This window comes from Bubalus kerabau, unplaced genomic scaffold (assembly GCF_029407905.1).
Source record: "Bubalus kerabau isolate K-KA32 ecotype Philippines breed swamp buffalo unplaced genomic scaffold, PCC_UOA_SB_1v2 scaffold_25, whole genome shotgun sequence".
Lineage (NCBI taxonomy): Eukaryota > Metazoa > Chordata > Mammalia > Artiodactyla > Bovidae > Bubalus > Bubalus kerabau.
The window spans coordinates 5,121,228-5,193,316 of record NW_026577879.1 but is presented as its reverse complement, the minus strand read 5'-3'; positions in this window follow the sequence as shown (position 1 = coordinate 5,193,316).

The window sequence follows — 72,089 nt, the reverse complement described above, 5'->3', positions numbered from 1 at the left end:
AGCTTCGCTATCAGTATTTACTGAGCCATGCGATCATCGCCTCAGCCGCATGATCTGTGCCTACTCAGCCCCGCGATCAATGTCTACTCAGCCATGCGATATGTGCCTGAAAGCCGATTGAGAAGTACTGTCAGTCGCTTGATCAGCGATTATCAGCCGCTAGATCAGCATCTATTAACGACTTTATAGCACCTTTCAGCCGCTTGATCAGCGCCTGTCAGCTGCTTGATCAGCGATTATCAGCCGCTAGATCAAGACCTGTCACGACTTGATCAGCACCTGTCAGCCACTTGATCAGCGCCTGTCAGCCACTGTATCATTGCCTAATCAGCTGCGCGATCAGCGCCTACTCAGCCGCTTGATCAGAATCTGTCAGCCAGTTGATCAGCACCTGTCAGCCGCTTGATCAGCACCTGTCAGCAGCTTTATCAGCACCTATCAGCTGCTTGATTAGCACCTGTCAGCATGTTGATCAACACCTGTCAGCCGCTTCATTAGCACCTCTCAGCCAGTTGATCAGCACCTGTCAGCTGCTTGATCAGCACATATAACTGGCTTCATCAGTGCCCGTCAGCTGCTTGATCATTGCCTTCTCAGCTGGGCTATCAGCGCCTACTCAGCCGCGAATCAGCCCCTACACAGACGCGTGATCATAGTCTGCCAGCCGCTTGAGCAGAGACTGTCAGGCGCTTGATCAGCGCCTAATCACCCCCTCCATCAGCGCCTATTGAGCAGGGCGATCAGCACCTGTCAGGCGCTTGACAAGAACTTATACACCACTTGATCAACACCTTATTAGCTTCACTCTCAGTATTTCCTGAGCCATGCGATCATGGCCTCAGCTGCATGATCTGTGCCTACTCAGCCCCGTGATCAGTGCCTACTCAGCCGTGCGATATGTGCCTGACATCCGATTGAGAAGTACTGTCACTCGCTTGATCAGCGATAATCAGCCGCTAGATCAGCGATCATCAACCGCTAGATCAGCATCTGTCAACTTCTTTATCAGCACCTTTCAGACGCTTGATCAGCGCCTATCAGCTGCTTAATTAACACTTCTCAGCCAGTTGATCAGCACCTGAGAGCCACTTGATCAGCGCCTATCAGCTGCTTGATTAGCACCTGTCAGCCAGTTGATTAGCACCTGTCAGCCTCTTAATCAGCACCTGTCAGCAGCTTGATCAGCACCTGTCAGCAGCTTTATCAGCACCTATCAGCTGCTTGATTAGCACCTGTCAGCATGTTGATCAACACCTGTCAGCCGCTTCATTAGCAACTGTCAGCCAATTGATCAGCACCTGTCAGCTGCTTGATCAGCACCTGTAAGCCGCTTAAACAGTGCTGCCAGCCGCTTGATCAGTGCCTTCTCAGCTGCGCCATCAATGCCTACTTAGCCGAGAAACAGCCCCTACACTGCCGGGTGATCATAGTCTGTCGGCCGCTTGATCAGAGACTGTCAGACGCTTGATCAGCGCCTAATCACCCCCTCGATCAGCGCCTATTCAGCAGCGTGATCAGCACCTGTCAGCCGCTTGACAAGCTCCTATACACCACTTGATCAACACCTAATTAGCTTCGCTATCAGTATTTACTGAGCCATGCAATGCTCGCCTCAGCCGCATGATCTGTGCCTACTCAACCCCGCGATCACTGCCTACTCAGCCGTGCGATATGTGCCTGACAGCCGATTGAGAATTACTGTCAGCCGCTTGATCAGCGATTATCAGCCGCCAGATCAGCATCTGTCAAAGATTTAACAGCACCTGTCAGCCCCTTGATCAGCGATTATTAGCCGCTAGATCAACATCTGTCAACGACTTTATCAGCACCTGTCAGCCACTTCATCAGCGCCTGTCAGCCGCTTTACCATCGCCTAATCAGCTGCGCGATCAGCGCCTACTCAACGGCTTGATCAGTACCTGTCAGCCACTTTATCAGCACATGTCAGCCACTCTATCAGCACCTGTCAACTGCTTGATCAGCGACCACTTTGCTGCGTGATCAGTTCCTACTCAGCCACGTGATCCGTGACCCTCAGCCGGTTGATCAGCGCCTGTCAGCCGCTTGATCATTTCCTGCTCTGCTGGTCATTCAGCGCCTGGTCAACCACTTCATCAGTGCCTGTCAGCCACTTGACCAGTGCCCAATCAGCTGATTGAAAAGCGCCTACACAGCCGCGCAATAAGTGCCTCTCAGCCGCTTGACCAGCACCTGTCAGAAGTTTGATCAGGGCCTATCAGCCACTTGATCAGCACCTGCCATCTGCTTGATGAGTGCCTATCAGCCGCTTGATTAGCACCTGTCAGCCAGTTGATCAGCACCTGTCAGCCCCTTGATCAGCGCCTATCAGCCGCTTGATCAGCACCTGTCAGCCAGTTGATCAGCAATTGTTAGATGCTTGTTAAACACCTGTCAGCAGCTTGATCAGCACCTGTCAGCAGCTTTATCATCGCCTAATCAGCTGCGCGATCAGCGCCTACTCAACGGCTTGATCAGTACCTGTCAGCCACTTTATCAGCACCTGTCAGCCACTCTATCAGCACCTGTCAACTGCTTGATCAGCGACCACTTTGCTGCGTGATCAGTTCCTACTCAGCCACGTGATCCGTGACCCTCAGCCGGTTGATCAGCGCCTGTCAGCCGCTTGATCATTTCCTGCTCTGCTGGTCATTCAGCGCCTGGTCAACCACTTCATCAGTGCCTGTCAGCCACTTGACCAGTGCCCAATCAGCTGATTGAAAAGCGCCTACACAGCCGCGCAATAAGTGCCTCTCAGCCGCTTGACCAGCACCTGTCAGAAGTTTGATCAGGGCCTATCAGCCACTTGATCAGCACCTGCCATCTGCTTGATGAGTGCCTATCAGCCGCTTGATTAGCACCTGTCAGCCAGTTGATCAGCACCTGTCAGCCCCTTGATCAGCGCCTATCAGCCGCTTGATCAGCACCTGTCAGCCGCTTGATGAGTGCCTATCAGCCGCTTGATTAGCACCTGTCAGCCAGTTGACCAGCACCTGTCAGCCGCTTGATAAGCGCCTATCAGTGGCTTGATTAGCCCCTGTCAGCCAGTTGATCAGCAATTGTTAGATGCTTGTTAAACACCTGTCAGCAGCTTGATCAGCAACTGTCAGCAGCTTTATCAGCACCTGTCAGCCGCTTAATCAGCACCTGTCAGCATGTTGATCAAAACCTTTCAGCCGCTTCATTAGCAACTGTCAGCCAGTTGATCAGCGGCTGTCAGCCGCTTCATTAGCCACTGTCAGCCAGTTGATCAGCACCTGTCAGCTGCTTGATCAGCACCTGAAAGCCGCTTAAACAGCACCTGACAGCCTCTTGATCATTGCCTTCTCAGCTGCGGGATCAATGCCTACTCATCTGCGAATCAGCCCCTAAACAGCCGCGTGATCATAGTCTGTAAGCCGCTTGATCAGAGACTGTCAGACACTTGATCAGCGCCTAATCACCCCCTCGATCAGCGCATATTCAGCGGCGTGATCAGCACCTGTCAGCCGCTTGACAAGCTCCTATACACCACTTGATCAACACCTAATTAGCTTCGCTATCAGTATTTACTGAGCCATGCGATCATCGCCTCAGCCGCATGATCTGTGCCTACTCAGCCCCGCGATCAATGTCTACTCAGCCATGCGATATGTGCCTGAAAGCCGATTGAGAAGTACTGTCAGTCGCTTGATCAGCGATTATCAGCCGCTAGATCAGCATCTATTAACGACTTTATCAGCACCTTTCAGCCGCTTGATCAGCGCCTGTCAGCTGCTTGATCAGCGATTATCAGCCGCTAGATCAAGATCTGTCAACGACTTGATCAGCACCTGTCAGCCACTTGATCAGCGCCTGTCAGCCACTTTATCATTGCCTAATCAGCTGCGCGATCAGCGCCTACTCAGCCGCTTGATCAGAATCTGTCAGCCAGTTGATCAGCACCTGTCAGCCGCTTGATCAGCACCTGTCAGCAGCTTTATCAGCACCTATCAGCTGCTTGATTAGCACCTGTCAGACTGTTGATGAACACCTGTCAGCCGCTTCATTAGCACCTCTCAGCCAGTTGATCAGCACCTGTCAGCTGCTTGATCAGCACATGTAACCGGCTTCATCAGTGCCCGTCAGCTGCTTGATCATTGCCTTCTCAGCTGGGCTATCAGCGCCTACTCAGCCGCGAATCAGCCCCTACACAGACGCGTGATCATAGTCTGCCAGCCGCTTGAGCAGAGACTGTCAGGCGCTTGATCAGCGCCTAATCACCCCCTCCATCAGCGCCTATTGAGCAGGGCGATCAGCACCTGTCAGGTGCTTGACAAGAACTTATTCACCACTTGATCAACACCTTATTAGCTTCACTCTCAGTATTTCCTGAGCCATGCGATCATGGCCTCAGCTGCATGATCTGTGCCTACTCAGCCCCGCGATCAGTGCCTACTCAGCCGTGCGATATGTGCCTGACATCCGATTGAGAAGTACTGTCACTCGCTTGATCAGTGATAATCAGCCGCTAGATCAGCGATCATCAACCGCTAGATCAGCATCTGTCAACTACTTTATCAGCACCTTTCAGACGCTTGATCAGCGCCTATCAGCTGCTTAATTAACACTTCTCAGCCAGTTGATCAGCACCTGAGAGCCGCTTGATCAGCGCCTATCAGCTGCTTGATTAGCACCTGTCAGCCAGTTGATTAGCACCTGTCAGCCGCTTAATCAGCACCTGTCAGCAGCTTGATCAGCATCTGTCAGCAGCTTTATCAGCACCTATCAGCTGCTTGATTAGCACCTGTCAGCATGTTGATCAACACCTGTCAGCTGCTTCATTAGCAACTGTCAGCCAGTTGTTCAGCACCTGTAAGCCGCTTAAACAGTGCTGCCAGCCGCTTGATCAGTGCCTTCTCAGCTGCGCCATCAATGCCTACTTAGCCGAGAAACAGCCCCTACACTGCCGGGTGATCATAGTCTGTCGGCCGCTTGATCAGAGACTGTCAGACGCTTGATCAGTGCCTAATCACCCCCTCGATCAGCGCCTATTCAGCAGCGTGATCAGCACCTGTCAGCCGCTTGACAAGCTCCTATACACCACTTGATCAACACCTAATTAGCTTCGCTATCAGTATTTACTGAGCCATGCGATGCTCGCCTCAGCCGCATGATCTGTGCCTACTCAACCCCGCGATCACTGCCTACTCAGCCGTGCGATATGTGCCTGACAGCCGATTGAGAATTACTGTCAGCCGCTTGATCAGCGATTATCAGCCGCCAGATGAGCATCTGTCAAAGATTTAACAGCACCTGTCAGCCCCTTGATCAGCGATTATTAGCCGCTAGATCAACATCTGTCAACGACTTTATCAGCACCTGTCAGCCACTTCATCAGCGCCTGTCAGCCGCTTTACCATCGCCTAATCAGCTGCGCGATCAGCGCCTACTCAACGGCTTGATCAGTACCTGTCAGCCACTTTATCAGCACATGTCAGCCACTCTATCAGCACCTGTCAACTGCTTGATCAGCGACCACTTTGCTGCGTGATCAGTTCCTACTCAGCCACGTGATCCGTGACCCTCAGCCGGTTGATCAGCGCCTGTCAGCCGCTTGATCATTTCCTGCTCTGCTGGTCATTCAGCGCCTGGTCAACCACTTCATCAGTGCCTGTCAGCCACTTGACCAGTGCCCAATCAGCTGATTGAAAAGCGCCTACACAGCCGCGTGATAAGTGCCTCTCAGCCGCTTGACCAGCACCTGTCAGAAGTTTGATCAGGGCCTATCAGCCACTTGATCAGCACCTGCCAGCTGCTTGATGAGTGCCTATCAGCCGCTTGATTAGCACCTGTCAGCCAGTTGATCAGCACCTGTCAGCCCCTTGATCAGCGCCTATCAGACGCTTGATTAGCCCCTGTCAGCCAGTTGATCAGCAATTGTTAGATGCTTGTTAAACACCTGTCAGCAGCTTGATCAGCACCTGTCAGCAGCTTTATCAGCACCTGTCAGCCGCTTAATCAGCACCTGTCAGCATGTTGATCAAAACCTTTCAGCCGCTTCATTAGCAACTGTCAGCCAGTTGATCAGCGGCTGTCAGCCGCTTCATTAGCCCCTGTCAGCCAGTTGATCAGCACCTGTCAGCTGCTTGATCAGCACCTGTAAGCCGCTTAAACAGTGCTGCCAGCCGCTTGATCAGTGCCTTCTCAGCTGCGCCATCAATGCCTACTTAGCCGAGAAACAGCCCCTACACTGCCGGGTGATCATAGTCTGTCGGCCGCTTGATCAGAGACTGTCAGACGCTTGATCAGCGCCTAATCACCCCCTCGATCAGCGCCTATTCAGCAGCGTGATCAGCACCTGTCAGCCGCTTGACAAGCTCCTATACACCACTTGATCAACACCTAATTAGCTTCGCTATCAGTATTTACTGAGCCATGCGATGCTCGCCTCAGCCGCATGATCTGTGCCTACTCAACCCCGCGATCACTGCCTACTCAGCCGTGCGATATGTGCCTGACAGCCGATTGAGAATTACTGTCAGCCGCTTGATCAGCGATTATCAGCCGCCAGATGAGCATCTGTCAAAGATTTAACAGCACCTGTCAGCCCCTTGATCAGCGATTATTAGCCGCTAGATCAACATCTGTCAACGACTTTATCAGCACCTGTCAGCCACTTCATCAGCGCCTGTCAGCCGCTTTACCATCGCCTAATCAGCTGCGCGATCAGCGCCTACTCAACGGCTTGATCAGTACCTGTCAGCCACTCTATCAGCACCTGTCAAATGCTTGATCAGCGACCAATTTGCTGCGTGATCAGATCCTTCACAGCCACGTGATCAGTGACCTTCAGCCAGTTGATCAGCACCTGTAAGCCACTGGATCATCGCTTGTGAGTCGCTTGATCATCGCTTTGTCAGCTGCATGATCAGCGCATACTCAGCCGCTTGATTAGCACCTTTCAGCCAGTTGACCAGCACCTGTCAGCCGCTTGATCAGCGCCTAATCAGCTGCATGATCAGTGCTTATTCAGCTGCTTGATCAGTACCAGTCATCCAGTTGATCAGCACCTGTCAGCAGCTTTATCAGCGCCTATCAGCTGCTTGATTAGCACCTTTCAGCCAGTTGATCAGCAATTGTCATCCACTTGTTAACGCCTGTCAGCAGCTTTATCAGTGCTTGACCACTTTCCACTCAGGCGAATGAAAAGCACCGACTCAGCCACGTGAATAGCATCTTTCAGCCAGTTGATCTGTGCTTACTGATCCCCGCAGTCAGTGCCTACACAGCCGCCCGATGAGTGCTTGTCAGCCGCTGGATTAGCATCTGTCAGCCAGTTGATCAGCACCTGTCAGCCCCTTGATCAGCGCCTATCAGCTGCTTGATCAGCACCTGTCAGCTTATTGATGATCGCCTATCAGTCGCTTGATCAGCACCTGTCAGCTGCTTGATCAGTGCCTATCAGTGGCTTGATTAGCCCCTGTCAGCCAGTTGACCAGCACCTGTCAGCCGATTGTTAAGCACCTGTCAGCAGCTTGATCAGCGCCTGACCACTTTCCGCTCAGCCGATTGAAAAGCACTGACTCAGCCGCGCGAATAGCATCTTTCGTCCAGTTGATCTGTGCCTACTGAGCCCCGCAATCAGTGCCTACTCAGACGCCCGATCAGTGTCTGGCAGCCGCTTGAGAAGTACCTGACAGCCAGTTGATCAGCACCTGTCAGCCCCTTGATCATCACCTGTCAGCCGCTTGATCAGCGACTGTTACCCACATTCTCATCGGCTAATCAGCTGCATGATCAGCGCCTACTCAGCTGCTTGATCAGTACCAGTCAGCCAGTTGATCAGCACCTGTCAGCAGCTTGATAAATGCGTGTCAGCCTCTTGATCAGCACCTAATCAGCCACGCGATGGTCATTTACTCAGCCGCGTGATCATTGCCTCAGCCTCTTGATCTGTGCCTACTCAGCCCCACGACCAGTGCCTACTCAGCCGTGCGATATGTGCCTGACAGCCGATTGAGAGGTACTGTCAGCCGCTTGATCAGCGATTATCAGCCTCTAGATCAACATCTGTCAACGACTTTATCAGCACCTGTCAGCCGCTTTATCAGCACCTGTCAGCCAATATATCAGCAACTCTCAACAGCTTGATCAGTGCCCGCTTAGCTGCATAATCAGAGCCTACTCAGCCACAGGATCAGACACCCTCAGGCGGCTGATCAGCGCCTGTCAGCGGCTTGATCATTTCCTGCTCTGATGGTCATTCAGCGCCTGGACAACCACTAGATCAGTGCCTGTCAGCCCCTTGACCAGTGCCCACTCAGCTGATTGATAAACGCATACGCATCCACGCGATAAGCGCCTGTCAGCCACTTGAGAAGCATCTGTCAGCAACTTGATCAGGGCCTATCAGCCACTTGATAAGTACCTGTCAGCCAGTTGATCAGCATCTGTCAGCCACTTCATTTGCACCTGTCAGCCACTTTATCAGCAACTGTCAGGCGCTAGGGCAGCCCCTATAAGCAGCTTGATCATTAACTGTCAGCCACATTATCAGCACCTGTTGGCCGCTGTATCAGAACCTGTCCACCGCTTGACCAGCACCTGTCAGCAGCTTTATCAGCACCTATCAGCTGCTTGATTAGCACCTGTCAGCATGTTGATCAACACCTGTCAACCGCTTCATTAGCACCTCTCAGCCAGTTGATCAGCACCTGTCAGCTGCTTGATCAGCACATGTAACCGGCTTCATCAGTGCCCGTCAGCTGCTTGATCATTGCCTTCTCAGCTGGGCTATCAGCGCCTACTCAGCCGCGAATCAGCCCCTACACAGACGCGTGATCATAGTCTGCCAGCCGCTTGAGCAGAGACTGTCAGGCGCTTGATCAGCGCCTAATCACCCCCTCCATCAGCGCCTACTGAGCAGGGCGATCAGCACCTGTCAGGCGCTTGACAAGAACTTATACACCACTTGATCAACACCTTATTAGCTTCACACTCAGTATTTCCTGAGCCATGCGATCATGGCCTCAGCTGCATGATCTGTGCCTACTCAGCCCCGCGATCAGTGCCTACTCAGCCGTGCGATATGTGCCTGACATCCGATTGAGAAGTACTGTCACTCGCTTGATCAGTGATAATCAGCCGCTAGATCAGCGATCATCAACCGCTAGATCAGCATCTGTCAACTACTTTATCAGCACCTTTCAGACGCTTGATCAGCGCCTATCAGCTGCTTAATTAACACTTCTCAGCCAGTTGATCAGCACCTGAGAGCCGCTTGATCAGCGCCTATCAGCTGCTTGATTAGCACCTGTCAGCCAGTTGATTAGCACCTGTCAGCCGCTTAATCAGCACCTGTCAGCAGCTTGATCAGCATCTGTCAGCAGCTTTATCAGCACCTATCAGCTGCTTGATTAGCACCTGTCAGCCAGTTGACCAGCACCTGTCAGGCGCTTGGTCAGCGCCTATCAGTGGCTTGATTAGCCCCTTTCAGCCAGTTGATCAGCAATTGTCAGCCGCTTGTTAAGCACCTGTCAGCAGCTTGATCAGCGCTTGACCACTTTCCACACAGCCGATTGAAAAGCAAAGACTCAACCGCGTGAATATCATCTTTCAGCCAGTTGATCTGTGCCTACTGAGCCCCGAAGTCAGTGCCTACACAGCCGCCCGATCAGTGCTTGTCAGCCGCTTGACAAGTACCTGTCAGCCTCTTGATCAGCACCTAATCAGCCACACGATGATCATTTACTCAGCCGCGCGATCATCGCATCAGCCTCTTGATCTGTGCCTACTCAGCCCCATGACCAGCGCCTACTCAGCCATGCGATCTGTGCCTGACAGCCACTTGATCAACGACTATCAGCCGCTTGATCATCGCCTTATCAGCTTCACGATCAGCACCTACTCAGCCGCTTGGTCAGAACCTGTCAGGCAGTTGATCAGCACCAGTCAGCCGCTTGATCATTTCCTGCTCTGCTGGTCATTCAGCTCCTGGTCATCCACTTGATCAGTGCCAGTCAGCCGCTTGAGAAGTACCTGGCAGCCACTTGACCAGCACCTAATCAGCCAAGCGATCATTATTTACTCAGCCGCACGATCATCGCCTCAGCCGCTTGATCTGTGTCTACTCAGCCCCGCGATCAGCGCCTACTCACCCGTGCGAGGTGCGCCTGACAGACACTTGAGAAGTACTGTCAGCCACTTTATCAGCGACTATCAGTCGCTTGATCAGCACCTGTCAACGACTTTATCAGCACCTGTCAGCCGCTTGATTAGCGCCTGTCAGCTGCTTGACCACTGCCCACTCAGCCGATTGAAAAGCGCCAATGCAGCCGCGCGATAAGCACCAGTCAGCCGCCTGAAAATCACCTGTCAGCAGCTTGATCAGGGCCTATAAGCCACTTGATTAGCACCTGTCAGCTAGTTGATCAGCACCTGTCAGCCAATTGATCAGCACCTGTCAGCCAGTTGAACAGCACCTGTCAGCACCTTGATTATCGCCTATCAGCCGTGTGATTAGCACCTGTCAGCCTCTTGATCAGAGCCTGTCAGCAGCTTGATCATCTCCTATCAGCTACTTGATTAGCACTTGTCCGCCAGTTGATCAGCACCTGCCTACCGATTGATCAGTGCCTGTCAGCTGCTTGATCATTGCATTCTCAGCTGCACAATCAGCACCTATCAGCTGCTTGTTTAGCACCTGTCAGCCAGTTGATCAGCACCTGTCAGCACCTTGATCATCGCCTATCAGCCGCTTGATTAGCACCTGTCAGCAAGATGATCAGCACCTGTCAGCAGCTTGAGCAGCGAGTATCAGCCACTTGATCAGCACCTGTCAGCCAGTTGATCAGCACCTGTCAGCAGATTGATCAGGCCTATCAGCCACTTGATTAGCACCTGTCAGCCAGTTGATCAGCACCTGAGAGTCGCTTCATTAGCACCTGTCAGCCAGTTGATCGGCACCTGTCAGCTGCTTGATAAGCACCTGTCAGAAGCTTTATCAGCACCTATCAGCTGCTTGATTGGCACCTGTCAGCATGTTGATCAACACCTCTCAGCCGCTTCATTAGCAACTGTCAGCCAGTGGATCAACAACTGTCAGCCGCTGGATTAGCACCTGTCAGCCAGTTGATAAACAACTGTCAATTGCTGGATTAGCACCTGTCAGCCAGTTGATCAGCACCTGTCAGCTGCTTGATCAGCACCTGTAAGCCGCTTAAACAGCACCTGCCAACCGCTTCATCAATGCCTGTCAGCTGCATGATCATTGCCTCCTCAGCTGCACGATGAGCGCCTACTCAGCCGCGAATCAGCCCCTACACAGCCGCGTGATCATAGTCTGTCAGCCTCTTTATCAGAGTCGGTCATCCGCTTGATCAGCACCTGTCAGCAGGTTGAAGAGTGCCTACTCAGCCGCGCGAATTGCATTTCTCAGCCAGTTGATCTGCGCCTACTGAGCCCCGCAATCAGCGCCTACTCAGCCGCCTGATCAGTGCCTGTCAGCCGCTTGAGAAGTACCTGTCAGCCGCTTGATCAGCACCTTTCAAACGCTTGATCAACGCCTATCCGCTTCTTAATTAACACTTCTCAGCCAGTTGATCAGCACCTGTTATCCGCTTGAACAGCACCTATTAGCCGCTTAATCAGCACCTGACAGCAGCTTGATCAGCACCTGTCAGCAGGTTTATCAGCACCTATCATCTGCTTGATTAGCACCTGTCAGCAGGTTGATCAACACCTGTCAGCCGCTTCATTGGAAACTGCCAGCCAGTTGCTCAGCCCTTGTCAGCTGCTTGATCAGCCCCTACACAGCCGTGTGATAATAGTCTGTCAGCCGCTTGATCAGAGACTGTCAGATGCTTGATCAGCGCCTAATCACCCCCTCGATCAGCACCTATTGCGCGGCGCGATCAGCACCTGTCAGCCGCTTGACAAGCACCTATAAACCACTTGATCAATACCTAATTAGCTTCGCTATCAGTATTTACTGGGCCATGTGATCATTGCCTCAAGCACATTATCTGTGCCTACTCAGCCCCGTGATCAGTGCCTATGCAGTCGTGCGATACGTGCCTGACAGCTGATTGCGAAGTACTGTAAGACGCTTGATCAGTGATTATCAGCCGCTAGATCAGCATCTGTAAACGACTTTATCAGCACCTCCCACCCGCTTGATCAGCGCGTGTCAGCCGCTTTATCATCGCCTCCTCAGCTGCATGATTAGCACCTACTCAGCCCCTTGATCAGTACCAGTCAGACAGTTGATCAGCACCTGTCAGCAGCTTGATCAGCACCTGTCAGCCAGTTGATCAGCACCTGTCAGCCACTTCATTTGCACCTGTCAGCCACTTTATCAGCAACTGTCAGGCGCTAGGGCAGCCCCTAGAAGCAGCTTGATCATTAACTGTCAGCCACATTATCAGCACGTGTTAGCCGCTGTATCAGAACCTGTCAACCGCTTGATCAGCACCTGTCAGCAGCTTTATCAGCACCTATCAGCTGCTTGATTAGCCCCTGTCAGCCACTTGATCAGCAATAGTCAGCCGCTTGTTATGCACCTGTCAGCAGCTTGATCAGGCTTCACAACTTTCCACTCAGCCGATTGAAAATCAAAGACTCAACCGCGTGAATATCATCTTTCAGCCAGTTGATCTGTGCCTACTGAGCCCCGCAGTCAGTGCCTACGCAGCTGCCCGATCAGTGCTTGTCAGCCGCTTGACAAGTACCTGTCAGCCACTTGATCAGCACCTGTTAGCAGCTTGATGTGCGCCTATCAGCCGCTTGATTAGCACCTGTCAGCCGCTTGGTCAGCGCCTATCTGTGGCTTGATTAGCCCCTGTCAGCCAGTTGATCAGCAATTGTCAGCCGCTTGTTAAGCACCTGTCAGAAGCTTGATCAGCGTTTGACCACTTTCCACTCAGCCAATTGAAAAGCACCGATTCAGCCGCGCGAATAGCATCTTTCAGCCAGTTGATCTGTGCCTACTGAGCCCCGCAGTCAGTGCCTACACAGCCGCCTGATCAGTGCTTGTCAGCCGCTTGACAAGTACCTGTCAGCCTCTTGATCAGCACCTAATCAGCCACACGATGATCATTTACTCAGCCGCGCGATCATCGCCTCAGCCTCTTGATCTGTGCCTACTCAGCCCCATTACCAGCGCCTACTCAGCCATGTGATCTGTGCCTGACAGCCACTTGATCAACGACTATCAGCCGCTTGATCATCGCCTTATCAGCTTCACGATCAGCGCCTACTCAGCCGCTTGGTCAGAACCTTTCAGGCAGTTGATCAGCACCAGTCAGCCGCTTGATCATTTCCTGCTCTGCTGGTCATTCAGCTCCTGGTCATCCACTTGATCAGTGCCTGTCAGCCGCTTGAGAATACCTGGCAGCCACTTGACCAGCACCTAATCAGCCACGCGAACATCATTTACTCAGCCGCACGATCATCGCCTCAGCCGCTTGATCTGTGTCTACTCAGCCCCGCGATCAGCGCCTACTCAGCCGTGCGAGGTGCGCCTGGTAGACACTTGAGAAGTACTGTCATCCACTTTATCAGTGACTATCAGTCGCTTGATCAGCACCTGTCAACGACTTTATCAGCACCTGTCAGCCGCTTGATTAGTTCCTGTCAGCTGCTTGACCACTGCCCACTCAGCCGATTGAAAAGCGCCAATGCAGCCGCGCGATAAGCACCAGTCAGCCGCCTGAAAATCACCTGTCAGCAGCTTGATCAGGGCCTATTAGCCACTTGATTAGCACCTGTCAGCTAGTTGATCAGCACCTGTCAGCCAATTGATCAGCACCTGTCAGCAGCTTGATCATCTCCTATCAGCTACTTGATTAGCACTTTTCAGCCAGTTGATCAGCACCTACCTACCGATTGATCAGTGCCTGTCAGCTGCTTGAACATTGCATTCTCAGCTGCGCAATCAGCACCTATCAGCTGCTTGTTTAGCACCTGTCAGCCAGTTGATCAGCACCTGTCAGCACCTTGATCATCGCCTATCAGCCGCTTGATTAGCACCTGTCAGCCAGATGATCAGCACCTTTCAGCAGCTTGAGCAGCGAGTATCAGCTGCTTGATCAGCACCTGTCAGCAGATTGATCAGGGCCTATCAGCCACTTGATTAGCACCTTTCAGCCAGTTGATCAGCACCTGTCAGCCTCTTGATCAGAACCTGTCAGCAGCTTGATCATCGCCTATCAGCTACTTGATTAGCACTTGTCAGCCAGTTGATTAGCACCTGCCTACCGATTGATCAGTGCCTGTCAGCTGCTTGATCATTGCATTCTCAGCTGCGCAATCAGCAACTATCAGCTGCTTGTTTAGCACCTGTCAGCCAGTTGATCAGCACCTGTCAGCACCTTGATCATCGCCTATCAGCCGCTTAATTAGCACCTGTCAGCCAGATGATCAGCACCTGTCAGCAGCTTGAGCAGCGAGTATCAGCTGCTTGATCAGCACCAGTCTGCCGCCTAAAATCACCTGTCAGCAGCTTGATCAGGGCCTATTAGCCACTTGATTAGCACCTGTCAGCCAGTTGATCAGCACCTGAGAGTCGCTTCATTAGCACCTGTCAGCCAGTTGATCAGCACCTGTCATTCGGTTGATCAGCACCTGTCAGCAGGTTGATCAGTGCGTATCAGCTGCTTGATTAACACCTGTCAGTCTATTGATCATCACCTGTCAACCGCTAGATCAGCACCCACTTTGCAGCATGAACAGTGCCTACTCAGCCACACGGTCAGTGACGCTCAGCCGGTTGATCTTCTCCTGTCAGGCGCTTGATCATTTCCTGCTCTGCTGGTCATTCAGCGCCTGGTCAACCACGGGATCAGTGTCAGTCAGCCGCTTGACCACTGCCCACTCAGCAGATTGAAAAGCGCCTACGCAGCCGAGCGATAAGCGCCTGTCAGCCGCTTTACAAGCACCTGTAAACCGCTTGATCAACACTTACTGAGCTGCGCGATCAGTGCTTAATCAGCCGCGAGATCAGTGTCTGTCAGCTGCTTGATCAGCACCTGTCAGCCGGTTGAACAGTGCCTATTCAGCCGCGCAAATTGCATCTCTCAGCCAGTGGATCTGCTCCTACTGAGCCCCACGATCAGCGCCTACTCAGCCGCCCGATCAGTGACTGTCAGCCTCTTGAGAAGTACCTGTCAGCCACTTGATCAGCACCTGTCAGCCGCTTGATAAACGCATGTCAGCAGCTTGATCAGTACCTGTCAGCCACTTGATCAGCACCTGTCAGCCAATATATCAGCAACTCTCAACAGCTTGATCAGTGCCCGCTTATCTGCGTAATCAGAGCCTACTCCGCCACAGGATCAGTGACCCTCAGCGGGCTGATCAGCGCCTGTCAGCGGCTTGATCATTTCCTGCTCTGATGGTCATTCAGCGCCTGGTCCACCACTAGATCAGTGCCTGTCAGCCCCTTGACCAGTGCCCACTCAGCTGATTGGTAAACGCATACGCATCCACGCGATAAGCGCCTGTCAGCCACTTGACAAGCATCTGTCAGCAACTTGATCAGTACCTGTCAGCCAGTTGATCAGCACCTGTCAGCCACTTCATTTGCACCTGTCAGCCACTTTATCAGCAACTGTCAGGCGCTAGGGCAGCCCCTAGAAGCAGCTTGATCATTAACTGTCAGCCACATTATCAGCACCTGTTAGCCGCTGTATCAGAACCTGTCAACCGCTTGATCAGCACCTGTCAGCAGCTTTATCAGCACCTATCATCTGCTTGATTAGCCCCTGTCAGCCACTTGATCAGCAATTGTCAGCCGCTTGTTATGCACCTGTCAGCAGCTTGATCAGCGCTTGACCACTTTCCACTCAGCCGATTGAAAAGCAAAGACTCAACCGCGTGAAGAGCATCTTTCAGCCAGTTGATCTGTGCCTACTGAGCCCCGCAGTCAGTGCCTACACAGCTGCCCGATCAGTGCTTGTCAGCCGCTTGACAAGTACCTGTCAGCCACTTGATCAGCACCTGTCAGCAGCTTGATGTGCACCTATCAGCCGCTTGATTAGCACCTGTCAGCCAGTTGACCAGCACCTGTCAGCCGCTTGGTCAGCGCCTATCTGTGGCTTGATTAGCCCCTGTCAGCCAGTTGATCAGCAATTGTCAGCCGCTTGTTAAGCACCTTTCAGCAGCTTGATCAGCGCTTGACCACTTTCCACTCAGCCGATTGAAAGGCACTGACTCAGCCGCGTGAATAACATCTTTCAGCCAGTTGATCTGTGCCTACTGAGCCCCGCAGTCAGTGCCTACACAGCCGCCTGATGAGTGCTTGTCAGCCGCTTGACAAGTACCTGTCAGTCTCTTGATCAGCACCTAATCAGCCACACGATGATCATTTACTCAGCCGCGCGATCATCGCCTCAGCCTCTTGATCTGTGCCTACTCAGCCCCATGACCAGCGCCTACTAAGCCATGCGATCTGTGCCTGACAGCCACTTGATCAACGACTATCAGCCGCTTGATCATCGCCTTATCAGCTTCACGATCAGCACCTACTCAGCCGCTTGATCAGAACCTGTCAGGCAGTTGATCAGCACCAGTCAGCTGCTTGATCATTTCCTGCTCTGCTGGTCATTCAGCTCCTGGTCATCCACTTGATCAGTGCCTGTCAGCCGCTTGAGAAGTACCTGGCAGCCACTTGACCAGCACCTAATCAGCCACGCGATCATCATTTACTCAGCCGCACGATCATCGCCTCAGCCGCTTGATCTGTGTCTACTCAGCCCCGCGATCAGCGCCTACTCAGCCGTGCGAGGTGCACCTGACAGACACTTGAGAAGTACTGTCAGCCACTTTATCAGCGACTATCAGTCGCTTGATCAGCACCTGTCAACGACTTTATCAGCACCTGTCAGCCGCTTGATTAGTGCCTGTCAGCTGCTTGACCACTGCCCACTCAGCCGATTGAAAAGCGCCAATGCAGCCGCGCGATAAGCACCAGTCAGCCGCCTGAAAATCACTTGTCAGCAGCTTGATCAGGGCCTATTAGCCACTTGATTAGCACCTGTCAGCTAGTTGATCAGCACCTGTCAGCCAATTGATCAGCACCTGTCAGCCGCTTCATTAGCACCTGTCAGCCAGTTGAACAACACCTGTCAGCCCCTTCATCATCGCCTATCAGCCGTGTGATTATCACCTGTCAGCCTCTTGATCAGCACCTGTCAGCCTCTTGATCAGAACCTGTCAGCAGCTTGATCATCGCCTATCAGCTACTTGATTAGCACTTGTCAGGCAGTTGATCAGCACCTGCCTACCGATTGACCAGTGCCTGTCAGCTGCTTGATCATTGCATTCTCAGCTGCGCAATCAGCACCTATCAGCCGCTTGATTAGCACCTGTCAGCCAGATGATCAGCACCTGTCAGCAGCTTGAGCAGCGAGTATCAGCTGCTTGATCAGCACCTGTCAGCCAGTTGATCAGCACCTGTCAGCAGATTGATCAGGGCCTATCAGCCACTTGATTAGCACCTGTCAGCCAGTTGATCAGCACCTGAGAGTCGCTTCATTAGCACCTGTCAGCCAGTTGATCAGCACCTGTCATCCGCTTGATCAGCACCTGTCAGCAGGTTGATCAGTGCGTATCAGCTGCTTGATTAACACCTGTCAGTCTATTGATCATCACCTGTCAACCGCTAGATCAGCACCCACTTTGCTGCATGAACAGAGCCTACTCAGCCATGCGGTCAGTGACGCTCAGCCGGTTGATCTTCTCCTGTCAGGCGCTTGATCATTTCCTGCTCTGCTGGTCATTCAGCGCCTGGTCAACCACTGGATCAGTGTCAGTCAGCCGCTTGACCACTGCCCACTCAGCAGATTGAAAAGCGCCTACGCAGCCGAGCGATAAGCGCCTGTCAGCCGCTTTACAAGCACCTGTAAACCGCTTGATCAACACTTACTGAGCTGCGCTATCAGTGCTTAATCAGCCGCGAGATCAGTGTCTGTCAGCTGCTTGATCAGCGCTTGACCACTTTCCACTCAGCCGATTGAAAAGCACTGACTCAGCCGCGCGAATAGCATCTTTCAGCCGGTTGATCTGTGCCTACTGAGCCCCGCAGTCAGTGCCTACACAGCCGCCTGATCAGTGCTTGTCAGCCGCTTGACAAGTACCTGTCAGCCTCTTGATCAGCACCTAATCAGCCACACGATGATCATTTACTCAGCCGCGCGATCATCGCCTCAGCCTCTTGATCTGTGCCTACTCAGCCCCATGACCAGCGCCTACTAAGCCATGCGATCTGTGCCTGACAGCCACTTGATCAACGACTATCAGCCGCTTGATCATCGCCTTATCAGCTTCACGATCAGCACCTACTCAGCCGCTTGATCAGAACCTGTCAGGCAGTTGATAAGCACCAGTCAGCCGCTTGATCATTTCCTGCTCTGCTGGTCATTCTTCTCCTGGTCATCCACTTGATCAGTGCCTGTCAGCCGCTTGAGAAGTACCTGGCAGCCACTGGACCAGAACCTAATCAGCCACGCGATCATCATTTATCAGCCGCACGATCATCGCCTCAGCCGCTTGATCTGTGTCTACTCAGCCCTGCGATCAGCGCCTACTCAGCCGTGCGAGGTGCGCGTGACAGACACTTGAGAAGTACTGTCAGCCACTTTATCAACGACTATCAGTCGCTTGATCAGCACCTGTCAACGACTTTATCAGCACCTGTCAGCCGCTTGATTAGTGCCTGTCAGCTGCTTGACCACTGCCCACTCAGCCGATTGAAAAGCGCCAATGCAGCCGCGCGATAAGCACCAGTCATCCGCCTGCAAATCACCTGTCAGCAGCTTGATCAGGGCCTATTAGCCACTTGATTAGCACCTGTCAGCTTGTTGATCAGCACCTGTCAGCCAATTGATCAGCACCAGTCAGCCGCTTCATTAGCACCTGTCAGCAGTTGAACAGCACCTGTCAGCCCCTTGATCATCGCCTATCAGCCGTGTGATTAGCACCTGTCAGCCTCTTGATCAGCACCTGTAAGCCTCTTGATCAGAACCTGTCAGCAGCTTGATCATCACCTATCAGCTACTTGATTAGCACTTGTCCGCCAGTTGATCAGCACCTGCCTACCGATTGATCAGTGCCTGTCAGCTGCTTGATCATTGCATTCTCAGCTGCACAATCAGCACCTATCAGCTGCTTGTTTAGCACCTGTCAGCCAGTTGATCAGCACCTGTCAGCACCTTGAACATCGCCTATCAGCCGCTTGATCAGTACCAGTCAGCCAGTTGATCAGCACCTGTCAGCAGCTTGATAAACGCGTGTCAGCCTCTTGACCAGCACCTAATCAGCCACGCGATCATCATTTACTCAGCCGCACGATCATCACCTCAGCCGCTTGATCTGTGTCTACTCAGCCCCGCGATCAGCGCCTACTCAGCCGTGCGATGTGCGCCTGACAGACACTTGTGAGGTACTCTCAGCCACTTTATCAGCGACTATCAGTCGCTTGATCAGCACCTGTCAACGACTTTATCAGCACCTGTCAGCCGCTTGATTAGCGCCTGTCAGCTGCTTGACCACTGCCCACTCAACAGATTGAAAAGCGCCAATGGAGCCACGCGATAAGCACCAGTCAGCCGCCTGAAAATCACCTGTCAGCAGCTTGATCAGGGCCTATTAGCCACTTGATTAGCACCTGTCAGCTAGTTGATCAGCACCTGTCAGCCAATTGATCAGCACCTGTCAGCCGCTTCATTAGCACCTGTCAGCCAGTTGAACAGCACCTGTCAGCCCCTTGATCATCGCCTATCAGCCGTGTGATTAGCACCTGTCAGCCAGTTGATCAGCACCTGTCAGCCTCTTGATCAGAACCTGTCAGCAGCTTGATCATCGCCTATCAGCTACTTGATTAGCACTTGTCAACCAGTTGATCAGCACCTGCCTACCGATTGATCAGTGCCTGTCAGCTACTTGTTCATTGCATTCTCAGGTGCGCAAATAGCGCCTATCAGTTGCTTGTTTAGCACCTGTCAGCCAGTTGATCAGCACCTGTCAGTACCTTGATCATCGCCTACTCAGCCGCTTGATCAGAACCTGTCAGGCAGTTGATCAGCACCAGTCAGCCGCTTGATCATTTCCTGCTCTGCTGGTCATTCAGCTCCTGGTCATCCACTTGATCAGTGCCTGTCAGCCGCTTGAGAAGTACCTGGCAGCCACTGGACCAGCACCTAATCAGCCACGCGATCATCATTTATCAGCCGCACGATCATCGCCTCAGCCGCTTGATCTGTGTCTACTCAGCCCCGTGATCAGCGCCTACTCAGCCGTGCGAGGTGCGCCTGACAGACACTTGAGAAGTACTGTCAGCCACTTTATCAGCGACTATCAGTCGCTTGATCAGCACCTGTCAACGACTTTATCAGCACCTGTCAGCCGCTTGATTAGTGCCTGTCAGCTGCTTGACCACTGCCCACTCAGCCGATTGAAAAGCGCCAATGCAGCCGCGCGATAAGCACCAGTCAGCCGCCTGAAAATCACCTGTCAGCAGCTTGATCAGGGCCTATTAGCCACTTGATTAGCACCTGTCAGCTAGTTGATCAGCACCTGTCAGCCAATTGATCAGCACATGTCAGCCAGTTGAACAGCACCTGTCAGCCCCTTGATCATCGCCTATCAGCCGTGTGATTAGCACCTGTCAGCCTCTTGATCAGAACCTGTCAGCAGCTTGATCATCGCCTATCAGCTACTTGATTAGCACTTGTCAGCCAGTTGATCAGCACCTGCCTACCGATTGATCAGTGCCTGTCAGCTGCTTGATCATTGCATTCTCAGCTGCGCAATCAGCACCTATCAGCTGCTTGTTTAGCACCTGTCAGCCAGTTGATCAGCACCTGTCAGCACCTTGATCATCGCCTATCAGCCGCTTGATTAGCACCTGTCAGCCAGATGATCAGCACCTGTCAGCAGATTGATCAGGGCCTATCAGCCACTTGATTAGCACCTGTCAGCCAGTTGATCAGCACTTGAGAGTCGCTTCATTAGCACCTGTCAGCCAGTTGATCAGCACGTGTCATCCGCTTGATCAGCACCTGTCAGCCGCTTGATAAACGCGTGTCAGCAGCTTGATCAGTACCAGTCAGCCACTTTTTCAGCACCTGTCAGCCAATATATCAGCAACTCTCAACAGCTTGATCAGTACCCGCTTAGCTGCATAATCAGAGCCTACTCAGGCACGTGATCAGTGATTCTCAGCCGGTTGATCAGCGCCTGTCAGCCGCTTGATCATTTCCTGCTCTGCTGGTCATTCAGCGCCTGGTCAACCACTTCATCAGTGCCTGTCTGCCACTTGACCATTGCCCACTCACCTGATTGAAAAGCGCCTATGCAGCCGCGCGATAAGTGCCTCTCAGCCGCTTGACAAGCAACTGTCAGAAGCTTGATCACGGCCTATCAGCCACTAGAATAGTACCTATCAGCCAGTTGATCGACACCTGTCAGCCGCTTGATCAGGACCTTTCAGCAGCTTTATCAGCACCTATGAGCTGCTTGATTAGGAACTGTCAGCATGTTGATCAACACCTGTCAGCCGCTTCATTAGCAACTGTCAGCCAGTTGATTAGCACCTGTCAGCCGATTAATCAGCACCTGTCAGCAGCTTGATCAGCACCTGTCAGCAGCTTGATCAGCACCTATCAGCTGCTTGATTAGCACCTGTCAGCATGTTGATGAACACCTGTCTGCCGCTTCGTTAGCAACTGTCAGCCAGTTGATCAGCACCTGTCAGCTGCTTGATCAGCACCTGAAAGCCGCTTAAACTGCGCCTGCCATCCGCTTGATAAGTGCATTCTCAGCTGTGCAATCAACGCCTACTCAGCCGCGAATCAGCCCCTACACAGCCGCGTGATCATAGTCTGTCAGCCATTTGATCAGAGACTGTCAGACGCTTGTTCAGCGCATAATCACCCCCTCGATCAGCGCCTACTGAGCGGCGCAATCAGCACCTGTCAGCTGCTTGACAAGCACCTATAAACCACTTGATCAACACCTAATTAGCTTCGCTATCAGTATTTACTGAGCCATGCGATCATCGTCTCAGCCGCATGATCTGTGCCTACTGAGCCCCGCGATCAGTGCCTACTCAGCCGTGCGATATGTGCCTGACAGCCGAATGGGAAGTACTGTCAGCCGCTTGATCAGCGATCATCAGACGCTAGATCAGCATCTGCCAACGACTTTATCAGCACCTTTCAGCCGCTTGATTAATGCCTGTTAGCCGCTTGTTCAGCGATTATCAGCCGCTAGATCAACATCTGTCAACGACATTATCAGCACCTGTCAGCCGCATGATCAGCGCCTGTCAGCCTCTTTATCATCGCCTAATCAGCTGCGTGATCAGCGCCTACTGAACCGCATGATCAGTACCTGTCAGCCACATTATCAGCACCTGTCAGCCACTCTATCAGCACCTGTCAACTGCTTGATAGCGACCAATTTTCTGCGTGATCAGATCCTACTCAGCCACGTGATGCGCGACCCTCAGCTGGCTGATCAGCGCCTGTCAGCTGCTTGATCAGTTCCTGCTCTGATAGTCATTCAGCGCCTGGTCGACCACTAGATCAGTGCCTGTCAGCCCCTTGACCAGTGCCCACTCAGCTGATTGAAAAGCGCCAATGCAGCCGCACGATAAGCACCAGTCAGCCGCCTGAAAATCGCCTGTCAGCAGCTTGATCATGGCCTATAGGCCACTTGATTAGCACCTGTCAGCTAGTTGATCAGCACCTGTCAGCCAATTGATCAGCACCTGCCAGCCGCTTCATTAGCACCTGTCAGCCAGTTGATCAGCACCTGTCAGCCTCTTGATCAGAACCTGTCAGCAGCTTGATCATCGCCTATCAGCTACTTGATTAGCACTTGTCAGCCAGTTGATCAGCACCTGCCTACCGATTGATCAGTGCCTGTCAGCTGCTTGATCATTGCATTCTCAGCTGCGCAATCAGCACCTATCAGCTGCTTGTTTAGCACCTGTCAGCCAGTTGATCACCACCTGTCAGCACCTTGAGCAGTGAGTATCAGCTGCTTCATCAGCACCTGTCACCCAGTTGATCAGCACCTGTCAGCAGATTGATCAGGGCCTACCAGCCACTTGATTAGCACCTGTCAGTCAATTGATCAGCACCTGAGAGTCGCTTCATTAGCACCTGTCAGCCAGTTGATCAGCACCTGTCATCCGCTTGATCAGCACCTGTCAGCAGGTTGATCAGTGCGTATCAGCTGCTTGATTAACACCTGTCAGTCTATTGATCATCACCTGCCAACCGCTAGATCAGCGCCCACTTTGCTGCATGAACAGAGCCTACTCAGCCACGCGGTCAGTGACGCTCAGCCGGTTGATCTTCTCCTGTCAGGCGCTTGATCATTTCCTGCTCTGCTGGTCATTCAGCGCCTGGTCAACCACTTGATCAGTGTCAGTCAGCCGCTTGACCACTGCCCACTCAGCAGATTGAAAAGCGCCTACACAGCTGAGCGATAAGCGCCTGTCAGCCGCTTTACAAGCACCTGTAAACCGCTTGATCAACACTTACTGAGCTGCGCTATCAGTGCTTAATCAGCTGCGAGATCAGTGTCTGTCAGCTGCTTGATCAGCACCTGTCAGCCGTTTGTACAGTGCCTATTCAGCTGCGCAAATAGCATCTCTCAGCCAGTTGATCTGCTCTAACTGAGCCCCACGATCAGCACCTACTCAGCCGCCCGATCAGTGACTGTCAGCCTCTTGAGAAGTACTTGTGAGCCACTTGATCAGCACCTGTCAGCCGCTTGATAAACGCATGTCAGCAGCTTGATCAGTACCTGTCAGCCACATTATCAGCACCTGTCAGCCAATATATCAGCAACTCTCAACAGCTTGATCAGTGCCCGCTTAGCTGCGTAATCATAGCCTACTCAGCCACAGGATCAGACACCCTCAGGCGGCTGATCAGCGCCTGTCAGCGGCTTGATCATTTCCTGCTCTGATGGTCATTCAGCGCCTGGACAACCACTAGATCAGTGCCTGTCAGCCCCTTGACCAGTGCCCACTCAGCTGATTGATAAACACATACGCATCCACGTGATAAGCGCCTGTCAGCCACTTGAGAAGCATCTGTCAGCAACTTGATCAGTACCTGTCAGCCACTTGATCAGTACCTGTCAGCCAGTTGATCAGCACCTGTCAGCCACTTCATTTGCACCTTTCAGCCACTTTATCAGCAACTGTCAGGCGCTAGGGCAGCCCCTATAAGCAGCTTGATCATTAACTGTCAGCCACATTATCAGCACTTGTTAGCCGCTGTATCAGAACCTGCCAACCGCTTGATCAGCACCTGTCAGCCGCTTAATCAGCACCTGTCAGCAGCTTGATCAGGGCCTATCAGCCACTTGAACAGTACCTGTCAGCCAGTTGATCAGCACCTGTCAGCCACTTCATTTGCACCTGTCACCCACTTTATCAGCAACTGTCAGGCGCTAGGGCAGCCCCTATAATCAGCTTGATCATTAACTGTCAGCCACATTATCAGCACCTGTTAGCCGCTGTATCAGAACCTGTCAACCGCTTGATCAGCACCTGTCAGCAGCTTTATCAGCACCTATCAGCTGCCTGATTAGCACCTGTCAGCATGTTGATCAACACCTGGAAGCCGCTTCATTAGCAATTGTCAGCCAGTTGATCAGCAACTGTCAGCCGCTTGATCAGCACCTGTAAGCCGATTAAACAGCACCTGCCAGCCGCTTCATCAGTGCCTGTCAGCTGCTGGATCATTGCCTTCTCAGCTGCGCGATCAGCGCCTACTCAGCCGCGAATAAGGCCCTCCACAGCCACGTGATCATAGTCTGTCAGCCTCTTTATCAGAGTCAGTCATCCGCTTGATCAGCAACTGTCTGCAGGTTGAAGAGTGCCTACTCAGCCGCGCGAATTGCATCTCTCACCCAGTTGATCTGCGCCTACTGAGCCCCGCAATGAACGCCTACTCAGCCGCCCGGTCCGTGCCTGTCAGCCGCTTGAGAAGTACCTGTCAGCCAGTTGATCAGCACCTCTAAGCCAGTTGATCAGCACCTGTAAGCCACTGGATCAGCACCTGTCAGCCGCTTGATCAGCGACTTTCAGCAGCTTGATGAGCACCTATCAGCTGCTTAATTAACACTTCTCAGCCAGTTGATCAGCACCTGTTAGCCGCTTGATCAGCGCCTATCAGCCGCTTGATTAGCACCTGTCAGCCAGTTGATTAGCCCCTGTCAGCCGCTTAATCAGCACCTGTCAGCAGCTTGATCAGGGCCTATCAGCCACTTGATCAGTACCTGTCAGCCAGTTGATCAGCACCTGTCAGCAACTTCATTTGCACCTGTCAGCCACTTTATCAGCAACTGTCAGGCGCTAGGGCAGCCCCTATAAGCAGCTTGATCATGAACTGTCAGCCACATTATCAGCACCTGTTAGCCGCTGTATCAGAACCTGTCAACCGCTTGATCAGCACCTGTCAGCAGCTTTATCAGCACCTATCAGCTGCTTGATTAGCCCCTGTCAGCCACTTGATCAGCAATTGTCAGCCGCTTGTTATGCACCTGTCAGCAGCTTGATCAGCGCTTGACAACTTTCCACTCAGCCGATTGAAAAGCAAAGACTCAACCGCGTGAATATCATCTTTCAGCCAGTTGATCTGTGCCTACTGAGCCCCGCAGTCAGTGCCTACGCAGCTGCCCGATCAGTGCTTGTCAGCCGCTTGACAAGTACCTGTCAGCCACTTGATCAGCACCTGTCAGCAGCTTGATGTGCACCTATCAGCCGCTTGATTAGCACCTGTCAGCCAGTTGACCAGCACCTGTGGGCCGCTTGACCAACCATATCAGTGGCTTGATTAGCCCCTGTCATCCAGTTGATCAGCAATTGTCAGCCGCTTGTTAAGCAGCTGTCAGCAGCTTGATCAGCGCTTGACCACTTTCCACTCAGCCGATTGAAAAGCACCGACTCAGCCGCACGAATAGCATCTTTCGGCCAGTTGATCTCTGCCTACTGAGCCCCGCAGTCAGCGCCTACTCAGCTGCCTGATCAGTGTCTGTCAGCCGCTTGAGAAGTACTGTCAGCCAGTTGATCAGCACCTGTCAGCCCCTTAATCAGCGCCTATCAGCCGCTTGATCAGCACCTGTCAGCCACTTGATCAGCACCTGTCAGCAGCTTGATAAATGCGTGTCAGCCTCTTGATCAGCACCTAATCTGCCAAGCGATGATCATTTACTCAGCCCCGCGTTCATCGCCTCAACCTCTTGATCTGTGCCTACTCAGCCCCACGACAAGCGCCTACTTAGCCACGTGATCTATGCCTGACAGCTACTTAATCAACGACTATCAGTCGCTTGATCAGCACCTGTCAACCACTTTATCATCACCTGTCAGCCGCTTGATCAGCGCCTGTTAGCCGCTTTATCATCACATAATCAGCTGCATGATCAGCGCCTAATCAGCTGCTTGATCAGTTCCAGTCAGCCAGTTGATCAGCACCTGTCTGCACCATGATAAGCGCCTGTAAGCTGCTTGATTAGCACCTGTCAGCCAGTTGATCAGCAACTCTCAGCCAGTTGATCAGAACCTGTAAGACACTGGATCAGCGCAAGTTAGCTGCTTGATCATCGCCTTATCAGCTGCACGATCAGGACCTACTCAGCCGCTTGATCAGAACCTGTCAGCCAGTTGATCAGCACCTGTCAGCCCCTTATTCAGCACCTGTCAGCAGCTTTATCAGCACCTATCAGCTGCTTGATTAGCACCTGTCAGCATGTTGATCAACACCTGTCAGCCGCTTCATTAGCAACTCTCAGCCAGTTGATCAGCCACTGTCAGCCGCTGGATTAGCACCTGTCAGCCAGTTGATCAACACCTGTCAGCTGCTTGATCAGCACCTGTAAGCCGCTTAAACAGCGCCTGCCAGCCGCTTAATCAATGCCTGTCAGCGCTTGATAAGTGCCTTCTCAGCTGTGCGATCAATGCCTACTGAGCCTCGAATCAGCCCCTACACAGCCACGTGATCATAGTCTGTCTGCCGCGTGATCAGAGACTGTCAGACGCTTGTTCAGCACATAATCACCCCCTCGATCAGCGCCTACTGAGCGGCGCAATCAGCACCTGTCAGCTGCTTGACAAGCACCTATAAACCACTTGATCAACACCTAATTAGCTTCGCTATCAGTATTTACTGAGCCATGCGATCATCGACTCAGCCGCATGATCTGTGCCTACTGAGCCCCGCGATCAGTGCCTACTCAGCCGTGCGATATGTGCCTGACAGCCGAATGGGAAGTACTGTCAGCCGCTTGATCAGCGATCATCAGACGCTAGATCAGCATCTGCCAACGACTTTATCAGCACCTTTCAGCCGCTTGATTAATGCCTGTTAGCCGCTTGATCAGCGATTATCAGCCGCTAGATCAACATCTGTCAACGACATTATCAGCACCTGTCAGCCGCATGATCAGCGCCTGTCAGCCTCTTTATCATCGCCTAATCAGCTGCGTGATCAGCGCCTACTCAACCGCATGATCAGTACCTGTCAGCCACATTATCAGCACCTGTCTGCCACTCTATCAGCACCTGTCAACTGCTTGATAGCGACCAATTTTCTGCGTGATCAGATCCTACCCAGCCACGTGATGCGCGACCCTCAGCTGGCTGATCAGCGCCTGTCAGCTGCTTGATCAGTTCCTGCTCTGATAGTCATTCAGCACCTGGTCGACCACTAGATCAGAGCATGTCAGCCCCTTGACCAGTGCCCACTCAGCGGATTGAAAAGCGCCAATGCAGCCGCACGATAAGCACCAGTCAGCCGCCTGAAAATCGCCTGTCAGCAGCTTGATCATGGCCTATAGGACACTTGATTAGCACCTGTCAGCTAGTTGATCAGCACCTGTCATCCGCTTGATCAGCACCTGTCAGCAGGTTGATCAGTGCGTATCAGCTGCTTGATTAACACCTGTCAGTCTATTGATCATCACCTGTCAACCGCGTGATCAGCGCCCACTTTGCTGCAAGATCAGAGCCTACTCAGCCACGCGGTCAGTGACGCTCAGCCGGTTGATCTTCTCCTGTCAGGCGCTTGATCATTTCCTGCTCTGATGGTCATTCAGCGCCTGGACAACCACTAGATCAGTGCCTGTCAGCCCCTTGACCAGTGCCCACTCAGCTGATTGATAAACGCTTACGCATCCACGGGATAAGCGCCTGTCAGCCGCTTGAGAAGCATCTGTCAGCAACTTGATCAGGGCCTATCAGCCACTTGATCAGTACCTGTCAGCCAGTTGATCAGCACCTGTCAGCCACTTCATTTGCACCTGTCATCCACTTTATCAGCAACAGTCAGGCGCTAGGGCAACCCCTATAAGCAGCTTGATCATTAACTGTCAGCCACTTTATCAGCACGTGTTAGCCGCAGTATCAGAACCTGTCAACCGCTTGATCAGCACCTGTCAGCCTCTTGATCAGAACCTGTCAGCAGCTTGATCATCGCCTATCAGCTACTTGATTAGCACTTGTCAGCCAGTTGATCAGCACCTGCCTACCGATTGATCAGTGCCTGTCAGCTGCTTGATCATTGCATTCTCAGCTGCGCAATCAGCACCTATCAGCTGCTTGTTTAGCACCTGTCAGCCAGTTGATCAGCACCTGTCAGCACCTTGAGCAGTGTGTATCAGCTGCTTCATCAGCACCTGTCACCCAGTTGATCAGCACCTGTCCGCAGATTGATCAGGGCCTACCAGCCACTTGATTAGCACCTGTCAGTCAATTGATCAGCACCTGAGAGTCGCTTCATTAGCACCTGTCAGCCAGTTGATCAGCACCTGTCATCCGCTTGATCAGCACCTGTCAGCAGGTTGATCAGTGCGTATCAGCTGCTTGATTAACACCTGTCAGTCTATTGATCATCACCTGCCAACCGCTAGATCAGCGCCCACTTTGCTGCATGAACAGAGCCTACTCAGCCACGCGGTCAGTGACGCTCAGCCGGTTGATCTTCTCCTGTCAGGCGCTTGATCATTTCCTGCTCTGCTGGTCATTCAGCGCCTGGTCAACCACTTGATCAGTGTCAGTCAGCCGCTTGACCACTGCCCACTCAGCAGATTGAAAAGCGCCTACGCGGCCGAGCGATAAGCGCCTGTCAGCCGCTTTACAAGCACCTGTAAACCGCTTGATCAACACTTACTGAGCTGCGCTATCAGTGCTTAATCAGCTGCGAGATCAGTGTCTGTCAGCTGCTTGATCAGCACCTGTCAGCCGTTTGTACAGTGCCTATTCAGCCGCGCAAATAGCATCTCTCAGCCAGTTGATCTGCTCTAACTGAGCCCCACGATCAGCACCTACTCAGCCGCCCGATCAGTGACTGTCAGCCTCTTGAGAAGTACTTGTCAGCCACTTGATCAGCACCTGTCAGCCGCTTGATAAACGCGTGACAGCAGCTTGATCACTACCTGTCAGCCACATTATCAGCACCTGTCAGCCAATATATCAGCAACTCTCAACAGCTTGATCAGTGCCCGCTTAGCTGCGTAATCATAGCCTACTCAGCCACAGGATCAGACACCCTCAGGCGGCTGATCAGCGCCTGTCAGCGGCTTGATCATTTCCTGCTCTGATGGTCATTCAGCGCCTGGACAACCACTAGATCAGTGCCTGTCAGCCCCTTGACCAGTGCCCACTCAGCTGATTGATAAACGCATACGCATCCACGCGATAAGCGCCTGTCAGCCACTTGAGAAGCATCTGTCAGCAACTTGATCAGGGCCTATCAGCCACTTGATCAGTACCTGTCAGCCAGTTGATCAGCACCTGTCAGCCACTTCATTTGCACCTTTCAGCCACTTTATCAGCAACTGTCAGGCGCTAGGGCAGCCCCTATAAGCAGCTTGATCATTAACTGTCAGCCACATTATCAGCACTTGTTAGCCGCTGTATCAGAACCTGCCAACCGCTTGATCAGCACCTGTCAGCCGCTTAATCAGCACCTGTCAGCAGCTTGATCAGGGCCTATCAGCCACTTGATCAGTACCTGTCAGCCAGTTGATCAGCACCTGTCAGCCACTTCATTTGCACCTGTCAGCCACTTTATCAGCAACTGTCAGGCGCTAGGGCAGCCCCTATAATCAGCTTGATCATTAACTGTCAGCCACATTATCAGCACCTGTTAGCCGCTGTATCAGATCCTGTCAACCGCTTGATCAGCACCTGTCAGCAGCTTTATCAGCACCTATCAGCTGCCTGATTAGCACCTGTCAGCATGTTGATCAACACCTGGAAGCCGCTTCATTAGCAATTGTCAGCCAGTTGATCAGCAACTGTCAGCCGCTTGATCAGCACCTGTAAGCCGATTAAACAGCACCTGCCAGCCGCTTCATCTGTGCCTGTCAGTTGCTGGATCATTGCCCTCTCAGCTGCGCGATCAGCGCCTACTCAGCCGCGAATCAGGCCCTCCACAGCCACGTGATCATAGTCTGTCAGCCTCTTTATCAGAGTCAGTCATCCGCTTGATCAGCAACTGTCTGCAGGTTGAAGAGTGCCTACTCAGCCGCGCGAATTGCATCTCTCACCCAGTTGATCTGCGCCTACTGAGCCCCACAATGAACGCCTACTCAGCCGCCCGGTCCGTGCCTGTCAGCCGCTTGAGAAGTACCTGTCAGCCAGTTGATCAGCACCTCTAAGCCAGTTGATCAGCACCTGTAAGCCACTGGATCAGCACCTGTCAGCCGCTTGATCAGCGACTTTCGGCAGCTTGATGAGCACCTATCAGCTGCCTAATTAACACTTCTCAGCCAGTTGATCAGCACCTGTTAGCCGCTTGATCAGCGCCTATCAGCCGCTTGATTAGCACCTGTCAGCCAGTTGATTAGCCCCTGTCAGCCGCTTGATCAGGGCCTATCAGCCACTTGATCAGTACCTGTCAGCCAGTTGATCAGCACCTGTCAGCCACTTCATTTGCACCTGTCAGCCACTTTATCAGCAACTGTCAGGCGCTAGGGCAGCCCCTATAAGCAGCTTGATCATGAACTGTCAGCCACATTATCAGCACCTGTTAGCCGCTGTATCAGAACCTGTCAACCGCTTGATCAGCACCTGTCAGCAGCTTTATCAGCACCTATCAGCTGCTTGATTAGCCCCTGTCAGCCACTTGATCAGCAATTGTCAGCCGCTTGTTATGCACCTGTCAGCAGCTTGATCAGCGCTTGACCACTTTCCACTCAGCCGATTGAAAAGCAAAGACTCAACCGCGTGAATAGCATCTTTCAACCAGTTGATCTGTGCCTACTGAGCCCCGCAGTCATTGCCTACACAGCCGCCCGATCAGTGCTTGTCAGCCGCTTGACAAGTACCTGTCAGCCCCTTGATCAGCACCTGTCAGCAGCTTGATGTGCGCCTATCAGCAGCTTGATTAGCACCTGTCAGCCAGTTGACCAGCACCTGTGGGCCGCTTGACCAACGCATATCAGTGGCTTGATTAGCCCCTGTCAGCCAGTTGATCAGCAATTGTCAGCCGCTTGTTAAGCACCTGTCAGCAGCTTGATCAGCGCTTGACCACTTTCCACTCAGCCGATTGAAAAGCACCGACTCAGCCGCACGAATAGCATCTTTCAGCCAGTTGATCTCTGAATACTGAGCCCCGCAGTCAGCGCCTACTCAGCTGCCCGATCAGTGTCTGTCAGACGCTTGAGAAGTACTGTCAGCCAGTTGATCAGCACCTGTCAGCCCCTTAATCAGCGCCTATCAGCCGCTTGATCAGCACCTGTCAGCTGCTTGATTAGCCCCTGTCAGCCGCTTGATCAGCAATTGTCAGCCGCTTGTTATGCACCTGTCAGCAGCTTGATCAGCGCTTGACCACTTTCCACTCAGCCGATTGAAAAGCAAAGACTCTACCGCGTGAAGAGCATTTTTCAGCCAGTTGATCTCTGCCTACTGAGCCCCGCAGTCAGCGCCTACTCAGCTGCCCGATCAGTGTCTGTCAGCCGCTTGAGAAGTACTGTCAGCCAGTTGATCAGCACCTGTCAGCCCCTTAATCAGCGCCTATCAGCCGCTTGATCAGCACCTGTCAGCCACTTGATCAGCACCTGTCAGCAGCTTGATAAACGCGTGTCAGCCTCTTGATCAGCACCTAATCTGCCAAGCGATGATCATTTACTCAGCCCCGCGTTCATCGCCTCAACCTCTTGATCTGTGCATACTCAGCCCCACGACCAGCGCCTACTTAGCCACGTGATCTACGCCTGACAGCTACTTAATCAACGACTATCAGTCGCTTGATCAGCACCTGTCAACCACTTTATCATCACCTGTCAGCCGCTTGATCAGCGCCTGTTAGCCGCTTTATCATCACATAATCAGCTGCATGATCAGCGCCTAATCAGCTGCTTGATCAGTTCCAGTCAGCCAGTTGATCAGCACCTGTCTGCACCATGATCAGCGCCTGTAAGCTGCTTGATTAGCACCTGTCAGCCAGTTGATCAGCACCTCTCAGCCAGTTGATCAGAACCTGTAAGACACTGGATCAGCGCAAGTTAGCTGCTTGATCATCGCCTTATCAGCTGCACGATCAGCACCTACTCAGCCGCTTGATCAGAACCTGTCAGCCAGTTGATCAGCACCTGTCAGCCCCTTATTCAGCACCTGTCAGCAGCTTTATCAGCACCTATCAGCTGCTTGATTAGCACCTGTCAGCATGTTGATCAACACCTGTCAGCCGCTTCATTAGCAACTCTCAGCCAGTTGATCAGCCACTGTCAGCCGCTGGATTAGCACCTGTCAGCCAGTTGATCAACACCTGTCAGCTGCTTGATCAGCACCTGTAAGCCACTTAAACAGCGCCTGCCAGCCGCTTAATCAATGCCTGTCAGCGCTTGATCAGTGCCTTCTCAGCTGTGCGATCAATGCCTACTGAGCCTCGAATCAGCCCCTACACAGCCACGTGATCATAGTCTGTCTGCCGCTTGATCAGAGACTGTCAGACGCTTGTTCAGCGCATAATCACCCCCTCGATCAGCGCCTATTCAGCAGCGTGATCAGCACCTGTCAGCCGCTTGACAAGCTCCTATACACCACTTGATCAACACCTAATTAGCTTCGCTATCAGTATTTACTGAGCCATGCGATGCTCGCCTCGGCCGCATGATCTGTGCCTACTCAACCCCGCGATCACTGCCTACTCAGCCGTGCGATATGTGCCTGACAGCCGATTGAGAATTACTGTCAGCCGCTTGATCAGCGATTATCAGCCGCCAGATCAGCATCTGTCAAAGATTTAACAGCACCTGTCAGCCCCTTGATCAGCGATTATTAGCCGCTAGATCAACATCTGTCAACGACTTTATCAGCACCTGTCAGCCACTTCATCAGCGCCTGTCAGCCGCTTTATCATCGCCTAATCAGCTGCGCGATCAGCGCCTACTCAACGGCTTGATCAGTACCTGTCAGCCACTTTATCAGCACCTGTCAGCCACTCTATCAGCACCTGTCAACTGCTTGATCAGCGACCACTTTGCTGCGTGATCAGTTCCTACTCAGCCACGTGATCCGTGACCCTCAGCCGGTTGATCAGCGCCTGTCAGCCGCTTGATCATTTCCTGCTCTGCTGGTCATTCAGCGCCTGGTCAACCACTTCATCAGTGCCTGTCAGCCACTTGACCAGTGCCCAATCAGCTGATTGAAAAGAGCCTACACAGCCGCGCGATAAGTGCCTCTCAGCCGCTTGACCAGCACCTGTCAGAAGTTTGATCAGGGCCTATCAGCCACTTGATCAGCACCTGCCAGCTGCTTGATGAGTGCCTATAAGCTGCTTGATTAGCACCTGTCAGCCACTTGATCAGCACCTGTCAGCCGCTTGATGAGTGCCTATCAGCCGCTTGATTAGCACCTGTCAGCCAGTTGACCAGCACCTGTCAGCCGCTTGATAAGCGCCTATCAGTGGCTTGATTAGCCCCTGTCAGCCAGTTGATCAGCGATTGTTAGATGCTTGTTAAACACCTGTCAGCAGCTTCATCAGCACCTGTCAGCAGCTTTATCAGCACCTGTCAGCCGCTTAATCAGCACCTGTCAGCATGTTGATCAAAACCTTTCAGCTGCTTCATTAGCAACTGTCAGCCAGTTGATCAGCGGCTGTCAGCTGCTTCGTTAGCCACTGTCAGCCAGTTGATCAGCACCTGTCAGCTGCTTGATCAGCACCTGAAAGCCGCTTAAACAGCACCTGACAGCCTCTTGATCATTGCCTTCTCAGCTGCGGGATCAATGCCTACTCATCTGCGAATCAGCCCCTAAACAGCCGCGTGATCATAGTCTGTAAGCCGCTTGATCAGAGACTGTCAGACACTTGATCAGCGCCTAATCATCCCCTCGATCAGCGCATATTCAGCGGCGTGATCAGCACCTGTCAGCCGCTTGACAAGCTCCTATACACCACTTGATCAACACCTAATTAGCTTCGCTATCAGTATTTACTGAGCCATGCGATCATCGCCTCAGCCGCATGATCTGTGCCTACTCAGCCCCGCGATCAATGTCTACTCAGCCATGCGATATGTGCCTGAAAGCCGATTGAGAAGTACTGTCAGTCGCTTGATCAGCGATTATCAGCCGCTAGATCAGCATCTATTAACGACTTTATCAGCACCTTTCAGCAGCTTGATCAGCGCCTGTCAGCTGCTTGATCAGCGATTATCAGCCGCTAGATCAAGATCTGTCAACGACTTGATCAGCAACTGTCAGCCACTTGATCAGCGCCTGTCAGCCACTTTATCATTGCCTAATCAGCTGCGCGATCAGCGCCTACTCAGCCGCTTGATCAGAATCTGTCAGCCAGTTGATCAGCACCTGTCAGCCGCTTGATCAGCACCTGTCAGCAGCTTTATCAGCACCTATCAGCTGCTTGATTAGCACCTGTCAGCATGTTGATCAACACCTGTCAGCCGCTTCATTAGCACCTCTCAGCCAGTTGATCAGCACCTGTCAGCTGCTTGATCAGCACATGTAACCGGCTTCATCAGTGCCCGTCAGCTGCTTGATCATTGCCTTCTCAGCTGGGCTATCAGCGCCTACTCAGCCGCGAATCAGCCCCTACACAGACGCGTGATCATAGTCTGCCAGCCGCTTGAGCAGAGACTGTCAGGCGCTTGATCAGCGCCTAATCACCCCCTCCATCAGCGCCTATTGAGCAGGGCGATCAGCACCTGTCAGGTGCTTGACAAGATCTTATACACCACTTGATCAACACCTTATTAGCTTCACTCTCAGTATTTCCTGAGCCATGCGATCATGGCCTCAGCTGCATGATCTGTGCCTACTCAGCCCCGCGATCAGTGCCTACTCAGCCGTGCGATATGTGCCTGACATCCGATTGAGAAGTACTGTCACTTGCTTGATCAGTGATAAACAGCCGCTAGATCAGCGATCATCAACCGCTAGATCAGCATCTGTCAACTACTTTATCAGCACCTTTCAGACGCTTGATCAGCGCCTATCAGCTGCTTAATTAACACTTCTCAGCCAGTTGATCAGCACCTGAGAGCCGCTTGATCAGCGCCTATCAGCTGCTTGATTAGCACCTGTCAGCCAGTTGACCAGCACCTGTCAGCAGCTTGATCAGCGCTTGACCACTTTCCACTCAGCCGATTGAAAAGCAAAGACTCTACCGCGTGAAGAGCATTTTTCAGCCAGTTGATCTCTGCCTACTGAGCCCCGCAGTCAGCGCCTACTCAGCTGCCCGATCAGTGTCTGTCAGCCGCTTGAGAAGTACTGTCAGCCAGTTGATCAGCACCTGTCAGCCCCTTAATCAGCGCCTATCAGCCGCTTGATCAGCACCTGTCAGCCACTTGATCAGCACCTGTCAGCAGCTTGATAAACGCGTGTCAGCCTCTTGATCAGCACCTAATCTGCCAAGCGATGATCATTTACTCAGCCCCGCGTTCATCGCCTCAACCTCTTGATCTGTGCATACTCAGCCCCACGACCAGCGCCTACTTAGCCACGTGATCTACGCCTGACAGCTACTTAATCAACGACTATCAGTCGCTTGATCAGCACCTGTCAACCACTTTATCATCACCTGTCAGCCGCTTGATCAGCGCCTGTTAGCCGCTTTATCATCACATAATCAGCTGCATGATCAGCGCCTAATCAGCTGCTTGATCAGTTCCAGTCAGCCAGTTGATCAGCACCTGTCTGCACCATGATCAGCGCCTGTAAGCTGCTTGATTAGCACCTGTCAGCCAGTTGATCAGCACCTCTCAGCCAGTTGATCAGAACCTGTAAGACACTGGATCAGCGCAAGTTAGCTGCTTGATCATCGCCTTATCAGCTGCACGATCAGCACCTACTCAGCCGCTTGATCAGAACCTGTCAGCCAGTTGATCAGCACCTGTCAGCCCCTTATTCAGCACCTGTCAGCAGCTTTATCAGCACCTATCAGCTGCTTGATTAGCACCTGTCAGCATGTTGATCAACACCTGTCAGCCGCTTCATTAGCAACTGTCAGCCAGTTGATCAGCCACTGTCAGCCGCTGGATTAGCACCTGTCAGCCAGTTGATCAACACCTGTCAGCTGCTTGATCAGCACCTGTAAGCCACTTAAACAGCGCCTGCCAGCCGCTTAATCAATGCCTGTCAGCGCTTGATCAGTGCCTTCTCAGCTGTGCGATCAATGCCTACTGAGCCTCGAATCAGCCCCTACACAGCCACGTGATCATAGTCTGTCTGCCGCTTGATCAGAGACTGTCAGACGCTTGTTCAGCGCATAATCACCCCCTCGATCAGCGCCTATTCAGCAGCGTGATCAGCACCTGTCAGCCGCTTGACAAGCTCCTATACACCACTTGATCAACACCTAATTAGCTTCGCTATCAGTATTTACTGAGCCATGCGATGCTCGCCTCGGCTGCATGATCTGTGCCTACTCAACCCCGCGATCACTGCCTACTCAGCCGTGCGATATGTGCCTGACAGCCGATTGAGAATTACTGTCAGCCGCTTGATCAGCGATGATCAGCCGCCAGATCAGCATCTGTCAAAGATTTAACAGCACCTGTCAGCCCCTTGATCAGCGATTATTAGCCGCTAGATCAACATCTGTCAACGACTTTATCAGCACCTGTCAGCCACTTCATCAGCGCCTGTCAGCCGCTTTATCATCGCCTAATCAGCTGCGCGATCAGCGCCTACTCAACGGCTTGATCAGTACCTGTCAGCCACTTTATCAGCACCTGTCAGCCACTCTATCAGCACCTGTCAACTGCTTGATCAGCGACCACTTTGCTGCGTGATCAGTTCCTACTCAGCCACGTGATCCGTGACCCTCAGCCGGTTGATCAGCGCCTGTCAGCCGCTTGATCATTTCCTGCTCTGCTGGTCATTCAGCGCCTGGTCAACCACTTCATCAGTGCCTGTCAGCCACTTGACCAGTGCCCAATCAGCTGATTGAAAAGAGCCTACACAGCCGCGCGATAAGTGCCTCTCAGCCGCTTGACCAGCACCTGTCAGAAGTTTGATCATGGCCTATCAGCCACTTGATCAGCACCTGCCAGCTGCTTGATGAGTGCCTATAAGCTGCTTGATTAGCACCTGTCAGCCACTTGATCAGCACCTGTCAGCCGCTTGATGAGTGCCTATCAGCCGCTTGATTAGCACCTGTCAGCCAGTTGACCAGCACCTGTCAGCCGCTTGATAAGCGCCTATCAGTGGCTTGATTAGCCCCTGTCAGCCAGTTGATCAGCGATTGTTAGATGCTTGTTAAACACCTGTCAGCAGCTTCATCAGCACCTGTCAGCAGCTTTATCAGCACCTGTCAGCCGCTTAATCAGCACCTGTCAGCATGTTGATCAAAACCTTTCAGCTGCTTCATTAGCAACTGTCAGCCAGTTGATCAGCGGCTGTCAGCTGCTTCGTTAGCCACTGTCAGCCAGTTGATCAGCACCTGTCAGCTGCTTGATCAGCACCTGAAAGCCGCTTAAACAGCACCTGACAGCCTCTTGATCATTGCCTTCTCAGCTGCGGGATCAATGCCTACTCATCTGCGAATCAGCCCCTAAACAGCCGCGTGATCATAGTCTGTAAGCCGCTTGATCAGAGACTGTCAGACACTTGATCAGCGCCTAATCATCCCCTCGATCAGCGCATATTCAGCGGCGTGATCAGCACCTGTCAGCCGCTTGACAAGCTCCTATACACCACTTGATCAACACCTAATTAGCTTCGCTATCAGTATTTACTGAGCCATGCGATCATCGCCTCAGCCGCATGATCTGTGCCTACTCAGCCCCGCGATCAATGTCTACTCAGCCATGCGATATGTGCCTGAAATCCGATTGAGAAGTACTGTCAGTCCCTTGATCAGCGATTATCAGCCGCTAGATCAGCATCTATTAACGACTTTATCAGCACCTTTCAGCAGCTTGATCAGCGCCTGTCAGCTGCTTGATCAGCGATTATCAGCCGCTAGATCAAGATCTGTCAACGACTTGATCAGCAACTGTCAGCCACTTGATCAGCGCCTGTCAGCCACTTTATCATTGCCTAATCAGCTGCGCGATCAGCGCCTACTCAGCCGCTTGATCAGAATCTGTCAGCCAGTTGATCAGCACCTGTCAGCCGCTTGATCAGCACCTGTCAGCAGCTTTATCAGCACCTATCAGCTGCTTGATTAGCACCTGTCAGCATGTTGATCAACACCTGTCAGCCGCTTCATTAGCACCTCTCAGCCAGTTGATCAGCACCTGTCAGCTGCTTGATCAGCACATGTAACCGGCTTCATCAGTGCCCGTCAGCTGCTTGATCATTGCCTTCTCAGCTGGGCTATCAGCGCCTACTCAGCCGCGAATCAGCCCCTACACAGACGCGTGATCATAGTCTGCCAGCCGCTTGAGCAGAGACTGTCAGGCGCTTGATCAGCGCCTAATCACCCCCTCCATCAGCGCCTATTGAGCAGGGCGATCAGCACCTGTCAGGTGCTTGACAAGATCTTATACACCACTTGATCAACACCTTATTAGCTTCACTCTCAGTATTTCCTGAGCCATGCGATCATGGCCTCAGCTGCATGATCTGTGCCTACTCAGCCCCGCGATCAGTGCCTACTCAGCCGTGCGATATGTGCCTGACATCCGATTGAGAAGTACTGTCACTTGCTTGATCAGTGATAAACAGCCGCTAGATCAGCGATCATCAACCGCTAGATCAGCATCTGTCAACTACTTTATCAGCACCTTTCAGACGCTTGATCAGCGCCTATCAGCTGCTTAATTAACACTTCTCAGCCAGTTGATCAGCACCTGAGAGCCGCTTGATCAGCGCCTATCAGCTGCTTGATTAGCACCTGTCAGCCAGTTGATTAGCACCTGTCAGCCGCTTAATCAGCACCTGTCAGCAGCTTGATCAGCATCTGTCAGCAGCTTTATCAGCACCTATCAGCTGCTTGATTAGCACCTGTCAGCATGTTGATCAACACCTGTCAGCTGCTTCATTAGCAACTGTCAGCCAGTTGTTCAGCACCTGTAAGCCGCTTAAACAGTGCTGCCAGCCGCTTGATCAGTGCCTTCTCAGCTGCGCCATCAATGCCTACTTAGCCGAGAAACAGCCCCTACACTGCCGGGTGATCATAGTCTGTCGGCCACTTGATCAGAGACTGTCAGACGCTTGATCAGCGCCTAATCACCCCCTCGATCAGCGCCTATTCAGCAGCGTGATCAGCACCTGTCAGCCGCTTGACAAGCTCCTATACACCACTTGATCAACACCTAATTAGCTTCGCTATCAGTATTTACTGAGCCATGCGATGCTCGCCTCAGCCGCATGATCTGTGCCTACTCAACCCCACGATCACTGCCTACTCAGCCGTGCGATATGTGCCTGACAGCCGATTGAGAATTACTGTCAGCCGCTTGATCAGCGATTATCAGCCGCCAGATCAGCATCTGTCAAAGATTTAACAGCACCTGTCAGCCCCTTGATCAGCGATTATTAGCCGCTAGATCAACATCTGTCAACGACTTTATCAGCACCTGTCAGCCACTTCATCAGCGCCTGTCAGCCGCTTTACCATCGCCTAATCAGCTGCGCGATCAGCACCTACTCAACGGCTTGATCAGTACCTGTCAGCCACTTTATCAGCACCTGTCAGCCACTCTATCAGCACCTGTCAACTGCTTGATCAGCGACCACTTTGCTGCGTGATCAGTTCCTACTCAGCCACGTGATCCGTGACCCTCAGCCGGTTGATCAGCGCCTGTCAGCCGCTTGATCATTTCCTGCTCTGCTGGTCATTCAGCTCCTGGTCAACCACTTCATCAGTGCCTGTCAGCCACTTGACCAGTGCCCAATCAGCTGATTGAAAAGCGCCTACACAGCCGCGCGATAAGTGCCTCTCAGCCACTTGATCAGCACCTGCCAGCTGCTTGATGAGTGCCTATCAGCCGCTTGATTAGCACCTGTCAGCCAGTTGATCAGCACCTGTCAGCCCCTTGATCAGCGCCTATCAGCCGCTTGATTAGCCCCTGTCAGCCAGTTGATCAGCAATTGTTAGATGCTTGTTAAACACCTTTCAGCAGCTTGATCAGCACCTGTCAGCAGCTTTATCAGCACCTGTCAGCCGCTTAATCAGCACCTGTCAGCATGTTGATCAAAACCTTTCAGCCGCTTCATTAGCAACTGTCAGCCAGTTGATCAGCGGCTGTCAGCCGCTTCATTAGCCCCTGTCAGCCAGTTGATCAGCACCTGTCAGCTGCTTGATCAGCACCTGTAAGCCGCTTAAACAGTGCTGCCAGCCGCTTGATCAGTGCCTTCTCAGCTGCGCCATCAATGCCTACTTAGCCGAGAAACAGCCCCTACACTGCCGGGTGATCATAGTCTGTCGGCCGCTTGATCAGAGACTGTCAGACGCTTGATCAGCGCCTAATCACCCCCTCGATCAGCGCCTATTCAGCAGCGTGATCAGCACCTGTCAGCCGCTTGACAAGCTCCTATACACCACTTGATCAACACCTAATTAGCTTCGCTATCAGTATTTACTGAGCCATGCGATGCTCGCCTCAGCCGCATGATCTGTGCCTACTCAACCCCGCGATCACTGCCTACTCAGCCATGCGATATGTGCCTGACAGCCGATTGAGAATTACTGTCAGCCGCTTGATCAGCGATTATCAGCCGCCAGATGAGCATCTGTGAAAGATTTAACAGCACCTGTCAGCCCCTTGATCAGCGATTATTAGCCGCTAGATCAACATCTGTCAACGACTTTATCAGCACCTGTCAGCCACTTCATCAGCGCCTGTCAGCCGCTTTATCATCGCCTAATCAGCTGCGCGATCAGCGCCTACTCAACGGCTTGATCAGTACCTGTCAGCCACTCTATCAGCACCTGTCAAATGCTTGATCAGCGACCAATTTGCTGCGTGATCAGATCCTTCACAGCCACGTGATCAGTGACCTTCAGCCAGTTGATCAGCACCTGTAAGCCACTGGATCATCGCTTGTGAGTCGCTTGATCATCGCTTTGTCAGCTGCATGATCAGCGCATACTCAGCCGCTTGATTAGCACCTTTCAGCCAGTTGACCAGCACCTGTCAGCCGCTTGATCAGCGCCTAATCAGCTGCATGATCAGTGCTTATTCAGCTGCTTGATCAGTACCAGTCATCCAGTTGATCAGCACCTGTCAGCAGCTTTATCAGCGCCTATCAGCTGCTTGATTAGCACCTGTCAGCCAGTTGATCAGCAATTGTCATCCACTTGTTAACGCCTGTCAGCAGCTTTATCAGTGCTTGACCACTTTCCACTCAGGCGAATGAAAAGCACCGACTCAGCCGCGTGAATAGCATCTTTCAGCCAGTTGATCTGTGCTTACTGATCCCCGCAGTCAGTGCCTACACAGCCGCCCGATGAGTGCTTGTCAGCCGCTGGATTAGCATCTGTCAGCCAGTTGATCAGCACCTGTCAGCCCCTTGATCAGCGCCTATCAGCTGCTTGATCAGCACCTGTCAGCTTATTGATGATCGCCTATCAGTCGCTTGATCAGCACCTGTCAGCTGCTTGATCAGTGCCTATCAGTGGCTTGATTAGCCCCTGTCAGCCAGTTGATCAGCACCTGTCAGCCGCTTGATCAGCCCCTATCAGTGGCTTGATTAGCCCCTGTCAGCCAGTTGACCAGCACCTGTCAGCCGATTGTTAAGCACCTGTCAGCAGCTTGATCAGCGCCTGACCACTTTCCGCTCAGCCGATTGAAAAGCACTGACTCAGCCGCGCGAATAGCATCTTTCATCCAGTTGATCTGTGCCTACTGAGCCCCGCAATCAGTGCCTACTCAGACGCCCGATCAGTGTCTGGCAGCCGCTTGAGAAGTACCTGACAGCCAGTTGATCAGCACCGGTCAGCCCCTTAATCAGCGCCTATCAGCCGCTTGATCAGCACCTGACAGCCCCTTGATCATCACCTGTCAGCCGCTTGATCAGCGACTGTTACCCACATTCTCATCGGCTAATCAGCTGCATGATCAGCGCCTACTCAGCTGCTTGATCAGTACCAGTCAGCCAGTTGATCAGCACCTGTCAGCAGCTTGATAAATGCGTGTCAGCCTCTTGATCAGCACCTAATCAGCCACGCGATGGTCATTTACTCAGCCGCGTGATCATTGCCTCAGCCTCTTGATCTGTGCCTACTCAGCCCCACGACCAGCGCCTACTCAGCCGTGCGATATGTGCCTGACAGCCGATTGAGAGGTACTGTCAGCCGCTTGATCAGCGATTATCAGCCTCTAGATCAACATCTGTCAACGACTTTATCAGCACCTGTCAGCCGCTTTATCAGCACCTGTCAGCCAATATATCAGCAACTCTCAACAGCTTGATCAGTGCCCGCTTAGCTGCATAATCAGAGCCTACTCAGCCACAGGATCAGACACCCTCAGGCGGCTGATCAGCGCCTGTCAGCGGCTTGATCATTTCCTGCTCTGATGGTCATTCAGCGCCTGGACAACCACTAGATCAGTGCCTGTCAGCCCCTTGACCAGTGCCCACTCAGCTGATTGATAAACGCATACGCATCCACGCGATAAGCGCCTGTCAGCCACTTGAGAAGCATCTGTCAGCAACTTGATCAGGGCCTATCAGCCACTTGATAAGTACCTGTCAGCCAGTTGATCAGCATCTGTCAGCCACTTCATTTGCACCTGTCAGCCACTTTATCAGCAACTGTCAGGCGCTAGGGCAGCCCCTATAAGCAGCTTGATCATTAACTGTCAGCCACATTATCAGCACCTGTTGGCCGCTGTATCAGAACCTGTCAACCGCTTGATCAGCACCTGTCAGCAGCTTTATCAGCACCTATCAGCTGCTTGATTAGCACCTGTCAGCATGTTGATCAACACCTGTCAGCCGCTTCATTAGCACCTCTCAGCCAGTTGATCAGCACCTGTCAGCTGCTTGATCAGCACATGTAACCGGCTTCATCAGTGCCCATCAGCTGCTTGATCATTGCCTTCTCAGCTGGGCTATCAGCGCCTACTCAGCCGCGAATCAGCCCCTACACAGACGCGTGATCATAGTCTGCCAGCCGCTTGAGCAGAGACTGTCAGGCGCTTGATCAGCGCCTAATCACCCCCTCCATCAGCGCCTACTGAGCAGGGCGATCAGCACCTGTCAGGCGCTTGACAAGAACTTATACACCACTTGATCAACACCTTATTAGCTTCACTCTCAGTATTTCCTGAGCCATGCGATCATGGCCTCAGCTGCATGATCTGTGCCTACTCAGCCCCGCGATCAGTGCCTACTCAGCCGTGCGATATGTGCCTGACATCCGATTGAGAAGTACTGTCACTCGCTTGATCAGTGATAATCAGCCGCTAGATCAGCGATCATCAACCGCTAGATCAGCATCTGTCAACTACTTTATCAGCACCTTTCAGACGCTTGATCAGCGCCTATCAGCTGCTTAATTAACACTTCTCAGCCAGTTGATCAGCACCTGAGAGCCGCTTGATCAGCGCCTATCAGCTGCTTGATTAGCACCTGTCAGCCAGTTGATTAGCACCTGTCAGCCGCTTAATCAGCACCTGTCAGCAGCTTGATCAGCATCTGTCAGCAGCTTTATCAGCACCTATCAGCTGCTTGATTAGCACCTGTCAGCATGTTGATCAACACCTGTCAGCCGCTTCATTAGCAACTGTCAGCCAGTTGTTCAGCACCTGTAAGCTGCTTAAAAAGTGCTGCCAGCCGCTTGATCAGTGCCTTCTCAGCTGCGCCATCAATGCCTACTTAGCCGAGAAACAGCCCCTACACTGCCGGGTGATCATAGTCTGTCGGCCGCTTGATCAGAGACTGTCAGACGCTTGATCAGCGCCTAATCACCCCCTCGATCAGCGCCTATTCAGCAGCGTGATCAGCACCTGTCAGCCGCTTGACAAGCTCCTATACACCACTTGATCAACACCTAATTAGCTTCGCTATCAGTATTTACTGAGCCATGCGATGCTCGCCTCAGCCGCATGATCTGTGCCTACTCAACCCCGCGATCACTGCCTACTCAGCCGTGCGATATGTGCCTGACAGCCGATTGAGAATTACTGTCAGCCGCTTGATCAGCGATTATCAGCCGCCAGATGAGCATCTGTGAAAGATTTAACAGCACCTGTCAGTCCCTTGATCAGCGATTATTAGCCGCTAGATCAACATCTGTCAACGACTTTATCAGCACCTGTCAGCCACTTTATCAGCACCTGTCAGCCACTATATCAGCACCTGTCAACTGCTTGAGCAGCGACCAATTTTCTGCGTGATCAGATCCTACTCAGCCACGTGATCAGTGACCCTCAGCCGGTTGATCAGCGCCTGTCAGCCGCTTGATCATTTCCTGCACTGCTGGTCATTCAGCGCCTGGTCAACCACTTCATCAGTGCCTGTCAGCCACTTGACCAGTGCCCACTCAGCTGATTGAAAAGTGCCTACGCAACCGCGCGATAAGTGCCTCTCAGCCGCTTGACAAGAACCTGTCAGAAGCTTGATCAGGGCCTATCAGCCACTTGAATAGTACCTATCAGCCAGTTGATCAGCACCTGTCAGCCGCTTGATCAGCGCCTATCAGTGGCTTGATTAGCCCCTGTCAGCCAGTTGATCAGCAATTGTCAGCCGCTTGTTAAGCACCTGTCAGCAGCTTGATCAGCGCTTGACCACTTTCCACTCAGCCGATTGAAAAGCACGGACTGCGCCACGTGAAGAGCATCTTTCGTCCAGTTGGTCTGTGCCTACTGAGCCCCGCAATCAGCGCCTATTCAGCCGCCCGATCAGTGTCTGTCAGCCGCTTGAGAAGTACCTGTCAGCCAGTTGATCAGCACCTGTCAGCCCCTTGATCAGCGCCTATCAGCCTCTTGATCAGCACCTGCCAGCCACTTGATCAGCACCTGTCAGCAGCTTGATAAACGCGTGTCAGCCTCTTGATCAGCACCTAATCAGCCAAGCGATGATCATTTACTCAGCCTCGCGACCATCGCCTCAGCCTCTTGATCTGTGCCTACTCAGCCCCTCGAGCAGCGCCTACTCAGCCGTGCGATTTGTGCCTGAGAGCCACTTGATCAATGACTATCAGCCGCTTGATCAGCACCTGTCAACCACTTTATCATCACCTGTCAGCCGCTTGATCAGCGCCTGTCAGCAGCTTTATCAGCACCTATCAGCTGCTTGATTAGCCCCTGTCAGCCAGTTGATCAGCAATTGTCAGCCGCTTGTTAAGCACCTGTCAGCAGCTTGATCAGCGCTTGACCACTTTCCACTCAGCCGAATGAAAAGCACTGACTCAGCCGTGCGAATAGCATCTTTCAGCCAGTTGATCTGTGCCTACTGAGCCCCGCAGTCAGTGCCTACACAGCCGCCTGATCAGTGCTTGTCAGCCGCTTGACAAGTAACTGTCAGCCTCTTGATCAGCACCTAATCAGCCACACGATGATCATTTACTCAGCCGCGCGATCATCGCCTCAGCCTCTTGATCTGTGCCTACTCAGCCCCATGACCAGCGCCTACTCAGCCATGCGATCTGTGCCTGAGAGCCACTTGATCAACGACTATCAGCCGCTTGATCAGCACCTGTCAACCACTTTATCATCACCTGTCAGCCTCTTGATCAGCGCCTGTTAGCCGCTTTATCATCACATAATCAGCTGCATGATCAGCGCCTTCTCAGCCGCTTGATCAGTACCAGTCAGCCAGTTGATCAGCACCTGTCAGCACCTTGATCAGCGCCTATAAGCTGCTTGATTAGCACCTGTCAGCCAGTTGATCAGCAGCTGTCAGCCAGTTGATCAGAACCTGTAAGCCACTGGATAAGCGCCTGTTAGCCGCTTGATCATCGCCTTACCAGCTGCACGATCAGCGCCTACTCAGCCGCTTGACCAGGACTTGTCAGCCTGTTGATCAGCGCCTATCAGCCGCTTGATTAGCACCTGTCTAGCCAGTTGATTAGCACCTGTCAGCTGCTTAATCAGCACCTGTCAGCCGCTTGATCAGCACCTGTCGGCAGCTTTATCAGCACCTATCAGCTGCTTGATTATCACCTGTCAGCATGTTGATCAACACCTTTCAGCCGCTGGATTAGCACCTGTCAGCCAGTTGATAAGCACCTGTCAGCTACTTGATCAGCACCTGTAAGCCGCTTAAACAGCACCTGCCAGCCGCTTCATCAGTGCCTGTCAGGTGCTTGATCATTGCCTTCTCAGCTGTGCAATCAGAACCTACTCAGCCGCGAATCAGCCCCTCCACAGCCGCGTGATCATAGTCTGTCAGCCTCTTTATCAGAGTCGGTCATCCGCTTGATCAGCACCTGTCAGCAAGTTGAAGAGTGCCTACTCAGCCGCGCAAATTGCATCTCTCAGCCAGTTCATCTGCACCTACTGAGCCCAGCAATGAACGCCTACTCAGCCGCACGATCCGTGCCTGTCAGCCGCTTGAGAAGTACCTGTCATTCAGTTGATCAGCACCTCTCAGCCAGTTGATCACCACCTGTAAGCCACTGGATCAGGACCTGTCAGCCGCTTGATCAGCGCGTATCAGCTACTTAATTAACACTTCTCAGCCAGTTGATCAGCACCTGTTAGCCGCTTGATCATCACCTATCAGCCAGTTGATCATCACTTGTAAACCACTGAATCAGCACCTGTCAGCGTCTTGATCTACACCTTTCAGCAGCTTGATCAGCGCCTATCAGCTGCTTAATTAACACTTCTCAGCCAGTTGTTCAGCACCTGTTAGCCTCTTGATCAGGGCCTATCAGCCGCTTGATTACCACCTGTCAGCCAGTTGATGAGCACCTGTCAGCCGCTAATCAGCACCTGTCAGCAGCTTGATCAGCACCTGTCAGCATCTTTATCAGCACCTATCAGCTGCTTGATTAGCACCTGTCAGCATGTTGATTAACACCTGTCAGCCGCTTCATTAGCAACTGTCAGCCAGTTGATCAGCACCTGTCAGCTGCTTGATCAGCACCTGTAAGCCGCTTAAACAGCGCCTACCAGCCATTTGATCAGTGCCTTCTCAGCTGCGCGATCAATGCCTACTCAGCCGTGAAACAGCCCCTACACAGCCGCGTGATCATAGTCTGTCGGCCGCTTGATCAGAGAGTGTCAGACGCTTGACCAGCGCCTAAACACCCCCTCGATCAGCGCCTATTGAGCGGCGCGATCAGCACCTGTCAGCCGCTTGACAAGCTCCTATAATCCACTTGATCAACACCTAATTAGCTTCGCTATCAGTATTTACTGAGCCATGCGATCATCACCTCAGCCGGTGATCTGTTCCTATTCAACCCCGCGATCAGTGCCTACTCAGCCATGCAATATGTGCCTGACAGCCGATTGAGAATTACTGTCAGCCGCTTGATCAGCGATTATCAGCCGCTAGATAAACATCTGTCAACGACTTTATCAGCACCTGTCAGCCGCTTGATCAGCACATATCAGCTGCTTTATCATCGCCTAATCAGCAACGCGATCAGCGCCTATTAAACGGCTTGATCAGTACCTGTCAGCCACTCTATCAGCACCTGTCAGCCACTCTATCAGCAACTGTCAACTGCTTGATCAGCGACCACTTTGCTACGTGATCAGATCCTACTCGGCCACGTGATACGTGACCCTCAGCCGGTTGATCAGCGCCTGTCAGCCGCTTGATCATTTCCTGCTCTGCTGGTCATTCAGCGCCTGGTCAACCACTTCATCAGTGCCTGTCAGCCACTTGACCAGTGCCCACTCAGCTGATTGAAAATCGCCTACGCAGCCACGGGATAAGTGCCTCTCAGCCGCTTGACAAGCACCTCTCAGAAGCTTGATCAGGGCCTATCAGCCACATGAATAGTACCTATCAGCCAGTTGATCAGCATCTGTCAGCCGCTTGATGAGCGCCTATCAGCCGCTTGATCAGTGCCTTCTCAGCTGTGCGATCAATGCCTACTCAGCCACGAATCAGCCCCTACACAACCGCGTGATCATAGTCTGTCAGCCGCTTGATCAGAGACTGTCAGACGCTTGATCAGCGCCTAATCACCCCCTCGATCAGCGCCTATTGAGCGGCGCGATCAGCACCTGTCAGCGGCTTGATTAGCACCTGTCATCATTTTGATCAACACCTGTCAGATGCTTCATTAGCAACTGTCAGCCAGTTGATCAGCACGTGTCAGCTGCTTGATCAGCACCTGTAAGCCGCTTAAAAAGCACCTGCCGGCCGCTTCATCAGTGCCTGTCAGCTGCTTGATCAGCGACCACTTTGCTGCATGATCAGATCTAACAGACACGTGATCAGATCCTATTCAGCCACGTGATTAGTGACCCTCAGCCTGTTGATCCTCGCCTGTCAGCCGCTTGATCAGCACCTGTCAGCAGCTTTATCAGCACTTATCAGCTGCTTGATTAGCACCTGTCAGCCAGTTGATCAGCACCTCTCAACAGTTGAACAGCGCCTGTAAGCCACTGGATCAGCGCCTGTTAGCCACTTGATCATCGCATTATCACCTGCATGATCAGCACCTACTTAGCCGCTTAATCAGAACCTCTCAGCCAGTTGATCGGCACCTGTCAGCATCTTTATCAGCACCTATCAGCTGCTTGATTAGCGCCTGTCAGCCAGTTGACCAGCACCTGTCAGCCGCTTGATCAGGACCTTTCAGCAGCTTTATCAGCACCTATCAGCTGCTTGTTTAGCACCTGTCAGCATGTTGATCAACACCTGACAGCCCCTTCATTAGCAACTGTAAGCCAGTTGATCAGCAACTGTCAGCCGCTTGATTACCACCTGTCAGCTAGTTGATCAGCACTTGTCAGCTGCTTGATCAGCACCTGTAAGCTGCTTAAACAGCGCCTGCCAGCCGTTTCATCAGTGCCTGTTAGCTGCTGGATCATTGCCTTTTCAGCTGCGGGATCAGCGCCTACTCAGCCGCGAATCAGCCCCTACACAGCCGCGTGATTTTAGACTGTCAGCCTCTTTATCAGAGTCGTTCATCCGCTTGATCAGCACCTGTCAGCAGGTTGAAGAGTGCCTACTCAGCCGTGCGAATTGCATCTCTCAGCCAGTTGATCTGCACCTACTGAGACGTGCAATCAACGCCTACTCAGCCGCCCGATCAGTGCCTGTCAGCTGCTTGAGAAGTACCTGGCAGCCACTTGACCAGCACCTAATCAGCCACGCGATCATCATTTAATCAGGCGCACGATCATCGCCTCAGCCACTTGATCTGTGTCTACTCAGCCCCGCGATCAGCGCCTACTCAGCCGTGTGATGTGCGCCTGACAGACACTTGAGAAGTACTGTCAGCCACTTTATCAGCGACTATCAGTCTCTTGATCAGCACCTGTCAACGACTTTATCAGCACCTGTCAGCCGCTTGATTAGTGCCTGTCAGCTGCTTGACCACTGCCCACTCAGCCGATTGAAAAGCGCCAATGCAGCCGCGCGATAAGCACCAGTCAGCCGCCTGAAAATCACCTGTCAGCAGCTTGATCACGGCCTATTAGCCACTTGATTAGCACCTGTCAGCCAGTTGAAGAGCACCTGTCAGCACCTTGATCATCGCCTATCAGCCGTGTGATTAGCACCTGTCAGCCTCTTGATCAGAACCTGTCAGCAGCTTGATCATCGCCTATCAGCTACTTGATTAGCACTTGTCAGCCAGTTGATCAGCACCTGCCTACCGATTGATCAGTGCCTGTCAGCTGCTTGATCATTGCATTCTCAGCTGAGCAATCAGCACCTATCAGCTGCTTGTTTAACACCAGTCAGCCAGTTGATCAGCACCTGTCAGCACATTGATCATCGCCTAGCAGCCGCTTGATTAGCACCTGTCAGCCAGATATTCAGCACCTGTCAGCAGCTTGAGCAGCGAGTATCAGCTGCTTGATCAGCACCTGTCAGCCAGTTGATCAGCACCTGTCAGCAGACTGATCAGGGCCTATCAGCCACTTGATTAGCACCTGTCAGCCAGTTGATCAGCACCTGAGAGTCGCTTCATTAGCACCTGTCAGCCAGTTGATCAGCACCTGTCAGCAGACTGATCAGGGCCTATCAGCCACTTGATTAGCACCTGTCAGCCAGTTGATCAGCACCTGAGAGTCGCTTCATTAGCACCTGTCAGCCAGTTGACCAGCACCTGTCAGCCACTTCATTTGCACCTTTCAGCCACTTTATCAGCAACTGTCAGGTGCCAGCGCAGCGCCTATAAGCAGCTTGATCATTAAATGTCAGCCACATTATCAGCACCTGTTAGCCGCTGTATCAGAACCTGCCAACCGCTTGATCAGCACTTGTCAGCAGCTTTATCAGCACCTATCAGCTGCTTGATTAGCACCAGTCAGCATGTTGATCAACACCTGTCAGCCGCTTCATTAGGAACTGTCAGCCAGTTGATCAGCAACTGTCAGCCACTTGATTAGCACCTGTCAGCCAGTTGATCAGCACCTGTCAGCCTCTTGATCAGCACCTGTAAGCCGATTAAACAGCACCTGCCAGCCGCTTCATCAGTGCCTGTCAGCTGCTGGATCATTGCCTTCTCAGCTGCGCGATCAGCGCCTACTCAGCCGCGAATCAGCCCCTCCACAGCCACGTGATCATAGTGTGTTAGCCTCTTTATCAGAGTCAGTCATCCGCTTGATCAGCAACTGTCTGCAGGTTGAAGAGTGCCTACTCAGCCGCGTGAATTGCATCTCTCACCCAGTTGATCTGCGCCTACTGAGCCCCGCAATGAACGCCTACTCAGCCGCCCGGTCCGTGCCTGTCAGCCGCTTGAGAAGTACCTGTCAGCCAGTTGATCAGCACCTCTAATCCAGTTGATCAGCACCTGTAAGCCACTGGATCTGCACCTGTCAGCCGCTTGATCAGCAACTTTCAGCAGCTTGATCAGCACTTATCAGCTGCTTAATTAACACTTCTCATCCAGTTGATCAGCACCTGTTAGCCGCTTGATCAGCGCCTATCAGCCGCTTGATTAGCACCTGTCAGCCAGTTGATTAGCACCTGTCAGCCGCTTAATCAGCACCTGTCAGCAGCTTGATCAGTACCTGTCAGCCACTTTATCAGCACCTGTCAGCCAATATATCAGCAACTCTCAACAGCTTGATCAGTGCCCGCTTAGCTGCGTAATCAGAGCCTACTCCGCCACAGGATCAGTGACCATCAGCGGGCTGATCAGCGCCTGTCAGCGGCTTGATCATTTCCTGCTCTGATGGTCATTCAGCGCCTGGTCCACCACTAGATCAGTGCCTGTCAGCCCCTTGACCAGTGCCCACTCAGCTGATTGGTAAACGCATACGCATCCACGCGATAAGCGCCTGTCAGCAACTTGATCAGTACCTGTCAGCCAGTTGATCAGCACCTGTCAGCCACTTCATTTGCACCTGTCAGCCACTTTATCAGCAACTGTCAGGCGCTAGGGCAGCCCCTATAAGCAGCTTGATCATTAACTCTCAGCCACATTATCAGCCCGTGTTAGCCGCTGTATCAGAACCTGTCAACCGCTTGATCAGCACCTGTCAGCAGCTTTATCAGCACCTATCAGCTGCTTGATTAGCCCCTGTCAGCCACTTGATCAGCAATTGTCAGCGGCTTGTTATGCACCTGTCAGCAGCTTGATCAGCGCTTGACCACTTTCCACTCAGCCGATTGAAAAGCAAAGACTCAACCGCGTGAATATCATCTTTCAGCCAGTTGATCTGTGCCTACTGAGCCCCGCTGTCAGTGCCTACACAGCTGCCCGATCAGTGCTTGTCAGCCGCTTGACAAGTACCTGTCAGCCACTTGATCAGCACCTGTCAGCAGCTTGATGTGCACCTATCAGCCGCTTGATTAGCACTTGTCAGCCAGTTGACCAGCACCTGTCAGCCGCTTGGTCAGCGCCTATCAGTGGCTTGATTAGCCCCTGTCAGCCAGTTGATCAGCAATTGTCAGCGGCTTGTTAAGCACCTGTCAGCAGCTTGATCAGCGCTTGACCACTTTCCACTCAGCCGATTGAAAAGGACTGACTCAGCCGCGCGAATAGCATCTTTCAGCCAGTTGATCTGTGCCTAATGAGCCCCGCAGTCAGTGCTTACACAGCCGCCTGATCAGTGCTTGTCAGCCGCTTGACAAGTACCTGTCAGCCTCTTGATCAGCACCTAATCAGCCACACGATGATCATTTACTCAGCCGCGCGATCATCGTCTCAGCCTCTTGATCTGTGCCTACTCAGCCCCATGACCAGCGCCTACTCAGCCATGCGATCTGTGCCTGACAGCCACTTGATCAACGACTATCAGCCGCTTGATCATCGCCTTATCAGCTTCACGATCAGCACCTACTCAGCCGCTTGGTCAGAACCTGTCAGGCAGTTGATCAGCACCAGTCAGCCGCTTGATCATTTCCTGCTCTGCTGGTCATTCAGCTCCTGGTCATCCACTTGATCAGTGCCTGTCAGCCGCTTGAGAAGTACCTGGCAGCCACTGGACCAGCACCTAATCAGCCACGTGATCATCATTTACTCAGCCGCACGATCATCGCCTCAGCCGCTTGATCTGTGTCTACTCAGCCCCGCGATCAGCGCCTACTCAGCCGTGCGAGGTGCGCCTGACAGACACTTGAGAAGTACTGTCAGCCACTTTATCAGCGACTATCAGTCGCTTGATCAGCACCTGTCAACGACTTTATCAGCACATGTCAGCCGCTTGATTAGTGCCTGTCAGCTGCTTGACCACTGCCCACGCAGCCGATTGAAAAGCGCCAATGCAGCCGCGCGATAAGCACCAGTCAGCCGCCTGAAAATCACCTGTCAGCAGCTTGATCAGGGCCTATTAGCCACTTGATTAGCACCTGTCAGCCAGTTGATCAGCACCTGTCAGCCTCTTGATCAGAATCTGTCAGCAGCTTGATCATCGCCTATCAGCTACTTGATTAGCACTTGTCAGCCAGTTGATCAGCACCTGCCTACCGATTGATCAGTGCCTGTCAGCTGCTTGATCATTGCATTCTCAGCTGCGCAATCAGCACCTATCAGCTGCTTGTTTAGCACCTGTCAGCCAGTTGATCAGCACCTGTCAGCACCTTGATCATCGCCTATCAGCCGCTTGATTAGCACCTGTCAGCCTGATGATCAGCACCTGTCAGCAGCTTGAGCAGCGAGTATCAGCTGCTTGATCAGCACCTGTCAGCCAGTTGATCAGCACCTGTCAGCAGATTGATCAGGGCCTATCAGCCGCTTGATTAGCACCTGTCAGCCAGTTGATCAGCTACTGTCAGCAGGTTGATCAGTGCGTATCAGCTGCTTGATTAACACCTGTCAGCCAGATGATCAGCACCTGTCAGCAGATTTGTCAGGGCCTATCAGCCACTTGATTAGCACCTGTCAGCCAGTTGATCAGCACCTGAGAGTCGCTTCATTAGCACCTGTCAGCCAGTTGTTCAGCACATGTCATCCGGTTGATCAGCACCTGTCAGCAGGTTGATCAGTGCATATCAGCTGCTTGATTAACACCTGTCAGTCTATTGATCATCACCTGTCAACCGCTAGATCAGCACCCACTTTGCTGCATGAACAGAGCCTACTCAGCCACGCGGTCAGTGACGCTCAGCCGGTTGATCTTCTCCTGTCAGGCGCTTGATCATTTCCTGCTCTGCTGGTCATTCAGCGCCTGGTCAACCACTGGATCAGTGTCAGTCAGCCGCTTGACCACTGCCCACTCAGCAGATTGAAAAGCGCCTATGCAGCCGAGCGATAAGCGCCTGTCAGCCGCTTTACAAGCACCTGTAAACCGCTTGATCAACACTTACTGAGCTGCGCGATCAGTGCTTAATCAGCCGCGAGATCAGTGTCTGTCAGCTGCTTGATCAGCACCTGTCAGCCGGTTGAACAGTGCCTATTCAGCCGCGCAAATAGCATCTCTCAGCCAGTTGATCTGCTCCTACTGAGCCCCATGATCAGCTCCTACTCAGCCACCCGATCAGTGACTGTCAGCCTCTTGAGAAGTACCTGTCAGCCACTTGATCAGCACCTGTCAGCTGCTTGATAAATGCATGTCAGCAGCTTGATCAGCACCTGTCAACGACTTTATCAGCACCTGTCAGCCGCTTGATTAGTTCCTGTCAGCTGCTTGACCACTGCCCACTCAGCCGATTGAAAAGCGCCAATGCAGCCGCGCAATAAGCACCAGTCAGCCGCCTGAGAATCACCTGTCAGCAGCTTGATTAGGGCCTATTAGCCACTTGATTAGCACCTGTCAGCTAGTTGATCAGCACCTGTCAGCCAATTGATCAGCATCTGTCAGCCGCTTCATTAGCACCTGTCAGCCAGTTGAACAGCACCTGTCAGCCCCTTGATCATCGCCTATCAGCCGTGTGATTAGCACCTGTCAGCCAGTTGATCAGCACCTGTCAGCCTCTTGATCAGAACCTGTCAGCACCTTGATCATCGCCTATCAGCCGCTTGATTAGCACCTGTCAGCCAGATGGTCAGCACCTGTCAGCAGCTTGAGCAGCGAGTATCAGCTGCTTGATCAGCACCTGTCAGCCAGTTGATCAGCACCTGTCAGCAGATTGATCAGGGCCTATCAGCCACTTGATTAGCACCTGTCAGCCAGTTGATCAGCACCTGAGAGTCGCTTCATTAGCACCTGTCAGCCAGTTGATCAGCACCTGTCATCCGGTTGATCAGCACCTGTCAGCAGGTTGATCAGTGCGTATCAGCTGCTCGATTAACACATGTCAGTCTATTGATCATCACCTGTCAACCGCTAGATCAGCACCCACTCTGCTGCATGAACAGAGCCTACTCAGCCACGCGGTCAGTGACGCTCAGCCGGTTGATCTTCTCCTGTCAGGCGCTTGATCATTTCCTGCTCTGCTGGTCATTCAGCGCCTGGTCAACCACTGGATCAGTGTCAGTCAGCCGCTTGACCACTGCCCACTCAGCAGATTGAAAAGCGCCTACGCAGCCGAGCGATAAGCGCCTGTCAGCCGCTTTACAAGCACCTGTAAACCGCTTGATCAACACTTACTGAGCTGCGCTATCAGTGCTTAATCAGCCGCGAGATCAGTGTCTGTCAGCTGCTTGATCAGCACCTGTCAGCCGGTTGAACAGTGCCTATTCAGCCGCGCAAATAGCATCTCTCAGCCAGTTGATGTGCTCCTACTGAGCCCCACGATCAGCGCCTACTCAGCCGCCCGATCAGTGTCTGTCAGCCTCTTGAGAAGTACCTGTCAGCCACTTGATCAGCACCTGTCAGCCGCTTGATAAACGCATGTCAGCAGCTTGATCAGTACCTGTCAGCCACTTTATCAGCACCTGTCAGCCAATATATCAGCAACTCTCAACAGCTTGATCAGTGCCCGCTTAGCTGCGTAATCAGAGCCTACTCCGCCACAGGATCAGTGACCCTCAGTGGGCTGATCAGCGCCTGTCAGCGGCTTGATCATTTCCTGCTCTGATGGTCATTCAGCGCCTGGTCCACCACTAGATCAGTGCCTGTCAGCCCCTTGACCAGTGCCCACTCAGCTGATTGGTAAACGCATACGCATCCACGCGATAAGCGCCTGTCAGCCACTTGAGAAGCATCTGTCAGCAACTTGATCAGTACATGTCAGCCAGTTGATCAGCACCTGTCAGCCACTTCATTTGCACCTGTCAGCCACTTTATCAGCAACTGTCAGGCGCTAGGGCAGCCCCTATAAGCAGCTTGATCATTAACTGTCAGCCACATTATCAGCACCTGTTAGCCGCTCTATCAGAACCTGTCAACCGCTTGATCAGCACCTGTCAGCAGCTTTATCAGCACCTATCAGCTGCTTGATTAGCCCCTGTCAGCCACTTGATCAGCAATTGTCAGCCGCTTGTTTTGCACCTGTCAGCAGCTTGATCAGCGCTTGACCACTTTCCACACAGCCGATTGAAAAGCAAAGACTCAACCGCGTGAATAGCATCTTTCAGCCAGTTGATCTGTGCCTACTGAGCCCCGCAGTCAGTGCCTACACAGCCGCCCGATCAGTGCTTGTCAGCCGCTTGACAAATACCTGCCAGCCACTTGATCAGCACCTGTCAGCAGCTTGATGTGCGCCTATCAGCCGCTTGATTAGCACCTGTCAGCCAGTTGACCAGCACCTGTCAGCTGCTTGATCAGCGCCTATCAGTGGCTTGATTAACCCCTGTGAGCCAGTTGATCAGCAATTGTCAGCCGCTATTTAAGCACCTATCAGCAGCTTGATCAGCGCTTGACCACTTTCCACTCAGCCGATTGAAAAGCACCGACTCAGCCGCGCGAATAGCATCTTTCAGCCAGTTGATCTGTGCCAACTGAGCCCCGCAGTCAGTGCCTACACAGCCGCCTGATCAGTGCTTGTCAGCCGCTTGACAAGTACCTGTCAGCCTCTTGATCAGCACCTAATCAGCCACACGATGATCATTTACTCAGCCGCGCGATCATCGCCTCAGCCTCTTCATCTGTGCCTACTCAGCCCCATGACCAGCGCCTACTCAGCCATGCGATCTGTGCCTGACAGCCACTTGATCAACGACTATCAGCCGCTTGATCATGGCCTTATCAGCTGCACGATCAGCGCCTACTCAGCCGCTTGATTAGCACCTGTCAGACAGTTGATGAGTACCTGTCAGCCGCTTAATCAGCACCTGTCAGCAGCTTGATCCGCACCTGTCAGCATCTTTTTCAGCACCTATCAGCTGCTTGATTAGCACCTGTCACCATGTTGATCAACACCTGTCAGCCGCTTCATTAGCAACTCTCAGCCAGTTGATCAGCTACTGTCAGCCTCTGGATTAGCACCTGTCAGCCACTTGATCAGCACCTGTCAGCCGCTTGATAAACGCGTGTCAGCCTCTAGAGAAGTACCTGTCAGCAACTTGATCAGCACCTGTCAGCCAATATATCAGCATCTCTCAACATCTTGATCAGTGCCCGCTTAGCTGCGTAATCAGAGCCTACTCAGCCACAGGATCAGTGACCCTCAGGCGGCTGATCAGCGCCTGTCAGCCGCTTGATCATTTCCTGCTCTGATGGTCATTCAGCGCCTGGACAACCACTAGATCAGTGCCTGTCAGCCCCTTGACCAGTGCCCACTCAGCTGATTGATAAACGCATACGCATCCACGCGATAAGCGCCTGTCAGCCACTTGAAAAGCATCTGTCAGCAACTTGATCAGTAACTGTCAGCCAGTTGATCAGCACCTCTCAGCCACTTCATTTGCACCTGTCAGCAACTTTATCAGCAACTGTCAGGCGCTAGGGCAGCCCCTATAAGCAGCTTGATCATTAACTGTCAGCCACATTATCAGCACGTGTTAGCCGCTGTATCAGAACCTGTCAACCGCTTGATCAGCACCTGTCAGCAGCTTTATCAGCACCTATAAGCTGATTGATTAGCCCCTGTCAGCAGCTTGATCAGCGTATAACCACTTTCGACTCAGCCGATTGAAAAGCAAAGACTCAAACGCCTGAATAGCATCTTTCAGCCAGTTGATCTGTGCCTACTGAGCCCCGCAGTCAGTGCCTACACAGCCGCCTGATCAGTGCTTGTCAGCCGCTTGACAAGTACCTGTCAGCCTCTTGATCAGCACCTAATCAGCCACGCGATGATCATTTACTCAGCCGCGCGATCATCGCCTCAGCCTCTTGATCTGTGCCTACTCAGCCCCATGACCAGCGCCTAATCAGCCATGCTATCTGTGCCTGACAGCCACTTGATCAAAGACTATCAGCCGCTTGATCACCGCCTTATCAGCTGCACGATCAGCCCCTACTCAGCCGCTTGATCAGAACCTGTCAGGCAGTTGATCAGCACCAGTCAGCCGCTTGATCATTTCCTGCTCTGCTGGTCATTCAGCTCCTGGTCATCCACTTGATCAGTGCCAGTCAGCCGCTTGAGAAGTACCTGGCAGCCACTTGACCAGCACCTAATTAGCCAAGCGATCATTATTTACTCAGCCGCACGATCATCGCCTCAGCCGCTTGATCTGTGTCTACTCAGCCCCGGGATAAGCGCCTACTCAGCCGTGCGAGGTGCGCCTGACAGACACTTGAGAAATACTGTCAGCCACTTTATCAGCGACTATCAGTCGCTTGATCAGCACCTGTCAACGACTTTATCAGCACCTGTCAGCCGCTTGATTAGCGCCTGTCAGCTGCTTGACCACTGCCCACTCAGCCGATTGAAAAGCGCCAATGCAGCCGCGCGATAAGCACCAGTCAGCCGCCTGAAAATCACCTGTCAGCAGCTTGATCAGGGCCTATAAGCCACTTGATTAGCACCTGTCAGCTAGTTGATCAGCACCTGTCAGCCAATTGATCAGCACCTGTCAGCCAGTTGAACAGCACCTGTCAGCACCTTGATTATCGCCTATCAGCCGTGTGATTAGCACCTGTCAGCCTCTTGATCAGAACCTGTCAGCAGCTTGATCATCTCCTATCAGCTACTTGATTAGCACTTGTCAGCCAGTTGATCAGCACCTGCCTACTGATTGATCAGTGCCTGTCAGCTGCTTGATCATTGCATTCTCAGCTGCACAATCAGCACCTATCAGCTGCTTGTTTAGCACCTGTCAGCCAGTTGATCAGCACCTGTCAGCACCTTGATCATCGCCTATCAGCCGCTTGATTAGCACCTGTCAGCAAGATGATCAGCACCTGTCAGCAGCTTGAGCAGCGAGTATCAGCTGCTTGATCAGCACGTGTCAGCCAGTTGATCAGCACCTGTCAGCAGATTGATCAGGCCTATCAGCCACTTGATTAGCACCTGTCAGCCAGTTGATCAGCACCTGAGAGTCGCTTCATTAGCACCTGTCAGCCAGTTGATCGGCACCTGTCAGCTGCTTGATAAGCACCAGTCAGAAGCTTTATCAGCACCTATCAGCTGCTTGATTGGCACCTGTCAGCATGTTGATCAACACCTCTCAGCCGCTTCATTAGCAACTGTCAGCCAGTGGATCAACAACTGTCAGCCGCTGGATTAGCACCTGTCAGCCAGTTGATAAACAACTGTCAATTGCTGGATTAGCACCTGTCAGCCAGTTGATCAGCACCTGTCAGCTGCTTGATCAGCACCTGTAAGCCGCTTAAACAGCACCTGCCAACCGCTTCATCAATGCCTGTCAGCTGCATGATCATTGCCTCCTCAGCTGCACGATGAGCGCCTACTCAGCCGCGAATCAGCCCCTACACAGCCGCGTGATCATAGTCTGTCAGCCTCTTTATCAGAGTCGGTCATCCGCTTGATCAGCACCTGTCAGCAGGTTGAAGAGTGCCTTCTCAGCCGCGCGAATTACATCTCTCAGCCAGTTGATCTGCGCCTACTGAGCCCCGCAATCAGCGCCTACTCAGCCGCCTGATCAGTGCCTGTCAGCCGCTTGAGAAGTACCTGTCAGCCGCTTGATCAGCACCTTTCAAACGCTTGATCAACGCCTATCCGCTTCTTAATTAACACTTCTCAGCCAGTTGATCAGCACCTGTTATCCGCTTGAACAGCACCTATTAGCCGCTTAATCAGCACCTGACAGCAGCTTGATCAGCACCTGTCAGCAGGTTTATCAGCACCTATCATCTGCTTGATTAGCACCTGTCAGCAGGTTGATCAACACCTGTCAGCCGCTTCATTGGAAACTGCCAGCCAGTTGCTCAGCCCTTGTCAGCTGCTTGATCAGCCCCTACACAGCCGTGTGATAATAGTCTGTCAGCCGCTTGATCAGAGACTGTCAGATGCTTGATCAGCGCCTAATCACCCCCTCGATCAGCACCTATTGCGCGGCGCGATCAGCACCTGTCAGCCGCTTGACAAGCACCTATAAACCACTTGATCAATACCTAATTAGCTTCGCTATCAGTATTTACTGAGCCATGTGATCATTGCCTCAAGCACATTATCTGTGCCTACTCAGCCCCGTGATCAGTGCCTATGCATTCGTGCGATACGTGCCTGACAGCTGATTGCGAAGTACTGTAAGACGCTTGATCAGTGATTATCAGCCGCTAGATCAGCATCTGTAAACGACTTTATCAGCACCTCTCACCCGCTTGATCAGCGCGTGTCAGCCGCTTTATCATCGCCTCCTCAGCTGCATGATTAGCACCTACTCAGCCCCTTGATCAGTACCAGTCAGACAGTTGATCAGCACCTGTCAGCAGCTTGATCAGCACCTGTCAGCCAGTTGATCAGCACCTGTCAGCCACTTCATTTGCACCTGTCAGCCACTTTATCAGCAACTGTCAGGCGCTAGGGCAGCCCCTATAAGCAGCTTGATCATTAACTGTCAGCCACATTATCAGCACCTGTTAGCCGCTGTATCAGAACCTGTCAACCGCTTGATCAACACCTGTCAGCCGCTTCATTAGCAACTGTCAGCCAGTTGATCAGCACCTGTCAGCTGCTTGATCAGCACCTGTAAGCCGCTTAAACAGTGCCTGCCAGCCGCTTCATCAGTGCCTGTCACGTGCTTGATCATTGCCTTCTCAGCTGCGCGATCAGCACCTACTCAGCCGCGAATCAGCCCCTCCACAGCCGCGTGATCATAGTCTGTCAGCCTCTTTATCAGAGTCGGTGATCTGCTTGATCAGCACCTGTCAGCAAGTTGAAGAGTGCCTACTCAGCCGCGCGAATTGCATCTCTCAGCCAGTTGATGTGCACGTACTGAGCCGAGGAATCAGCGCCTACTCAGCCGCCCGGTCCGTGCCTGTCAGCCGCTTGAGAAGTACCTGTCAGCCGCTTGATCAGCACCTATCAGCAGCTTGATCAGCGCCTATCAGCTGCTTAATTAACACTTCTCATCCAGTTGATCAGCACCTGTGAGCCGCTTGATCAGCGCCTATCAGCCGCTTGATTAGCACCTGTCAGCCAGTTGATGAGCACCTGTCAGCCGCTTAATCAGCACCTGTCAGCAGCTTCATCCGCACCTGTCAGCATCTTTATCAGCACCTATCAGCTGCTTGATTAGCACCTGTCAGCATGTTGATCAACACCTGTCAGCCGCTTCATTAGCAACTCTCAGCCAGTTGATCAGCTACTGTCAGACTCTGGATTAGCACCTGTCAGCCACTTGATCAGCACCTGTCAGCCGCTTGATTAGCGCCTGTCAGCTGCTTGACCACTGCCCACTCAGCCGATTGAAAAGCGCCAATGCAGCCGCGCGATAAGCACCAGTCAGCCGCCTGAAAATCACCTGTCAGCAGCTTGATCAGGGCCTATAAGCCACTTGATTAGCACCTGTCAGCTAGTTGATCAGCACCTGTCAGCCAATTGATCAGCACCTGTCAGCCAGTTGAACAGCACCTGTCAGCACCTTGATTATCGCCTATCAGCCGTGTGATTAGCACCTGTCAGCCTCTTGATCAGAACCTGTCAGCAGCTTGATCATCTCCTATCAGCTACTTGATTAGCACTTGTCAGCCAGTTGATCAGCACCTGCCTACTGATTGATCAGTGCCTGTCAGCTGCTTGATCATTGCATTCTCAGCTGCACAATCAGCACCTATCAGCTGCTTGTTTAGCACCTGTCAGCCAGTTGATCAGCACCTGTCAGCACCTTGATCATCGCCTATCAGCCGCTTGATTAGCACCTGTCAGCAAGATGATCAGCACCTGTCAGCAGCTTGAGCAGCGAGTATCAGCTGCTTGATCAGCACGTGTCAGCCAGTTGATCAGCACCTGTCAGCAGATTGATCAGGCCTATCAGCCACTTGATTAGCACCTGTCAGCCAGTTGATCAGCACCTGAGAGTCGCTTCATTAGCACCTGTCAGCCAGTTGATCGGCACCTGTCAGCTGCTTGATAAGCACCAGTCAGAAGCTTTATCAGCACCTATCAGCTGCTTGATTGGCACCTGTCAGCATGTTGATCAACACCTCTCAGCCGCTTCATTAGCAACTGTCAGCCAGTGGATCAACAACTGTCAGCCGCTGGATTAGCACCTGTCAGCCAGTTGATAAACAACTGTCAATTGCTGGATTAGCACCTGTCAGCCAGTTGATCAGCACCTGTCAGCTGCTTGATCAGCACCTGTAAGCCGCTTAAACAGCACCTGCCAACCGCTTCATCAATGCCTGTCAGCTGCATGATCATTGCCTCCTCAGCTGCACGATGAGCGCCTACTCAGCCGCGAATCAGCCCCTACACAGCCGCGTGATCATAGTCTGTCAGCCTCTTTATCAGAGTCGGTCATCCGCTTGATCAGCACCTGTCAGCAGGATGAAGAGTGCCTTCTCAGCCGCGCGAATTGCATCTCTCAGCCAGTTGATCTGCGCCTACTGAGCCCCGCAATCAGCGCCTACTCAGCCGCCTGATCAGTGCCTGTCAGCCGCTTGAGAAGTACCTGTCAGCCGCTTGATCAGCACCTTTCAAACGCTTGATCAACGCCTATCCGCTTCTTAATTAACACTTCTCAGCCAGTTGATCAGCACCTGTTATCCGCTTGAACAGCACCTATTAGCCGCTTAATCAGCACCTGACAGCAGCTTGATCAGCACCTGTCAGCAGGTTTATCAGCACCTATCATCTGCTTGATTAGCACCTGTCAGCAGGTTGATCAACACCTGTCAGCCGCTTCATTGGAAACTGCCAGCCAGTTGCTCAGCCCTTGTCAGCTGCTTGATCAGCCCCTACACAGCCGTGTGATAATAGTCTGTCAGCCGCTTGATCAGAGACTGTCAGATGCTTGATCAGCGCCTAATCACCCCCTCGATCAGCACCTATTGCGCGGCGCGATCAGCACCTGTCAGCCGCTTGACAAGCACCTATAAACCACTTGATCAATACCTAATTAGCTTCGCTATCAGTATTTACTGAGCCATGTGATCATTGCCTCAAGCACATTATCTGTGCCTACTCAGCCCCGTGATCAGTGCCTATGCATTCGTGCGATACGTGCCTGACAGCTGATTGCGAAGTACTGTAAGACGCTTGATCAGTGATTATCAGCCGCTAGATCAGCATCTGTAAACGACTTTATCAGCACCTCTCACCCGCTTGATCAGCGCGTGTCAGCCGCTTTATCATCGCCTCCTCAGCTGCATGATTAGCACCTACTCAGCCCCTTGATCAGTACCAGTCAGACAGTTGATAAGCACCTGTCAGCAGCTTGATCAGCACCTGTCAGCCAGTTGATCAGCACCTGTCAGCCACTTCATTTGCACCTGTCAGCCACTTTATCAGCAACTGTCAGGCGCTAGGGCAGCCCCTATAAGCAGCTTGATCATTAACTGTCAGCCACATTATCAGCACCTGTTAGCCGCTGTATCAGAACCTGTCAACCGCTTGATCAACACCTGTCAGCCGCTTCATTAGCAACTGTCAGCCAGTTGATCAGCACCTGTCAGCTGCTTGATCAGCACCTGTAAGCCGCTTAAACAGTGCCTGCCAGCCGCTTCATCAGTGCCTGTCACGTGCTTGATCATTGCCTTCTCAGCTGCGCGATCAGCGCCTACTCAGCCGCGAATCAGCCCCTCCACAGCCGCGTGATCATAGTCTGTCAGCCTCTTTATCAGAGTCGATGATCTGCTTGATCAGCACCTGTCAGCAAGTTGAAGAGTGCCTACTCAGCCGCGCGAATTGCATCTCTCAGCCAGTTGATGTGCACGTACTGAGCCGAGGAATCAGCGCCTACTCAGCCGCCCGGTCCGTGCCTGTCAGCCGCTTGAGAAGTACCTGTCAGCCGCTTGATCAGCACCTATCAGCAGCTTGATCAGCGCCTATCAGCTGCTTAATTAACACTTCTCATCCAGTTGATCAGCACCTGTGAGCCGCTTGATCAGCGCCTATCAGCCGCTTGATTAGCACCTGTCAGCCAGTTGATGAGCACCTGTCAGCCGCTTAATCAGCACCTGTCAGCAGCTTGATCCGCACCTGTCAGCATCTTTATCAGCACCTATCAGCTGCTTGATTAGCACCTGTCAGCATGTTGATCAACACCTGTCAGCCGCTTCATTAGCAACTCTCAGCCAGTTGATCAGCTACTGTCAGACTCTGGATTAGCACCTGTCAGCCACTTGATCAGCACCTGTCAGCCGCTTGATAAACGCGTGTCAGCCTCTAGAGAAGTACCTGTCAGCCACTTGATCAGCACCTGTCAGCCAATATATCAGCAACTCTCAACATCTTGATCAGTGCCCGCTTAGCTGCGTAATCAGAGCCTACTCAGCCACAGGATCAGTGACCCTCAGGCGGCTGATCAGCGCCTGTCAGCCGCTTGATCATTTCCTGCTCTGATGGTCATTCAGCGCCTGGACAACCACTAGATCAGTGCCTGTCAGCCCCTTGACCAGTGCCCACTCAGCTGATTGATAAACGAATACGCATCCACGCGATACGTGCCTGTCAGCCACTTGAGAAGCATCTGTCAGCAACTTGATCAGTACCTGTCAGCCAGTTGATCAGCACCTCTCAGCCACTTCATTTGCACCTGTCAGCCACTTTATCAGCAACTGTCAGGCGCTAGGGCAGCCCCTATAAGCAGCTTGATCATTAACTGTCAGCCACATTATCAGCACGTGTTAGCCGCTGTATCAGAACCTGTCAACCGCTTGATCAGCACCTGTCAGCAGCTTTATCAGCACCTATCAGCTGATTGATTAGCCCCTGTCAGCAGCTTGATCAGCGCTTAACCACTTTCCACTCAGCCGATTGAAAAGCAAAGACTCAACCGCCTGAATAGCATTTTTCAGCCAGTTGATCTGTGCCTACTGATCCCCGCAGTCAGTGCCTACACAGCCGCCCGATCAGTGCTTGTCAGCCGCTTGACAAGTACCTGTCAGCCACTTGATCAGCACCTGTCAGCAGCTTGATGTGCGCCTGTCAGCCGCTTGATTAGCACCTGTCAGCCAGTTGAACAGCACCTGTCAGCCGCTTGATCAGCGCCTATCAGTGGCTTGATTAGCCCCTGTCAGCCAGTTGATCAGCAATTGTCAGCTGCTTGTTAAGCACCTGTCAGCAGCTTGATCAGCGCTTGACCACTTTCCACAGCTGATTGAAAAGCACCGACTCAGCCACACGAATAGCATCTTTCAGCCAGTTGATCTGTGCCTACTGAGCCCCGCAGTCAGTGCCTACACAGCCGCCTGATCAGTGCTTGTCAGCCGCTTGACAAGTACCTGTCAGCCTCTTGATCAGCACCTAATCAGCAACACGATGATCATTTACTCAGCCGCGCGATCATCGCCTCAGCCTCTTGATCTGTGCCTACTCAGCCCCATGACCAGCGCCTAATCAGCCATGCTATCTGTGCCTGACAGCCACTTGATCAACGACTATCAGCCGCTTGATCATCGCCTTATCAGCTGCACGATCAGCCCCTACTCAGCCGCTTGATCAGAACCTGTCAGGCAGTTGATCAGCACCAGTCAGCCACTTGATCATTTCCTGCTCTGCTGGTCATTCAGCTCCTGGTCATCCACTTGATCAGTGCCAGTCAGCCGCTTGAGAAGTACCTGGCAGCCACTTGACCAGCACCTAATCAGCCAAGCGATCATTATTTACTCAGCCGCACGATCATCGCCTCAGCCGCTTGATCTGTGTCTACTCAGCCCCCCGATCAGCGCCTACTCAGTCGTGCGAGGTGCGCCTGACAGACACTTGAGAAGTACTGTCAGCCACTTTATCAGCGACTATCAGTCGCTTGATCAGCACATGTCAACGACTTTATCAGCACATGTCAGCCGCTTGATTAGTGCCTGTCAGCTGCTTGACCACTGCCCACTCAGCCGATTGAAAAGCGCCAATGCAGCCGCGCGATAAGCACCAGTCAGCTGCCTGAAAATCACCTGTCAGCAGCTTGATCAGCGCCTATTAGCCACTTGATTAGCACCTGTCAGCTAGTTGATCAGCACCTGTCAGCCAATTGATCAGCACCTGTCAGCCAGTTGAACAGCACCTGTCAGCACCTTGATCATCGCCTATCAGCCGTGTGATTAGCACCTGTCAGCCTTTTGATCAGCACCTGTCAGCAGATTGATCAGGGCCTATCAGCCACTTGATTAGAACCTGTCAGCCAGTTGATCAGCACCTGAGAGTCGCTTCATTAGCACCTGTCAGCCAGTTGATCAGCACCTGTCATCCGGTTGATCAGCACCAGTCAGCAGGTTGATCAGTGCGTATCAGCTGCTTGATTAACACCTGTCAGTCTATTGATCATCACCTGTCAACCGCTAGATCAGCACCCACTTTGCTGCATGAACAGAGCCTACTCAGCCACGCGGTCAGTGACGCTCAGCCGGTTGATCTTCTCCTGTCAGGCGCTTGATCATTTCCTGCTCTGCTGGTCATTCAGCGCCTGGTCAACCACTGGATCAGTGTCAGTCAGCCGCTTGACCACTGCCCACTCAGCAGATTGAAAAGCGCCTACGCAGCCGAGCGATAAGCGCCTGTCAGCCGCTTTACAAGCACCTGTAAACCGCTTGATCAACACTTACTGAGCTGCGCTATCAGTGCTTAATCAGCCGCGAGATCAGTGTCTGTCAGCTGCTTGATCAGCACCTGTCAGCCGATTGAACAGTGCCTATTCAGCCGCGCAAATAGCATCTCTCAGCCAGTTGATCTGCTCCTACTGAGCCCCATGCTCAGCGCCTACTCAGCCGCCCTATCAGTGACTGTCAGCCACTTGAGAAGTACCTGACAGCCACTTGATCAGCACCTGTCAGGCGCTTTATCAGCACCTGTCAGCCAATATATCAGCAACTCTCAACAGCTTGATCAGTGCCCGCTTAGCTGTGTAATCAGAGCCTACTCCGCCACAGGATCAGTGACCCTCAGCCGGTTGATCAGCGCCTGTCAGCGGCTTGATCATTTCCTGCTCTGATGGTCATTCAGCGCCTGGTCCACCACTAGATCAGTGCCTGTCAGCCCCTTGACCAGTGCCCACTCAGCTGTTTGATAAACGCATACGCATCCACGCGATAAGCACCTGTCAGCCACTTGAGAAGCATCTGTCAGCAACTTGATCAGTACCTGTCAGCCAGTTGATCAGCACCTGTCAGCCACTTTATCAGCAACTGTCAGGAGCTAGGGCAGCCCCTATAAGAAGCTTGATCATTAACTGTCAGCCACATTATCAGCACGTGTTAGCCGCTGTATCAGAACCTGTCAACCGCTTGATCAGCACCTGTCAGCAGCTTTATCAGCACCTATCAGCTGCTTGATTAGCCCCTGTCAGCCACTTGATCAGCAATAGTCAGCCGCTTGTTATGCACCTGTCAGCAGCTTGATCAGCGCTTGACCACTTTCCACTCAGCCGATTGAAAATCAAAGACTCAACCACGTGAATATCATCTTTCAGCCAGTTGATCTGTGCCTACTGAGCCCCGCAGTCAGTGCCTACACAGCTGCCCGATCAGTGCTTGTCAGCCGCTTGACAAGTACCTGTCAGCCACTTGATCAGCACCTGTCAGCAGCTTGATGTGCACCTATCAGCTGCTTGATTAGCACCTGTCAGCCGCTTGGTCAGCGCCTATCAGTGGCTTGATTAGCCCCTGTCAGCCAGTTGATCAGCAATTGTCAGCCGCTTGTTAAGCACCTGTCAGCAGCTTGATCAGCGCTTGACCACTTTCCACTCAGCCGATTGAAAAGCACCGACTCAGCCGCGCGAATAGCATCTTTCAGCCAGTTGATCTGTGCCTACTGAGCCCCGCAGTCAGTGCCTACACAGCCGCCTGATCAGTGCTTGTCAGCCGCTTAACAAGTACCTGTCAGCCTCTTGATCAGCACCTAATCAGCCACACGATGATCATTTACTCAGCCGCGCGATCATCGCCTCAGCCTCTTGATCTGTGCCTACTCAGCCCCATGACCAGCGCCTACTCAGCCATGCGATCTGTGCCTGACAGCCACTTGATCAACGACTATCAGCCGCTTGATCATCGCCTTATCAGCTTCACAATCAGCGCCTACTCAGCCGCTTGGTCAGAACCTGTCAGGCAGTTGATCAGCACCAGTCAGCCGCTTGATCATTTCCTGCTCTGCTGGTCATTCAGCTCCTGGTCATCCACTTGATCAGTGCCTGTCAGCCGCTTGAGAATACCTGGCAGCCACTTGACCAGCACCTAATCAGCCACGCGATCATCATTTACTCAGCCGCACGATCATCGCCTCAGCCGCTTGATCTGTGTCTTCTCAGCCCCGCGATCAGAGCCTACTCAGCCGTGCGAGGTGCGCCTGGCAGACACTTGAGAAGTACTGTCAGCCACTTTATCAGCGACTATCAGTCGCTTGATCAACACCTGTTAACGACTTTATCAGGACCTGTCAGCCGCTTGATTAGTGCCTGTCAGCTGCTTGACCACTGCCCACTCAGCCGATTGAAAAGCGCCAATGCAGCCGCGCGATAAGCACCAGTCAGCCGCCAGAGTCACCTGTCAGCAGCTTGATCAGGGCCTATTAGCCACTTGATTAGCACCTGTCAGCTAGTTGATCAGCACCTTTCAGCCAATTGATCAGCACCTGTCAGCCGCTTCATTAGCACCTGTCAGCCAGTTGAACAGCACCTGTCAGCCCCTTGATCATCCCCTATCAGCCATGTGATTAGCACCTGTCAGCCAGTTGATCAGCACCTGTCAGCAGCTTGATCATCTCCTATCAGCTACTTGATTAGCACTTTTCAGCCAGTTGATCAGCACCTGCCTACCGATTGATCAGTGCCTGTCAGCTGCTTGATCATTGCATTCTCAGCTGCGCAATCAGCACCTATCAGCTGCTTGTTTAGCACCTGTCAGCCAGTTGAACAGCACCTGTCAGCCCCTTGATCATCGCCTATCATCCGTGTGATTAGCACCTGTCAGCCAGTTGATCGGCACCTGTCAGCCTCTTGATCAGAACCTGTCAGCACCTTGATTAGCACTTGTCAGCCAGTTGATCAGCACCTGCCTACTGATTGATCAGTGCCTGTCAGCTGCTTGATCATTGCATTCTCAGCTGCACAATCAGCACCTATCAGCTGCTTGTTTAGCACCTGTCAGCCAGTTGATCAGCACCTGTCAGCACCTTGATCATCGCCTATCAGCCGCTTGATTAGCACCTGTCAGCAAGATGATCAGCACCTGTCAGCAGCTTGAGCAGCGAGTATCAGCTGCTTGATCAGCACGTGTCAGCCAGTTGATCAGCACCTGTCAGCAGATTGATCAGGCCTATCAGCCACTTGATTAGCACCTGTCAGCCAGTTGATCAGCACCTGAGAGTCGCTTCATTAGCACCTGTCAGCCAGTTGATCGGCACCTGTCAGCTGCTTGATAAGCACCAGTCAGAAGCTTTATCAGCACCTATCAGCTGCTTGATTGGCACCTGTCAGCCAGTTGAACAGCACCTGTCAGCCCCTTGATCATCGCCTATCAGCCGCTTGATTATCACCTGTCACCCAGTTGATCAGCACCTGTCCGCAGATTGATCAGGGCCTACCAGCCACTTGATTAGCACCTGTCAGTCAATTGATCAGCACCTGAGAGTCGCTTCATTAGCACCTGTCAGCCAGTTGATCAGCACCTGTCATCCGCTTGATCAGCACCTGTCAGCAGGTTGATCAGTGCGTATCAGCTGCTTGATTAACACCTGTCAGTCTATTGATCATCACCTGCCAACCGCTAGATCAGCGCCCACTTTGCTGCATGAACAGAGCCTACTCAGCCACGCGGTCAGTGACGCTCAGCCGGTTGTTCTTCTCCTGTCAGGCGCTTGATCATTTCCTGCTCTGCTGGTCATTCAGCGCCTGGTCAACCACTTGATCAGTGTCAGTCAGCCGCTTGACCACTGCCCACTCAGCAGATTGAAAAGCGCCTACGCGGCCGAGAGATAAGCGCCTGTCAGCCGCTTTACAAGCACCTGTAAACCGCTTGATCAACACTTACTGAGCTGCGCTATCAGTGCTTAATCAGCTGCGAGATCAGTGTCTGTCAGCTGCTTGATCAGCACCTGTCAGCCGTTTGTACAGTGCCTATTCAGCTGCGCAAATAGCATCTCTCAGCCAGTTGATCTGCTCTAACTGAGCCCCACGATCAGCACCTACTCAGCCGCCCGATCAGTGACTGTCAGCCTCTTGAGAAGTACTTGTCAGCCACTTGATCAGCACCTGTCAGCCGCTTGATAAACGCGTGTCAGCAGCTTGATCAGTACCTGTCAGCCACTTGATCAGCACCTGTCAGCCAATATATCAGCAACTCTCAACAGCTTGATCAGTGCCCGCTTAGCTGCGTAATCATAGCCTACTCAGCCACAGGATCAGACACCCTCAGGCGGCTGATCAGCGCCTGTCAGCGGCTTGATCATTTCCTGCTCTGATGGTAATTCAGCGCCTGGACAACCACTAGATCAGTGCCTGTCAGCCCCTTGACCAGTGCCCACTCAGCTGATTGATAAACGCATACGCATCCACGCGATAAGCGCCTGTCAGCCACTTGAGAAGCATCTGTCAGCAACTTGATCAGGGCCTATCAGCCACTTGATCAGTACCTGTCAGCCAGTTGATCAGCACCTGTCAGCCACTTCATTTGCACCTTTCAGCCACTTTATCAGCAACTGTCAGGCGCTAGGGCAGCCCCTATAAGCAGCTTGATCATTAACTGTCAGCCACGTTATCAGCACTTGTTAGCCGCTGTATCAGAACCTGCCAACCGCTTGATCAGCACCTGTCAGCCGCTTAATCAGCACCTGTCAGCAGCTTGATCAGGGCCTATCAGCCACTTGATCAGTACCTGTCAGCCAGTTGATCAGCACCTGTCAGCCACTTCATTTGCACCTGTCAGCCACTTTATCAGCAACTGTCAGGCGCTAGGGCAGCCCCTATAAGCAGCTTGATCATTAACTGTCAGCCACATTATCAGCACCTGTTAGCCGCTGTATCAGAACCTGTCAACCGCTTGATCAGCACCTGTCAGCAGCTTTATCAGCACCTATCAGCTGCCTGATTAGCACCTGTCAGCATGTTGATCAACACCTGGAAGCCGCTTCATTAGCAATTGTCAGCCAGTTGATCAGCAACTGTCAGCCGCTTGATCAGCACCTGTAAGCCGATTAAACAGCACCTGCCAGCCACTTCATCAGTGCCTGTCATCTGCTGGATCATTGCCTTCTCAGCTGCGAGATCAGCGCCTACTCAGCCGCGAATCAGGCACTCCACAGCCACGTGATCATAGTCTGTCAGCCTCTTTATCAGAGTCTGTCATCCGCTTGATCAGCAACTGTCTGCAGGTTGAAGAGTGCCTACTCAGCCGCGCGAATTGCATCTCTCACCCAGTTGATCTGCGCCTACTGAGCCCCGCAATGAACGCCTACTCAGCCGCCCGGTCCGTGCCTGTCAGCCGCTTGAGAAGTACCTGTCAGCCAGTTGATCAGCACCTCTAAGCCAGTTGATCAGCACCTGTAAGCCACTGGATCAGCACCTGTCAGCCGCTTGATCAGCGACTTTCAGCAGCTTGATGAGCACCTATCAGCTGCTTAATTAACACTTCTCAGCCAGTTGATCAGCACCTGTTAGCCGCTTGATCAGCGCCTATCAGCCGCTTGATTAGCACCTGTCAGCCAGTTGATTAGCCCCTGTCAGCCGCTTAATCAGCACCTGTCAGCCGCTTGATCAGCAACTTTCAGCATCTTGATCATCACCTCTCAGCTGCTTAATTAACACTTCTCAGCCAGTTGATCAGCACCT